We start from the raw sequence: 72089 nt of genomic DNA, 5'->3' as shown, positions 1-72089 counted from the left end.
TTATGATCTGTCATTGGCTGGTTTAAGTGGCCACTTTACACACTGTGTAACATTCACCATTCTGCCCATATTTGAACAAATATATATCTTCAATTCTTTCATCTGTTGATGTTTGTGAAGTTAAAGAGCTAAAACCTTTATTTATGCGGGTGAGATACATCTAATTGAATTATTTCACCTAAATACTAGGTAACGCCTGAAAATTTAATAAATGTTCTTCATCTCAGTTATAATATGTTAATGTTAACAGCTCCCCAGGTAGTTGAATCCAGTCCTTGTCTGCAAAAATTTAGACAAACTTTAAAATATTGTTGATAAATCCACTTGGTCCATGAAGAAGTATAGAAATTGAAAAAATAAAATTTTCAGGAGATATTATAGAGTGGAATATTTATGGAGAGGAAGTAGACTAACGCGAGAACGTGTGAGTTAAGTATTTTATCATCATTATTCCATGTTCGCTCCCTAGTTGGAGCATATTATTTATTTATTCAACACTTTATATACATATACAATATATATACATATAAGGGCGGGCATATTGCCTTAAGGCAATTTCTTACTACCTACCCAAACCGTTCAGTTTGAGAAAATTACAAATACATTGACATATTGAATCTTACAATTTTATTCAAAAATTAAAAACAAAGATCAACAAAATATATTTTAAAAATTAACACCATACTATGAAGAGAGGAGAGGGAATGGGAATAAATAAAGAAGGATAAAGGAACTATTTAAATATTTAGATAGTGACATTTCAATCTTGACTTTAATGTTAATAAAGAAGGGGCGAGGCGTTTCTAACATTAGTGGGTAGATTATTCCACAATCAAGCGGCTACTACTGTGAAAGAAGAGGCAAGAAAATTAGAGCGATGAAGGGGTATTAAAAGGAATCTCTCGTTACTAAAACGAAGATATAGTCCGTGTTGTGAAAGAGGTTAGAAGAGCTCTCTCAGATAAACAAGCAAAGTTGGATTATTTAAAATATTGTGAAGAAGTGATAGAGTGTGACTGTTTTCTCCATGTCTGATACTGAGCCAGTGTAGTTGCGTGCGATACTCGGTTATGTGGTCAAATTCGGGAAGATCAAAGATATAATGGATACAAATATTCTGCAATCGTTCTAACTTATCAAGTAATTCAGAGTTAGCATCTGGATAACATACATCCTCATAATCAAGGAGCGGAAGAAGTAAACTCTGGACTCATATGGTGTCCACGAAGATCCCTTTAGCATTGGAATTTTCTGCGTCCGTTCTTATTACTTCATCTCTCAAAAGGTCAAACCACCGCTCACCCAAAATTTTTCTGAGACGCCTATTCTCAAAACTCAGAATTTAGCTGTTTTGGGCCAAAGTAAGGTGCCACGATTCGCTTCCGTAGAGGTGAATAGGTGTAATGCAGGCATTATAAAGAAGGCATTTAGTTTTCACTGAGTAAATATTTGATCTCCAGACACCCTTCGTACTGTCAAATGTGATGCCTGCTATTCTTAACCGTACTCCTAGTTTTTTTTAAGCGGACATTTTCCGTAATATAGACTCCAAGGTATTTAAAACTCTCTACCCTTTTGATGACTTGGTTTGACAGAGTTAGGGGGTTATGGGCATCAAGGCATGGAGTGTTACACATTATAGGGGTTTTTGGCAATATCGATTTTTAAACCCCCTGCATGCAGATTACCTATTTAGGCTTTCTACAGTAGCCTGAAAACCCTCGGCTGAATCGTAAATTATAACTGCACCATTGGCTTACTCTAGGTCGCAGAGTTTTTGGGAGGGGAGAAGATATTTCTCGATCTAGTGGAATTTACTGAAGATGAACTTAAGTTAAAGTACTTACACGAGAGTTAGTATCATATATGGTCAATATAGTACAGGCAATCGGTAAAATAAACCAAAGTAGGGAACAAAATGCCTAACACTCCTCTAGTGGAACGGAAGACCTGTTGACTACTGCCTACAGGCCGGCTTCTCCCGAAGAGTTTTAAGTAGTTTCCTCTCCACATAAGCAAATGCTAAAAAGTTCCTGATTGGCCCACATTAGTATATTCCTCGAAATCACAATAGTTTAGAAAAATTTTTAAAAAATTAATGGCAGAAAAATCCACTTTTGAAATATAAACCTTGCAAGCAAGGTAAATTATAAAGCAACTCCAATATAAAAAAGTTTTTTAAAAAAAGATGAAGTTTACGAGGATTATAAAAAGGGACGGAAAATATGTACATAAGTAAGAAGATGGTGTAAACATTTCACTGCAGTTATGTCTCCTGTAATATTATGTTTCTGATTTTGTATAACATTTTTTGTGATAATGAATGATTCGAAAAAAAGCCGTACTATTTTGAATTAATAAAATAAAATTGTTTTAGTTTATAATTTGAAACTCAACACAGGACTTCCTATGCATTTGGGATTACAAATGAAAATTAAAGTACAGAGAATAGACAAAATTAAAAAAAAAACAATTTGTAAAACAACAGTTAATTTAAAAAGCCAAACAGTTAATTTGCCAATTACTTGAACATCATTTATTCAAAACAGCAAGCTTTGCGAAAATAATGATAATATTATTTTCACTAAGTGTAATTTTAATTAAAAATGAGTTGACTTGTTGGAACGGAGGCCCTTTGATACGCATCTCAAAAGCAATTTAATTGACTGAACATTTAATAAATTTCAAACACTAATTTCTCTAACAACCGAGAACTTTCTTTTCCAAATAACAATAAAAAATATTCCTTAAAAACCCTTACCCTTACATTTTATAAAACTACTAGATTTTTCTATAATATTTCACCAGAACATATTTTACGGTTGGATTACAAAGTATTCCTTACTGAAAAATCCCTTACCTAGGAATATTTCAGATTCTAATTTTTACAGCACAAGTCATTTACGACTTTTTGTATAAATATTTTGTTTTACCACACCAATTTCCCTGTTTGACTTGTTTGCTTAGTGATAGCCATTTCTAATTTTCATTTACCTCCTGAACTCCGGCCAAATTGAAGCACCTTCACCATGGGTGACTATATCTCTTTCTAATGTAATGAAGTACTAACCGTCACCCCAAATGCTTGTGGTTTAGTATCTGCGCACGATCACTTAGATATTTGATTCATCGCAATTGTAATTTGTAGATCCATGCACCACGCACTTTTAAGTAATTTTCCTAGCTAACATCCACTATGCCGTCGCGTGCGACGTGCGAGTGTTCTATTCAAACGTCAATCCTAGCCAGCCGGATCACGAGAATAAGCGAACAATAAGGCAGAGGACCCCAATATAAGGTGAGTGTCTGTTGTCATTTATGTTTTGGAGTTCAGAACTTATTGATGATGCAAATTGGGTAACATTTACCCAAACCCGCGAACCAACAACTTGTTAATCGAGTGACGTGATTAATTATATTATTTTGTTAATTAATATATTTGTAAATATGAATTTTATTTTTAAAGCGCTAATTTTGTAGTTATTCACTATAACAAAATAAATATTAAACAACTTTGCATTTATTTAAATTTGTTGCAACAGAGAGAGAAAACATCTTTGAGTAGGGGAATATGGAAGTCTAGGCATTTACTAGGGAGAAAATCCAGCCAGTCTGCAAGCATTTGGACATACTCAAAACATTGTTAAACTTTGTTTTCACCGACTTTTTTTTATTTTTCTGTCGACCGGTTTCAAAGCTAGACAAGCTTCATTATTAAAGAATAATTAACTGATGAATTTTAATTTATTTTAACAGTGATTAATAAATATTACATCTATTAATAAATCCGGAGTATATAAAATAAATTGTTTTGATTGCGATTCAATCTACATTGAAACAACAAAATAAATTGGATTAAAAAACAAACAAGAGTTGTCTGTCGGCCTCGTGGTGTAGCGGTCAGCGCATTTGCCTACAGTGAAAAAGGTCGCGGGTTCGATTCCCGACATGGTTGATTTGAAATATTTATTTAAAAAGGTGTTTTTACACTAAAATATTTCATAGTCCATGGCCTGGCACTTGAAACGTGAAACTGATCATCTTACCTTCATGTTACAAAAATGATCAAGATACGCTGGGATTTGTATCCCAATGTTCTTGAATCTCACCCATATAAATAAAGGTTTCAGCTCTTTAACTTCACAAACATCAACAGATGAAAGAATTGAAGGAATGTAGATGTTCAAACATAGGCAGAATGGTGAATGTTACACAGTGTGTAAAGTGGCCACTTAAACCAGCCATTGACAGGTCATAAGCCCTGTAGATGCCTAGACTTCTAAATTACCTTCTCTTAAATGTTCTTCATCTCTGTTGTAATATGTTAATATAAACAGCTCCCCAGGGAGTTGAATCCAGTCCTTGTCTACAAAAGTTTGGACAAACTCAAAATATTGTTGCTTCATTTATTGTTAATTTGCTGCATACCTATGTTACAATCTCTTAATTAATTTTTCTTTATTATTTCCCGATTTTTGCTGATTTTATTTTATATATCTATATTTTTTATACTGTGTTCAAGTGTTTTGTTTTATTTTAAATGTTATTTTATACTTTGTCGAAGGCGTAAGCCGTCAAAACAAATAAAATAAATCATAGGCTAAAAAAACTTTTTCATTTTTTTATACTCATTCGTGTGGGGGTTCCTCGCTGATGATTTGGGCATAAAGAGAGAGGATATATTTTAGTTAATTATAATCTACACTTATTTGTTTATAAATTTGTATAAACCACTTAATTTTTTTAATTACACTTCGACCGGTTTCGAGGTTACTACCTCATCGTCAGGAATTTAACTAACTTATAATTACACGCGTTGCTATTTATATAATAAAATATTGTATTAAAGAGACAGAAAATTGAAAGAAAGAGAGAGAAAGAAGATAAAATAAATCATAACGGGAATAGTTTTAAAAGAGGACTCGAAGTTAAATTTAATTGATTATTTATTATTTGAAGTTTTGGATTAATCGTTCTAAATTATCTAAACGAAAACCATTTTTATTGACTTGCAAAATTTCTACACACGTTTCTTGATTAAATTCATGGTTTTCGGATATAAGATGATTTGCAAATTCTGAAAAATTATTATTACTCAGACATCTTATATGTTCTTTGATTCTAACTTTAAATTTACGTGAAGTTGTTCCAATATAGAAATTTGGGCCATTTAAACAATTTAATTTATAAATTCCCGAATGATTTGATTTATCATCCTTATATTTACATTTTTTTAATATTTTACGTATGTTATTATTAGTATAAAAAGCTGGCCTAATATTGTTAGGTAAAATTTGTGCTTTATTATTAGAAAATGAATTAATGTACAAAATTCTACTCTTTCTATATAAAAAATCCATAGAAAAATTAAGTGGTTTTTACAAATTTATAAACAAATAAGTGTAAAATGTCATACCACAAAGTGAAAAATGTTTTTGATAACAATAATAAATTATAATCTACGTTTCAGTATTTCTTTTGAACAGTTAGTTGAAATAATACGATAAAAAGGCTTTGATATCATTCTATACAAAATTTATTTCTCCCGTATTTAATCATCGTAATCCCAAGTTTCTGTAGGATAATAAATCAAATATTTTGTCAAAATAAATACGACGTATTTATTTCGTTTTTCCTTGCGCACTATCCCAAATGTATAAACTTATAGATGTAGTTTCACTCGTCCAGACTGATTAATTATTTGATTAAGTGGATTAATTCTCGTTGAGATAGTACATATACGATTTGGAACTTTAATCCGAATAAGGAGAACAGCGGAATGTTAATTTTATTTTTAATTAAATAATTAGCAAAACCTAAAGCTGGATCACAAGATGTTGGAGTGGAATTTGTTTTGTTATGATAATAAAATATTGAAATATGAAACCGTTTTTTAAATACCTCGATGGTTAAAACTTGTCTGCAGAGATTTAACTCTTGTGTGGCTGTGATGTTACACTAGTCGACATTGGACTCAAGACTTGATAAGCCTCTCATATATTTTGAAATTATGAACTCGTATTTTTTTAAATCTTCGAATGGACATTTTTACACCGGATTTTGAGAGTAAAATTCGTACAACTATGCTGGATGTTAATACAAAAAATATGTATCCTTTTCACGCGAAGAATGAATGTTTGCTAATTCAGCAACACATCTGTATAAGAGAAAGTACGAAGATATAACTCATGACAAGGAAAACAGAGACGCTGTTCTTTTACGGGTGTTGTGTAAAACAGATTTAGTCTTCAGTTGGTTGATGACAGTGATAGGGGACGCACGCGCGTAATATGAGCGGCGTATTTATGATTTCTAATCTATTTTGCTATAACAGGGCTAAAGTACGTATTTATTTGCAAAATATATGGAAAAAAAAATTAAACAGTATGTCTTTATGTTTTTTTTCAAATGTCTAAACTTAAGAATATTCCATATTTAACTAATGGTAACACAATGTTACATCACTGCGCGCAAAAGTATTATTTACCACAGTCTTTCAAGAGTTACAAAACATAAAATATTGTTATGAACAAACAAACCATCACGCAGTTTCCCGGAAAAGGTAGGCAGAGAGGATAGAACGCCACATCACTTTATCTTTGCATAAATATCTCGCTTCCTCTACATTCATATATGTTATCGTGCACGCTCGCCGATTATTCCGACTATTGAAATGTCCATCTTCAAGTGTTTGTTAGATTTGGTTATTACTATTATTATTATTATGAATAACTTATTAAGCGCCATTTTCGTCATATAATACCTCAAGGGCGCTTTACAAAGTGATTATATAAAGAAAGAAATTTAATTTTACCTTTTTTAATTTGTAATTTAAGAAAAGCAATGAACTTTGTCATCACGTGCTAAGGATTTATTCAAATGATTTAGAGGACAAGTGGGTTTTAAGTTTTTTTTCGAAACACTCTTACAGTTTCGCACCTCTGCTGGAAGAGCATTTCATGCCGTAGGGCCTGCGACCGCAAATGCGCGTTCGCCGAATTTAGTGCGCTGTTTGCGTAGAAGTATAATAACGCTCCTCTTGACGAAAATGTAGCTGATCTAAGCGTAAGACGTATGTCAACTAGTTTATCTGGAATGCAGAGTTGTGCAGTGACTTATACATAAGCCAACAGAGTTTGTATTCCACCCTGAACTTAGAGATTCCAAAGATAAGTCTCGCTGCGGCATTCAATACATACAATACATACAGGCGAGTCATTTTATTAATTGGTAGACCTGTGTAGATACCATTACAATAATCGACTCATGCCATGTCTTTTTCGTTCTTCCTCTATTTCTGCATCCATCAACATTCACATTGCAAACATTCTTAGCCGTTCTTTTGCTATCCATTTGCTCTACATGTACAAACCAGCGCAGAGCTCCTTTTTTGATTTTGTCGATGACGCTTATCTTAGCCTTACATAAATATACGGATCTCTACATTTGTGCGTCTATCGTACATAGTTTTACCACACATTCGCTCGAGAGATCGCATTTCGACAGCATTCAGTCTACGTTCATCCCTGTTTTTCCATGTCTATACTTCGCTTCCATGCATCTGGGCCGGGACCAGGACTCCATTGTGAACTGCTAATTTTGCCTCTTGCGACAAATATTTATTTGCCAAGTTTGATTTAAGTGCACTGTTCACTCTGTTCCCGGCACTCACCCTCCTTTCAACACCTGTCTCGGTCATTCCAACCCTAGTAAACATACTTCACAGATACACAAATTCCTCTACCTGTTTTAGTATCACCCCATTCACAGTGATTTCACATTTAGTCTTACTTTTATTTCTTTCAAAAACCATCACATTCGATTTATCGACATTCATCAGCAAATCGCTTCCCTTGCATACACCGTAGACCTTTGTTACCAAGAGTTGCAGTTCCTCTTTGTTGTTAGCAAGAAGCAAAGCATCATTATGTAAGTATGCTTGTATAGTGTATGCTGATTGTTATATATAAGTATTTATCAACTTAATTGGTATCAATTTTGATTTTTTTTTAAATAATTCTTCAGTGCATCTTGTCTCACCTGTGATGAAGGCTCTTATATTTTATACTAGCGGACCCGACAGACGTTGTCCTGCCCGAACGTTGGCTTACCTGCTATTTATTACTTTGGAAAAAGACTTTTCATTGATAAGTAGGTACCTAGGTACTTGTTTGTGATTAAATTCCTCAACGAATTTAAATAAGTGCCTAGGTACTCGTTTATGGTTAAATTAAATAAACATAAAATAAATATTTTTTCAAATATGGCATTCTTTTTGCAATCATCAAACTTTGGTCTTCTCACAAACAGAGGGGTGTACTTATGTTGGAATACGATTTTTAAAAATGTATTGAATTAAATATTTTTTTAGTATTACCAAAAATCCAGTGAAAATAAATAAATGCGAAGAAATCAAAAGAAATTTATGAAAAGAATCTGATTGAGATCCACAAATAAAAGCTGTTTGTAAATATTCAAAAACAAACTTTTTTATACACAAAAAACGACATCATTTTTTTTTTGTTAATGCATTCTCCTCGAATGCAACCCTGGTATATCGATGAATAAAACATTTATGCTCCTTGCCTCTTTTTTTACACATTGGATTGAAGATTTTAATATCTACGAACACGCACAGCGCAAATAACTATATTTCTCTGAAAACCGCACATAAATCGGTTAAGCCGTTTAGAAGGAGTTCGGTGACATAACGCGTACAGAGGAATTATATATATAAAGATTTGATATTATACTGACTCGAAAATTTGTTTAAAAAGTTTTCTCACTACCAAGGCTTTGAGAGTTTTTGAATAAAAATGCAAATTTCCTTTTGAGCTTCAGACATGAAAACAAAATCGAGAATAAATTCTTCTTTAGCCCGTCAAAATAAAACTATAAAGATAAGCTTTTAGAGTCCTTTGAACTTTTATAATAGTTTGGTATTTAAAGTTTCATCCAATACCTAGGGCGGCGATTGAATATATTTATATTTATTCTTATTCTTTTTCTTATCCTTAGTGGTGGGGGTCAGTGCTATGCAAGCTCCTGTCGTCACTGCGACCTTTCAAGATTTATTTATCTTCAAATTTATCTACTAAGTAAAATTAAGTTTTGTGTATGAAAAGCAGAATATGCAGAAATTTTTTTGTTCTAAACATTTTAAATTAAAGGTTAACGACGAATATGCTTTAAATATTCATGCAAGTATACTTATTTTTATACACAAATATCTGTTTTTCTTTATCGATAGTCGAAGAGAACTCTGTTAACTTCCCATAGTAATCGGGGCTCAGGTCTCAAAAAGCCTAGCTACTGCGTGGAAGGCGAGGGTTCTCATTTTGCTAAATCTCCCCCTCCAAGTCCAGATCCGTAAAGCGTCGGGCTATTAGGTAGGGGCGAGCTCTTTAACATTCTCAGGTTTTACCAGTGGTCTCCCGAGGATGAGGCTCCTTTTATGATGTAAAGCATAACATTCATTTAGAATTTATATGGGTTTTTCATCATCTGCACTGCAAAACCTACATTTAGAAGTTTTGGGAAGTATAATTTCATGCCGTTGGTAATATATTTACAATTGTTTGGTTAAATATCATGTTCAAATAGCAAGAGAAGAATAGTTATGTGTGTAAAATACTGATGACAAATAAGTCGTCTCTTTGGTTTAAGAAATAAACTACACATATCAATATTTTCGATTTGATGGTTACTCTCAGGTAAACATCCTAAAAAGGTAAATATAATGTAGATTAGTCCACCTCGAAGTGTGAGTGACACGTTCACCTACCATGCTTGAGATCATTGGTTTGATTCTTAGCACGTCGACGAAAAATATTTGTTTGGACTGGCACCTGACGCATAAGACGAATTACCTTACCTTCCTTCCATCCATACAGGCCATCAATAAATGCAGTGAGGGCATTATTCCCTGGAAAAGTGATCTCTAGATTTGGCAACATCGCCTGTCCCGCAAGATCTTCCAATCTCAGTCCATATAAATTTTTATCGCACAGTAAAAGACAATATCCGATTTGAAATAACCGTAATTTCCAATGCACTGTGTTGGCGTGTTTTTGAAAATATGCGGAATAGATTGGAGTAGTGCGTACAAAACGATGGTCGAAATTTATAAAATGTGATCTTAAAAAAAATCCGCTTTTGTCTTCAATTTTCTTATAGAAATATTTGCCTTCTTATAATTTACCAAAATAATTATTTTGAGGACCATTTTCAACAAGTTATAAATAACTCACTATTAGAAAATAGGAATCATGTTGGGGTAGAGTGGGATTCGAACCACGGACCTTCGAGCCGTGAGTCCGAGACGCTAGCCACGGGACCACAATCCGGTTTAAGTGGCCACTTTACACACTGTGTAACCTTCACCATTCTACCCGTATTTGAACATCTATATTCCTTCGATTCATTCATCTGTTGATGTTTGTGAAGTTGAAGAGCTGAAACCTTTATTTATGCGGGTGAGATTCACCTAATTGAATTATTTCACCTACATACTAAGCAACGCCTGAAAATTATCTTTTTCAGTTTCTATACTTCTTCATGAACCAGGTGGATTTATCAACAATATTTTCAGTTTGTCCAAATTTTTGTAGATACAGACTGGACTCAACTCTCTGGGGAGCTGTTTATATTAATATATTACAACAGATATGAATATATATGACGATATGTTTTGAAGTTTCACGAAATTTGGTTGGTCCTCAAAATGGGTGGCACGATTCTCATGCATATAAATTACTTGGTTGGTATTATATTATGCAGAAACTTGTGTTTGCCTTATAGTTTTAGCTATGAAGTCAAATCTCCATAAGTTAAAGATAATAATTTAATTGAAAGAAGTCTGTTGTTAATTAATTTCAAATTAAAATAAATATATGCATGTCAAATATAATAATCGATATTATATTTTAAAAATGTTATTAAATATTTGTATATATTGTACAATTAGATGAATCTCACCCGCATTAATAAAGGTTTCAGCTCTTTAACTTCACAAACATCAACAGATGAAATAATTGAAGGAATATAGATGTTCAAATATAGGCAGAATGGTGAATGTTACACAGTGTGTAAAGTAGCCACTTAAACCAGCCATTGACAAGTCATAAGCCCTGTAGATGCCTGGACTTCTATATTACCTTCTCTTAAATGTTCTTCATCTCTGTTGTGATATGTTAAAATTTATGTGTTTAATATTTTTGTTTATCTACATATTTATTTGTTTATTTATTAACGGATATTGTCTGTTTAATTTTAATATGAATTATGTTGCATTATTTTTTCCTGACTTTGTTCTGGTTATATGGCTATATATATGGAGTATTGCACTACTTGTCCAATCGAGCGAATACGTAACTTTATAAAAATACTTCTATTAATGTACGTTATAATATAAAGGATATTTTACTTAATTAGTAAGCCAATTACTTTTTTTTCTTAAAGATTAGATTAGATACTATTACTCACCGTCAATTGAGTAATGATCCAAAATCTACAGCAGTTCCATTGAGCTTTCGATCTACTTTTCACGAATTCAACTGAAAGCCTCATTTCCTTTACTGAACTGAACCAATCATTGGTATTCATTTGAAAAGCTTTTCCATTTCCCGAGCGGCTTAACATTGTACGGATCAATCATTACGAACAAAAATCAAGCGAAAATATTTTATTTGTCAGAATTATTTGAAGAAATAATGAATAAATTAGTAAGTACTAATGAAATAAAAATACATCATCACAAGGCATTTCATCAGTAATTTAATTGCTCTGTATTTTGATAGTTTGATACATGAAATCAAGAAAATCAATCTTATGATATCTACTGTAATATCGTGGGATAATCACTACAACTAGGTTACATTAAAATCAGCAAAATTATTTTTAAGTTACCCGTTAAAAACACATATTTGCATCTTCTTCCATTAATACTACAAAAAAGCAAGTTGTGATTCATGAAAATGGTATAATGATGATTTTAATGCGTGACTTGTAGTTATTATATACCCGGCAATATATTATAAATCGGCTAGTGCCTCGGGCTCACGACTCAAAGGCCCGTGGTACAAATGCCACTCTACCCCAACTTGATTCCTATTTTCTAATATTGAGTTATTCACAACTCATGGAAAATGGCCCTCAAAATGAAATTTTTGGGTAATTCATAAGAAAACCGATATATTTTTGTTTTTAATATGTTATATTTGATGCATTTACTTTAGTGTCAATCATTTCAGTTAATCTGTGTCTTAGGTCTGAAAGGGCCAATTTTGGATTGTTTTTTTTCTTTGCCAACCTCAATAATATATTAACATATTACAACAGAGATGAAGAACATTTAAGAGAAGGTAATTTTATTTATTTTATTTTTATTTTTATTTATTTGGATAACCAACAGCTATAATTATATCATATTTATATAACAAAACAAATAACAAATAAGCCAATTACAGGTTTTCACAAGTAGCATCTCAGTAAGTAAAAAAAGATTCTCGAACATAAAATGAATAGTAATTAAATGTAAATTTAAAAGAAAAGAAAAAAAATACTACGAGTTATTTTGAAAGCAAACGCCGCACGTTATTAAGATTATTTTCAAATAAATCTATGTTAAATGATTTATTTAGTACATAGAAGTCTAGGCATCTACAGGGCTTATGACCTGTCAGTGGCTGGTTTAAGTGGCCACTTTACACACTGTGTAACATTCACCATTCTGCCTGTATTTGAACATCTATATTCCTTCAATTCTTTCATATGTTGATGTTTGTGATGTTTGTGTATTACCTTCTCTTAAATGTTCTTCATCTCTGTTGTAATATGTTAATATAAACAGCTCCCCAGGGATCTGAATCCAGTCCTTGTCTACAAAAATTTGGACAAATTCAAAATATTGTTAGTAAATTTAGCATTAAATAAAATCATCATCACTTCCCTATCCACACCCAGTGGTGCATAGGGCACTGTACTTGTACAATTATGAAGCTTTTTTCGATCATATTTTGTAACATGAAGGAAAGGTGATTTGTTTTACTCTGGGGCAGTGAAATATTGCAGTGCACGTCAAAAATAAATATTTCATGCTGACCGGACTACTTCATCAAATCGAACCTCGAGAATAATTTGATTGATGGATTTTTTTATTGCGTGGCAAATTTAGGTTAAAATAAACATTAAATTATCAGGGTCCTGTCGTATTATTTTAAAGGCGATTGCTAAAAAGAAAGGCTAACTAAAACTGCTACTCGACCATACCAAGTACCAAAACACTAGACCGGATGTAAGGAGGCTGTTGTTAGTATTATATAATCTGTAATATGTAGTTGTATGTACGTAAATAGTAGGAATTACACTCAAGTAGCTTTTAAGAGGATTTTAGCTTCACTTCCTTAAAGTAGTTTCTGCAATTAACACACTTTGCTCGACAAGCTATTTTACGACCGAGACACTCGACTCTACAAACTCTCAGACCACAGACCTACGTTACTCCTTAAAACGCAAATAAATTACTTATAAAATATATTAAAACAAATTGGTTAAAACAATCACACGCGGTCCGTTTACAGATTGGATAAAAGCAAAGCTTCCCTAAAAATTTTACTTTCTAACAATCAGTACCTATTTTGAAACAAAATAAAATCAACTAAAAAGAAAGTAACTAATCTTTTTAGTAACTACGACAACTATTTTTTTTAATTGGTTTGTTGTTAATCGTAGGGATCTGAGATGCGTTCGACGTTCATTCATTAATAACTTCTAAAAAATTACGACAAACCACACAACCTTTTCGAAGTTATAATTATACTTTTTTTTTATTCCAGTAAAATGGCAAAATAATTTAATTCTCAAGTACGCGCACGCGCAAATTAAGATCTTGCAATGTGGAAGCCATCTATGTTTTTTTCCATGTATTGTGATTGTTTTATAACAAATTTAGCACTTAAATCGGATTACACGATGGTATTATAATAAATAACTTAGCAGTATAACGCTTTTATGCTAAAATTGCTTTTCATACGGCAAAAGAGTTGCTAGTCAAATAACTCTTAACTATGAGACTTTTACAAATATTCTCAGAACCATCATGATATACCCTATCCGTATGTATAAGATAATCCAATCATAACGCCATATCCTATATAAATATATTTATTTATTTTATTTTATTTATTTAACTTTACAATACGCCCAAGGGGCATTTACAAAAAATATAAAGGTTAGTACAAACATAGCAAGTAATAATTTGAAAAATAAACTTTTTTTTGTAAACATTTAGAATTTTAAAAAAGCATGCTGCAATGCAAAATGAAAAGTGAAACTTTGTGTAATAAAAAAGCAAATTGTAAATAACTTTACAAAAAAAAAAATTATTCCTTTAAAATAAAATATTTTATTTTTGCACCACAACAGATTATGAGGCCTAATTACAGTAGTGAATTACATCACAGAACACTCAGCATTGAGAATAATCACATTTATTTTTTGTGTTCTCATTGGGAATCGAACCCGGAACCTTCCGTGTGTGAGTCAAGCGTCTTGACCGCTACTAAAAATTAGTAAAAAAAGAATTAACAATTTTTGGGCCTATAAAATATGCATGTCTCTGTGCGAGCCTCGTTTTACAATGTGGTATTTCTAACACACCATTCCTTCTTTGACTTAATCTATTTGAATTACTTGTAAATAAATTTTGGTTCTTAAATACATATATTTTAAACATGTTTCTTTCTTATGTTATTCTTACTTTTGACTTCATTTATATACTAATATTATATTGCTGCACCTGAATGAATTGCCAATAATTGTAAAAGCCCATAGGGCGTACAAATAAATATCGATTATTATTAATGAATTTCGAAGAGAAATAAACTTGCTCTGTCGGTGAAGATGAACCATGGAACGATGATTTATTTACGTATCTATTAATATACACGGCACGCAGTGCCTTTTACCTTAAAAAGATACATATTGAAAATAATATAAACATTTCAATCTAATGTGAAAAAATTAAAAATAAAAGTATTATTTTACATAAAAACTATATATATAACACAGCAGTTTTGTATAAAGAACATATTTACATTTAAAAAAAAAAATTAACAATGTGATAAAATAATTAAATAATTAAAAATGATTAATATTAATGATTTCCTTCAACAGACCGCTCTTAAAAGTGCCACAATATTTCAATGAAAAGAATAAGGTACGAAAGCTTTTTACTCCATGTACTTTATATAATTTTCCTCGGAAGCTAATTTTTCGAAGCTTTTAAGTCATCTTTTGTCCTTTTGTGTATCGTTTTTTCTTACCAAAGCTTTCATTCCAGATATCTAAAGTTACCACTTTTCTCATCGGGATAATGTATAAGGTGTTAACATAAGTTAGACCCGTTTTTTTCCCCAAATTAATAGAAAAAGAGGACACAACAACAAAAAATTCAACAAATTAGTCAATAATGTATTTCTCCTCATTATTTCATAACAAATTAGTCAATAATGTATTCCTCTTATGTTTAAAAATGATTTGTGTAACGTAAAAGCAAACACAATATCTTGTACAACATAAAATTTTCTTTAGAATGACGTATAACTGGTACCATTTAGTTTTACTTATGGTGTTAGTTTTAAATTTGGATAAAAATGGACAAAACTTATTTTAACACCCAGTATCATATTTTTGCCCTAAAATTGTATGCTTCTGAAGTATGTAAATGAAAGTGGAAAAAAATCAAATACATATTTTTATTATTATAGGTATGTAAATGTATTTGTAAACAACGTTGAGGCCAAGAGCCACGTGTTGAGTTGGGATACAACATAATGGAAAGTGGAATCACGTACATAATTTAATCATAGCAAAAATGAAAACTTAAAAAAATATTACAAAAGCATGTAATATTTCAATTCACATAAGAACAGCAAGCTTAATAGTATATAAATCTATGCAATATCTCTCAGAAGTCTCCTGCAAGATCTCTTCTCTTATATGTTGACCGTGTTTTTAAATTTTATTTATTTATTAATTTATTAGCTAAATAAGTATATACTTTATACCAGGGAATCTATATAAAAGTAGTGAATGGCAACACGAATTGAATTCGGAGCGTCCTCTGGTTAGGATAGTCTCCATCTAACATGGTTCAGCCTGTTTTAAGATGGATTTTTTTATATTTCAAAGTATAAGAAGATCTATACTAATATAATAATAACATAAAAGAAAACTTAAGCTACTTAATGATAAATTCATAGCTAATCAAATGTTAGAACTAAATAATCATTATTATATAAACATAAAGTATACACATGTGCTAAGAATACACAATGCCACTTAAACATTAATAATATAGAAAAATATAGCATTATAAACAATTATAAAATAATGTAATGCATAAGAATATAAATAATATGTGTACCAATTATATTAAGTAATCGTTTCTTAATCTACTTTTTTTTTTAATCTTTCGCTACACTATGTTTATGTGCAGTAATTAAAATTTTAAAATTTGATTTACATTTTAAGTCCTTGGCATTAAATCATCAAATATTTTTGGAGCGACTACATATTGTATACCATTATTTTATTGGCAGTGTTTGTCTTTGCTACAGTGTTATTTTTATTTAGTTTCTTACGCTGTTTTAACAGTGATCACAGTGTTGAATTAGATGAAGAGGTTCTTGAGAATGTTGAAAGCATAAAATATCTAGAAGTTTGAATTGACTCAAAATTACCTTTTACAAAAAATGCAAACTAAACTAGTAGGAAAATCGCAAAGGAGGTATCCATATTAGGAGGGATAAGAAATTAACGAGACCTCAAAATCTCTCTGCTGATATTCAAAAGTATTATCGTTCCCCACATTGATTATTTCTCCAGTATTTTATATTTAAGTAATAAGGGAGATATAAAAAGACTTTAAATAATACAAAACGAAGAGGTGAGGATAATATTAAGATGTGGGAGACGCACAAAAGTTAAGAAAATGATTCAACTTCTAGATATAATGACAATCAATCAAAGAATAAACTTCAATGTTGCTAATGAAATTAACGGAATTATTAAAGGAATAACTCTGAGATATTTTCAAAACACACTAAAAAATAATGAGTTTTTTCGCAACTATGCAAAAAGAAGATCTAAAAATATAAGAAAGAAATCAAAAGCCATGTCCCAGAACTGCCTTATGTACAAGGGAATAAAGTTATTTGAGGAAATGCCAGAAAGGATAACAAATTTTAAAAATGTAAATATATTTAAATTAAATGTAAAAAGTATACGAGTAAATGCAAAAAGTACTTGGTTATATAGATACTGTAAATAGTGAATATACATAGGTTAATATAGGTGTTAATATTGAACAGTTTGAATATTATAAATAAGAATAGTATGTGTACAATAGTGATAAATAATGTAAGCTTAAGTATAGATGTAAATATTGCGTTTTAAATCAATTATATAAAACTATATTTATCATGGATCTAAATAAAATAAAAAATAATAAAAATACATTTCTTCATATATATATGTTGTATTTGGCTTATTGTTCGGGTAATAATTCTGGAGAGGGTGACAAAAAAATAACATTCATATTCCTACCTATTATTCATTTAAATTCTCAGACACCGCCTATCTTCTTAAGTTTTTAAGCCAAGAGATACGTCGTCTTCCTACACAGCGTTTTATTCAACATTTACTTATAAAATATCCAGATTATGTAGCATTATTTTCTTAGTTGCAATAAATGATTGTTTCTCATCCTTTGATCATTTGTCTTATTACTTCTTCGTTACGAACTAATATATAAATACCCACGATATTTTTAGCATTTTTCTATGGCAACCCATTTCGAATGCTTCAATTATCTTTGAGATACCTTGGACAAAGGTCCAGCTTTCGACGCCGTAGTGAAGTATTGAAAAGATATAGATTCTCATAACTAGCATACATAATTCTCTTTTATTAAAAAGGTCATGCATTAGTTAGGCGTTTATTAATTAAATGACACCGTATGATTTTCTAACATTTCGTGTGTTTTACCAGATGATCTTTCGAATCGCGGTCTTACGTTTCTTCATACAAACGTATTCTATATTTTCTCCCCGGATTATGGCACTAGAGCGATGAATTATTTACACACTACGAATAGTTACTATTTGCGTGTCTCTTTGGTTTCTCTTTTTTGATAAATTGTTTTTTATGAGAGCTAGAACCATTAAAAAATCAATAAAATCTACAAGTTTTATCTGCTGTCTTCGGACGTATGGTATACAAATATTAAAAAAAAAAAAAAAACTGGAAAATATAAAGATACAAATTTTTTTCTTCCGTTACTCTTTCAAAAAATACGAAAAAATCAGTTAAGCTTTGAGGGGTGGAAAACGAGACAACTAAACGTCGATTTTGTTTTTTTTATGCATAATAAGTCCGAGGAACAGTTGGATTTTTTTACACAGTATTGGGGAGGCATCTGTGAGATAGTGACCGAAAAACAATGTTCAAATAACCAATAACTCTTTAGGTAACTTGATTAGGTTATATTTATTTATTTTATTAAAGAAATTACGATTGCATCCGCTAAAGGCAAAACATTTGAAGCATGAAGTTTTCTGAACTGTATATTGCCAAGTCTCCTTTCTTCAGTAATAAGTTTTACTTCTTCACTAGGTAGTCATTTATTTGTTAAAAGTGCCGACAGTAAGCTACGCCACCCCTTGTTAGTTTATTTGCGGGGGTGCACTTTCAAGTCTCTTCGTTTCTTTTAATGACGAAAGTATTTTATTATTTTCTCGTGAGAAACTACGTCCACGGAGAAGCGAATTACGATTGTGCTGGTACTACGAGTACTTAACGACTGACAAGTAATAAAATACCCGTAGCAACCTCTCCCGGAAACAATAAAGCTTTATTTTATATCGATGATAAGTTTTAGTGAACACGCCATTTATTTAGACATTGATTGCATAACTATTTATGTAAAGGTTTATATTACAAATAAATGATAATGCATCCCTAACTCCATGAGGCCAAAAGCCCTGAGTTGAGTTGGGATATAGCCTCATGGAAAATGGAAGTACCTGTTTATATTATTCAAGAAGACAAAAATAACAATTACTAAATAAACATCAATTTGAATCAGCATCTGGACAACACGATTAATAATATAAATAATAACGGTTTTTTCCCCCAAACAATTTTCAAACTGGTTCACTTCTTTCAAAAATGGTTTTCGTTTTGGAGAACTAAATATGTGCATCCAGAATATTGAACACTCTTGAGGCCACAAAAGATAAACTTCTTCGTAAAAGTCGTACGTGTTTTGAGTATTAAATTATTCATGTTATAGGAAAACCTAAAAAAAAGTGAGGTATTTTTTTCAGGGTGAAAATTAGCTAATGACACTTGTCAGCTCTCTGGCTATCCCTATAAACGTCAATCAATCGCTCCGTTAGAAACTAAAACAAACAGACATGCACAGTTCAGCATTTATAACATTAGTATAAACGTAAATATGGATTCTTATATTGCCATCGAGCATTCTTTTAAATTACATACATTGTCTTCCTCAAGAATGCTCTATTTAAATAAGAAAGAAATAACCGCAACAATACAACAAATACAAAAAATACAATCACTAGATCCTTAACACAAAGACAACTTAAACAAATACATACTAATATCACTTTCGAACAAAACGATTTTGAGTATTATGCAATTAAAATCTATAACCTACTTCCACTGTCTATTAAAACAATTAGAAATGAGAAAATGTTCACAAAGGCTATAAAAAAGTGGATAGTGAAGCTGGGTAGAAGTCAAATTAATTTTCTTATTCGCCCAAACCAATATTGAATAAAACATTTAAGTTGTTAAGTGAAAATTCTTGATAAAAGTTCATTGTAATTTATTATATAAATAAAAGACGAGTGACACTTTAATCCACAAATTAAGAATATCCAGTGACCGGTTTCATTATTTTCACGAAAGCGATGAAACCGGTCACTGGATATTCCAAATTTGTGGATTAAAGTATCACTCGTTATTTATTTATATAATAAACCATATTGAATAAACTGCTCCACAAATGGATAGTTTATGTTATGTTTTTGTTCTTTTATTGTACTTTTTATAATATAAATAATATAGGTGTACATAAATAAAATATAAACTTAAATACGTAGAGTTTTAAACTTTCCGAACATTTTGTTAAGTATCTCTGTATATTAAGTTTTCTTTGTCTATTTTCACATGTTAAAATATTTAAAAAAAAGTTTATTGTTGAGTTTCCTTGGCATGAGTAACCCCCCAGTGAGGTCACATTATTTTATTGTTAATCTTATAATGGAAAAAAATGAATTAATCATCAAATAAATATGGCTTTTCAATGTGCATTTCAGTCTCTTTAAAAATTAAAAAATATTAATTAAAATTATCTGAGTTAGAACTGCTTTATTCAATTAATTATAAACTGTTTCAGAGCCGTTTTCTTTCCAGCATTCCTGTCTGACCAATTTGATCCAAATTCTTCATTGTTCTAAATTCTTTCTCTTCGCTGGCAACGTCCTAAGAATCTCTAGTTGTTCAAACATTCTTTGTGATCGCGTCAAACAAATACCAACAAATAGAAATTTGAATAGTTTTGTTAAAGTTGTGCAAACCATAATTCATTTATTTACACCCAGTGGTGCAAAAGGCACTACATTGGTAGGTACTTCGATCGCAGCGCATATCGATCATTGTTACATGGAGGTAAGATGATTAATCTTATCCTTCAGGCATCACTTATTGTTACCTCGTCTTTAATTTTTTTTGTAAGACAGTTTATAAATTATTAACATTTGGTAAAATAAAATAAATAAAACAACTTTGTTTTTAACCACTGTATTTTTTTTTCCATTGACCGGTTTTAAAGCTAAACAAGCTTCTTTCTCTAGGTTTACTTAACTAATTAATTATTTCCTATTTTATGTTATGTTATCAGTATGCTGCTAACGAAACAAATAAATCAAGTCTTTTTTTCTTGAAAGGGTTGTAATACGAGCTGTATACGCTCGAAAATAGACAGGAGTGGACTAAAAGAAATATTGTTTATTTGTTATTTTTTTCTTATTATGAATCACTTCTTTAATTTCTAAAATGTCCAAGTTGTCTAATTTTAATATTTTATTTTCAACATGTACTTTTAATCCAGTGTCTTTATAGAAATTATGATTATTTTCTATCAGATGGTTTGGAAATTCAGAAAAATTATTATTATTGAGGCACCTTAAGTGTTCTTTCACTCTAATATTAAAGTTTCTTTTTGTTTTTTCAATGTAGATTGAATTTTTTAAACAATAATCTATTGAACAATGTTTGAGTATGTCCAAATGCTTGCAGACTGGCTGGATTTTCTCCCTAGGGAGTTGTTCATATTTAAATTTATTTCAACAGAGAGGGAAAACGTTTTTGAGAAGGGAATACTTCACAAAAGTCAACAGATGGAAGAGTTGATGAAATGTGGATGTTCAAACATGGGCAGAATGGTGAATGTTACACAGTGTGTAAAGTGGTCACTTAAACCCGCTAATGACAGGTCATAAGCCCTGTAAATGCCTAGACTTCCATATTCCCTTCTCAAAAACGTTTTCCCTCTCTGTTGAAATAAATTTAAATAATCTATTTCCCTACCATCAAACCTGCATTCTACACAACTCATAATATTGGAACATTGTTATAAAATCACAAAGACAAAGTCCATAAATGTAATAAATCTGGCATATACCAATTAAATTGTTATGATTGCGATTTTTATATTTGTTAATACTAGACTATTCAAATGAGCCAATATTTTTTTTTATATATATCGAATTATCAGCGCTACGATTTTTAAAGTTTTGTTTTTCGGGTTGTTCTCTGTTAATTCTTCCGATTGGTTCATTTGCGGTAAGCCAACCGGATATCCTTCACTGCCCTCATATCATTGGTTGGTTCGTACAAACCAGTGACGACATTTTTTCGTACATTTTCAAGAAACTCTGCGATACAATTTAATGCTCAATTTTTACCACGCGCAAGAAAACATTTTTTGTATCCAATTTCCCGTAGGGCTGAAGTTCCTCATTGAGTTATTTTGCAATCAGCTTTGGCACGATAAAAACGGAAAATTCCTCCTTGTGTTGTAACAATTCAATACGTATTATGTGGTTAGCATTTCGTGAAGAATTTCGTTCATAAGAGCAAATGTTTTTCCCTTCAAGTTCCAGACTGCAAAATGGCCCGCGGGGGAGTCCCTATAGCTTTATGACACAATTTGTGAGGTCATGAAGGAAATTCTATTTGCATAGCGCCTTCAGGAAGCTTCTCTGCAAACTTCCACACCCTAATATCGTGAATACTAAACACGTTCTTATTCAAATACGTACGTAGGTATAAAGATAAGTGTAGACAGATACGACATTCACATGAAAAAAACATCACAATTTTACATATTTCCGTGAGAAAAAAAAGTTATCGCTTTTCAAACTTTACATTTCTCAGATCAATAAAAGTTAGTAAATATCTATTTATTTTAAAGAAACAAACAGTCGACAATGATACAGTAACATTAAAAAAAAAAGTTTTAAGACAGACCAGCAAAGTTTCTAAATAAGAATCATACATACTTCGGGAACTACACTGGCTACGTTTTCCACGAGGGTCGAATACAAACTCTGTTGGCTTATGTATAAGTCACTGCACAACTCGGCTCCGGAATATCTAAGGGAACTATGCATTCCAGATGAACTAGCTGACAGGCGTCTCACGCTTAGATCAGCTACGTCTACGGCGAGAGGAAAAGTTATTATACCTCTACGCAAACAGCGCACTAAATTTGGTGAACGCGCATTTGCGGTCGTAGGCCCTATGGCATGGAATGCTCTCCCAGCAGAGGTGCGAGGCTGTGAAAGTGAAGTGATGTTTCGGAAAAAACTTAAAACCCACTTGTTCTCTAAATCATTTGAATAAATCCGTAGCACGTGACAACAAAATAAATTATTTTAATTAAATTACAAATTTAAAAGCTTCAATTAAATTAACTTAACAATAGAATCACCATGTAAAGCGCCCTTGAGGTATTTTATTACGAAAATGGTGAATATAAGTTATCCATAATTAATTAATTAATATTATTAAATTGAGTTACAACAAAAGGATGTGTTTATGTGTATTTATATATAAATTTGTAATTAAATTAAATATAAAAAATATACATAAGTAATTTTTTACAAAATAATTATTTTTTAAATTAATATAAATATTAGGAATACTTTTATAAATGCCTATGGCCCGCATATGTCAGGAATATAATATATACTGTCGAAATAAGAAAATTGTAATTTTTCATTATACTCTCCCAACTTTTGCGAATAATCTCTTAGGAATAAATTTTAGTTAATAATTACAAACGTACAACTTATTTTTCATGGTATTGTATACTGCATGAGAAATTAAATTGTTTTTTTTTTAATACGAGTACAACAAATATAATTCCATCTTTTTGGTGTAATTCTATAATTGAAAATAACCTCATTTATTAGAAACAAACTTGGAAATCTCCACAAAAACGGAAAACTAGTTATTGATGCCAAAATAAACCACACATAAAAACCTATCTACCTAAATAATAGCGTAATTCAAACCCGTCTCTAAATCTTGCAAAAACAGATTTCAATTATACAACTTTACACCGTAAACTTAGCATTGATTGATTTGGTGTTTATTTTGTAGAACTCCATATTTAAATTTATAATTAGAAATCAAACACTGATTTGAGTCTACTGAACACTTTATTTTATTTTTACAAATATAAACATATAAAAATAAAAACTTCGTGACAATTGTTTCGCCTTATTAGTGCATTTTCAAACGAATATGAAGATTATTTGGATTAAATGTCCTTATATAGTTATATAATTCAAGGTACTTAAGTAGAAAATAAAAATAATCTTACGAACTATAGCATGTACATTAATCATAATTGAGGGAAAAACCGATGGTTAAGGGTGAGGCTAAGTGTTTAATAGGTAATGGGGAATTTAGGTATTTGTATTTGAATTTCGGGGAAAATATAACAAAGTAAACATTTATTGACATACAAGTACTTATGTATGGTGAGATAATTAATATTTCAATCGTGTCCTCATAATATTTCAATCATGTTTTAAAATTAAAATGAACAGCAACCTGATATTTTTTCGACAACAATTATCTAAATTTACAAAATTATAAGGCTTCATTAATTATCTCACAATACATACTTGTATGTCAATAAATGTTTACTTTGTTATATTTTCCCCGAAATTCAAATACAAATACCTAAATTCCCCATTACCTATTAAACACTTAGCCTCACCCTTAACCATCGGTTTTTCCCTCAATTATGATTAATGTACATGCTATAGTTCGTAAAATTATTTTTATTTTCTACTTAAGTACCTTGAATTATATAACTATATAAGGACATTCAATCCAAATAATCTTCACATTCGTTTGAAAATGCCCTAATAAGGCGAAACAATTGTCACGAAGTTTTTATTTTTATATGTTTATATTTGTAAAAATAAAATAAAGTGTTCAGTAGACTCAAATCAGTGTTTGATTTCTAATTATAAATGCAAACTTAGCATTTTCCATTGAATTAGTAAAATATGAAATTGTATCGAACAATCTTTTCAAACTGTATGTTTTCTAGTATATACCTCTGTTGAACTACCTTATAAAATAAATAAATAAAATCAAAATTGCATTTCATTGGACATACTTCGGATTTTAAGACATAACGTATAGCTAATGTGAAAAAAATATTGTTTTATGATATAATACTCAAAATTGCAGTTGTAAAAACGAATTCCAAAAACGTTTTTTTTTTTTTTTAATTTTAAAGGTACAGCTGTGTTACAATTATTTATGTAAAATATAAAGAACGGCTTCATTTTATTAAAATTTAGTTAATACCTGGGTACAAATTATTAAAGCCGGCAAAAATTAGATTGATATTTTATCTTCATTTCTTAACCAGTACTGAAGGAACTAATTTTCCTTTAGAGTTAAACATTTTATAGTATGTCAAATTAGATTTGCTGCAGGAGACGTGTTACTTGAAAATTTCATGTAGGGGAAACCTGGGTCAATGTTAACAAGGGACACCCTATCACAAATAAATACTAAAAATACATTGTGTTGCTGAAAGTCAATAAAAAAATTGAGCGTTATAACAGTTGACCCTGCGATAGTATAGTCCCTTCTGTTTGTTTGAAAATTTTATTTTTCTTTCAGGATTTTGTTAATTAATTAAATATAATTGTCAGATTTAATTTAATTATACTATTATGAATTGAAAATTATGAATGAATGAAAAATATCCTTTAAGCGTTTATGGCACTCAAAGAAGGAACTACTACCAGGGCGAATATTAAATACAGCGGTTATTGTCCCCACTATCAAGTGCAAATTTTACAAATTACATTTAAGTATTAGATATTGTTTTGATTCGTATGTATTGACTTTTTCATCACCATTAAATTTTGCTGATACAAAAAAAAATGTTTTTCTTATATGAATGTTCGCTTTTTTATTTTTTATTGTTTAATTTACACATTATGTATGTAAATCAGGGCTAAAATATTTGTTGAGTTACGGTTACGCAGTGCATATTATGATTGAAAACGTGACATGTAAAATGACGTGAAAAGCCGCCGTTGCATTCCTTCATCAACACAACCAATAGGCCCGCGAGCCCTGAGCAATGTGGCCACTGGTATTAACATCAGTACCATAGCAGATAGGGAGAGGATGAATGGCGAGTGTCCGACGCTATAAATCAGAACCCCTCCAGAAAACCAGGGATAACGTGGGCAGGTAATCCCGAAAGAAAATTCCACCGAAAAAGACAAGGGGAAATTACCGTGGTCAACAACTCCCCAAGATATCACTATGTACCGCTTTCTCCCAATCGGTCGTCAACGTCAGGGGGACCTGACATAACACGTGAAGAAGGAGAAGTGTGTTTCTCCCAAATCTCCCTCAACTTGATTAAATATATACCTTAATTAATTTTCCAACGTTTTCATTCACTTCTTGCTTTACAATATATCCTACCTATCAGGCGCGTTCCACCCATACATACTAAGAATGCGGCGCATCTCTAAAACATGTTTTTTTAAAAATAATATACTCCTAAATATAGAAATAATAATCTACCACTATTCCTTAAACTATTGCCAAAAGTGTTTATTCGCCCGCGATTTACAAATTCAAATAATATTTTCAGAATACATACCTACCTATATGTATTTGGGTATGCTTATTTTTCATATCAATGTTCTGAATATCAAGGTACCTTGGCTTTAATAGTATTCGTTATATACGCTGAAATCCAGAGTATTCAGATACTACTCTTCATTTTGAGTCCAGTCGTATAACAAATGTTTGAACTTCCGCGCACGCGTATTAGGGTTCATAACGTTATCGTATTGTTCTTCTAGATTCGTAGAGCTAAGAGCATCCAACTCGTGTAATGCGTAGAAAAAATACTCGTATTACGAAATGCATAAAGGTTTAAATAGCGTATTGTTGTAATTTGGACAAAATTTAAGAACATCTCAAGTTTTAAGTACTGTCCTAATGTTTATAGATTTACCGCTGTTAACTTATAGAAGTCAACTATCAATCATTATTATTATTATAGAAAACCTTTAAAGCACCATATTTGTAATATAATACGTCAAGCGCACTTAACAAAAAATGTTCCATACAATATTGATTATAATTAGATTTTTACCTATATCATACCTGCTGAAAGTAAGAACACGATTATTAGTTGTCAGCATCTCTACTGATAATATTCACCGCACGCGCCTGCTACCTATGTTATTTATATATAGTGTTACTCACCAACATAATATCCGATAAAATAGATTCCCCCGAATTGGTTACCCGCATTCATCTTAAGGTACCACAGAGACAAACGCGTTATACACAACTTTTCCACATGCAGAACAAATTCGTCAAAAAACGCTACGATTAACCGTATATACGTATAACAGGAAATTTAACGACATAGATATATTTACCAAAAATATTAAATTTATCAAAACTGCCATAGGTAATAAAATGTCTTTGTCCGCATCCTCCTCTCCGTTGCTCTCTATCCCTGAACAAATATAAGTTTAATAGTGAGAAGATCTTTTAATATAAGTATGTATCCCCGTACTGCCGGCCAACTGTTAGTGACTCCCGATTTTTATAATCCGAATCATTTCTATCAAACGTATATGTTATTATTATTTATATATTATGTAGGTGCATAAAATATGCATTTTGTGTTCATTTTGAATCAACGTTCGCGTATTGTCTAACCTTATTTTATTGTTGTCATTATTTCGTATTTACTGCATTTTGTGGTTACCTACCGTATTCTATAGGACTCGTCGCACATTATTCATTCGATGTGTATCAGTTAAATTTTAAAATAAAATGCTTTTTTTTTCAGAATACGGTTTTGAAATTTAACATACTTTAAAAAAAAAATACAATTTTCAGTGGATTTTTTAAATTGGCTTTAGCATTGTTAAGATTTTTCTACTTATTTTGTTTATGTTATAGCTGTAAAAATCAAATAAAATTTTAAAAAAATAAAAATTTAAAAATAAAAATAAAAAAATGTAAAAAATGTATAAATTTACCTTATAGTCGTTTTCACACCATAGTAAAAGACCACGCGACCCGATGACGAAAAAGTCATTCCACCCGAAACGGAGGGTGGAATGACTTTTAGCGTATAATAATTTACTTTTTAATTTTTTAATTTTCTTATTGGAAGTAAACGCACAAATCAGAACACCATAAAGCCGACTAATTTCCACTCAATTTCGATCTGCAAAATTTTAACCTGCGGGTAGAAACTAAAGAAAAAAAATCAAAAAGGAAATATTAAATACGTTCGACATGTGTGAAACGAGCCTATAGGCCAAAATATTAATTTTAAAAACTTGAGCTTGAAAACTTCAGTAGTATTTATAAGATGTCGTCGTAACTGTTAGCCTTACCTTCCCTCTTTGTTAGGATATGCTATGTACATGTATATGGCATGTAGCTAGGCTATGTTAGATCTACGATAGGGTTTACTATGGTGGCAAGATTACTAACGCCATAAAGTGCTGTGGAAGGAGTAAATTCTCCTCGAATAGGGAAATTCCGACACTAACAAGAAATCCACATGAATCCTTAAGCATCGCAGAATATTATAATTCCGAGGCGCTGTGAAAGCTCCAAGTTCCTAAGCCAAACTCAAATTCAATTACCAAATGCATTACTTGGTTGTGTATCCAACTATGAGTTTGATAAAGTAGAGAAATTGCGAAAACGTGGGAACTTAATACATTTAAATTAGAATGACATCTAACAAAGTCAAATCAATCGTGAAATAAAAGGTACGTAAAATGTATTGGTTTCCTATTTTTTATTTTTTTTATTTATCGACTTATTCAGTCCATTTAACGATAGTAAATACATTTATTTTTTTGAAATAAAATACAACTAAACAAAATTAAAGAAAAAACGAAAAATTTTAAAAACATGGCACTGCATTGGTTCACCAGTCACAGCGTATCTTGTTTTTTTTGTTACATTAAGATAAGATGATCAGTCTTACGCTTCAGGTACCAGTCCAGGAACTATGAAATATTCTAGTGTGAAAACACCTTTAAAATAAATATTTCATATCAACCATGTCGGGAATCGAACCGATACCTCTTGCTTGGTAGCCAAAGGAGCTGACCATAACACCACGAGGCTGACGTAGTAATTACTTGTATTACATAGGCACTTTGAAGTTGATGTATACTTCATTAGTGAGAAGCCAGTTAGAGTATGGACTCCTTACTACAACTGTCACCAAAAGTCTCTTGAAAGAGTCCAAAAAAAATTCTTACTGTATATAAATTTTAAACTTAGAATCAGTCATGAATTTTTAAATTACGATTTTTTATTAAAAACATTAAATTGTTTAAAACTTAACGAAAGAATAAAAAATATAGACCTTTTAAATTTATTTAAAATTGTAAATTAAATATGGGATTGCCCTGAACTATTATCTCTCATCAACTTCAGGGTGCCTGGAAGAATTTCTAGATAGGTACCACCGTTTTGAAGAAACAATTCACGGACAGTGTCTACTTGTAATGCCGTATTAAATAGACTTCATGAACTCGGCAGAATCAGTCATGAATTTTTAAATTACGATTTTTTATTAAAAACATTAAATTTTTTAAAACTTAACGAAAGAATAAAAAATATAGACCTTTTAAATTTATTTAAAATTGTAAATTCAATATGGGATTGCCCTGAACTATTATCTCTCATCAACTTCAGGGTGCCTGGAAGAATGACTAAACAGGTGCCACCGTTTTGTAGCAACAATTCACGGACAGTGTATACTTGTAATGCCGTATTAAATAGACTTCATGAACTCGGCAATAGTTATTCCCACGTATCTGATATATTTAGTGTTGGGTATTGTTCCTTTAGAACAAACCTTTTGAACTTTTTCAAAGATGGTGAAGGGTAATTATATTAATTTATTCATGCATTTCATATACAGTTTTTTTTTCACTTTGCCTAGCTGTGTAAAACAGTACTTTTGATTTTCTTGTTGTTTTACTGTAGAATGTTTTATTATTTAAACTTTCTACTGAATATGCTGTATAATTTTTAGGTTATTTTTTTAATATAAATCTTGTATAGTTTTTGGTTAACTTTTTTTTTTATAAATCTCGTTTTTAAAATCCATGTTTTTGAAAAGGGGAAAAAATATTAAGCCAAATATGTTAATATTATAAATGTTTGTAAAAGGCAGATTTGCCGTTTATGTAAATAAAATTAAATTAAAATTACAAAAATAATAACTACCTCAAGAAATTCTAGAAAGTCTACTAACGTGTATTTTATCATTTGACTCGTAGCGTTATAGTACGAATTATGGCAACGTTGATATTAAAAATTTTCCTCGAAAGACAAAATAATTATTATGCTTCAACACCATGAGAAGATTCACAAGAAACTTAATTGTAATTGGACTGAAAACATGTTCCTTATAATTTTATGAAATGAACTTATTCAATCTACAGGGTGAATTCAACGTTTCTAATTTTAATGATTTTTCTCCTGTTTCTGTGTTTGTAATTTTATTATAATTTTTTTCTTACGGGTGCAGTAGCATAAAGTATTAATTACATATAGAAAAATATCATAACAGATTGAAAACACTCCAGAAAAGAGAATATGGAAGTTAAGGGTAATGACCTCTCATTGACTGGTTGAAGAGGCCACTTTAATATTATATTTTTGCGTTGCCTAATAAGTTAAATAATTCAGCTCGATGAATCTCGCCCAGATCGATAAAGATTTCAGCTCTTTAAGTTCACACTCAACAGATGGAAGAATTGAAGGATGGGGGTGGATGGATGTCAGTGGCGAGCCGTGATTTATTTTTTACCATTAATTTATACCTACATATAAATACATAATATGTAAGTAATATAATTATAAATTACTATTTTTTCTGTGGTTCTGTGAGAATCAACTCAAACAACAATTATTATCAAACACGCGATATACGTAGCTTTATAATATACTATTTTAATACAATACTTGCACAAAAGTTTATTAACAAATACCACAATGACATTCAGCAGTAACTGTCAACACTGAGCACTGGCCGATTCCTTTAAAATTGAATGATGCCATTTCCTATGTGATACATTATATGTCAACGGTATCCTATCAAAGTAAAATAGTCCTTCAACAATATTTGTAATCTGCAAGCTTGTTTTTGTACTAAAAAAGCTGACTTGGGTTAAAAACATAAAATATAGTGTACTTTTTTGTATGGAGGAATAAGCTGAGGTAATCGGCTAGTTTTATCGTTCCACTGAGAACGGGCTGGGCGCTAGGCGCACTTCATAGATACTTTTTTGTAAGAGGACATTAGTAAAATCTGAGGATATTCTGTTAATGAAGCCAAGTAGTTTCAATGATTTATTTACTATATTATATTTATGCTCATTGTATGTCAGTTGATAGTCCAAAACAGCTTCTAAATCTCTGATGGACTTAACTACATAATGGGATAGCAATGTGCGAAAAATGTATAGGGATAAAAGCGGGTGCTGTAGTTCTTAAGTACAAAATTGCTATAAATTAATTTTGATATTAAAAAGATTTGAATGCACGACTTGTCTATTTGTAGCATCCACGGAGGAAGGAACAAAGTTGTTTTTTTATTGGTTAAGTCAAAAAATCAAGTTTTGAAGAAAAGCAATCCCTCCACGATATACAGCTTGCCCACCACACACCGCATCTGAGGACATAAGTCTCCTTGGCAGTGCCCACGTAAACGGAAAATTTGCTCGTTGTCAAACGAGAAAAGCTGCTCGAAGGAGCTCTCTGTAATCTGGTAGCCTTAGCATCTTTGTGCCGAAAGAAAGTAATCCAAAAGTACATAAATACTGGATTGAGAAAAGAGGGAAGTAAATTCTTCACTGACTGGGATTAAATTAATTGGACATGATCAATTCGCCGTAATGATTACAAAACTTTTTAAAAGCCTTGAAATTTTTGGAAGCCACCAGATCTTTATACCCGACAGGACCTACCTTCTTTATTTACGTTTAAGTCAAGATTGAAATGTCACCATCTTAATATTCAAATGGTTCCTTTATCCTTTTTCTTTCCTTCCCATCCCCTCTCCTCTCTTCATAGTAAAATGTTATTTTTTCGTATATTTTTATTTTGTTAATCTTTGTTTTTAATTTGTGTATAAAATTGTAATATTCAATATTTCCATGTATTTGTAATTTTCTCAAACTGAACGGTTTGGGTAGGTAGGAAGAAATTGCGTTAAGGTAATATGCCCGCCCTAATATCTATATATATTGTATATGTATATAAAGTGTTAAATAAATCAATATAACTTTCCCTTTTTTTCTTACATCACTTCACATTACATACATTATTATCGTTAATTTTAATCCAATTTTTCCACTGAAATTTGTTTGACTGCTAAAATCGCTTTAATGAAATTTTATCAACTACCTTCGGTTCTTCTCCTTATATTGCTTTTTCAAATTTTAAATATTTCTTGTTATAACTGTTATTCTTTCTTTTTTTTCTGCTGCATTAACATGTTTTTATACCTTTAAACTACTTTTAATTACTTGTATTGTATATGTATAACTTGTATATGTATATAAAATAAATATATTGCTGCTCTTACTTTAATGTATCATTAATTTTGAAGATGTTTTGAAATGAATTTAAATTTATTGTTTTATTTAAAGATTCTTCTCGTCGTTTTTAGAATCCCTTAAAATACGTATGTGTATATTTATGTTTTTCCTTATTTAAAAATGTCATTATTATTTTATTTTATTTTTACACTTGAGCATGTTTTTCATTTTTTATTTTAATTTTTAACTTTTAATTACTTTTACAAATTTTCATCATTTTACTACTTTAATTAAAAATGTTAAACAAATTCTATTTATGTTTTTTTTCCTTCTCTTTTTTGTACTTTAATTAATAACCTTGCATTTAATTACTTAATAATATGGAAACTTCACTGGTCCATTAGAGTTAAGTCTAACTGTGTAAAATATAAAACTATGTAACTGTACTGTATGTTTCCTAAATAAAAAAAATTAAATAACAGGGCCACGGAATACAGTAGAAGGCTTCTCTTCCCCCGCTAGAAGATTCAGAATAACAAGAGGTGTCTGATGATGTCCACATGCTCCACTTAAAGTGCAGGTAAGTGAAAAAAGAAGAAGAAAAATAAATAATGTGAAAAAAGTTGTGTAGTTCGAATCTCGGACCAAGGTACCGCAGCCCATTAATAGTATTATATTTTCAAATGTAAAAGAAAATTTGTTAACCGCGATCTGCTTATTTTTCGGTAGTGCTGAATGTATTTTTATCTAGTAAATCTTTTAACTTTTTATTATGAACTTTGTATGGTAAGTAAAGTTTAACCTTTAATTTCCCTTGAGTACGTATATTTTTATACAAAAAAATCGTTTTTTGGGCTTACTTATTTTCGGCAGGGTAAACTAAGCTCACAAAAACATTATTGTCATTTCTCTTAGTAGACAGGCATGCGAATACTCCAGAGGTTGAAAATGTGACTTTCTACAATAAAGATGTAGGAAATAAAATATTTTTTTGACGATTTTAGTCTGCGTTACTTTAAGGGATATTTAACAAATTGCGTAATGCTGACTGTAAACATTAAGTAAAATAACATTGCGAATGACAAGTTAATGAATAGAGAGCAGATAGGTGCTAATCTGCCGATATGTAGAAAAAAATAGATGTATAGCGAATTGCCTCAATAAATAGTGAATTCTGGCTAACGTTCGTACGGCTTTTGGGTGTGTAAAACAGTGCATGAGATCTCGCTCTAGAACATGGGAAAATACACACATGTCACTTATGTAATTACAAATTTATATAAACCACTTAAATTTTTGCGTTATACGTCGATCGGTTTCGAGGTTACTTCCTCAACATCAAGACTTGAATTAACTTAGACTTACTCACGTTCCTATTTATATTATTCAACCGTGGAATGAAAGAAGGAGAGAAAGAAGATAATATCAATCGTAACAGGAATATTTTTAAAAGATGACTCGAAGTTAAATTTAATTGATTAGTTATTATGGGGAGTAAACATTAAACATTAAACGAATTCTATTTTTATTCATATAGGGTCAAAGCACCAATGAATGACCGTTGACGTTTCAGCTTGTAGTGAAATCCACATTTTAGGTATAAATTTCAATATTTAAGCGTACAAAATAAAGAAAAAGAATATTATAATTAATATTACTGATCTTGATCACTACACCATAGGCCGATAATAACATTTACAGGACAATATCTATTAAAATGTTTGTATTCGTGTTTGTAGAGATTGTCTCTTTAGATATGATTTAATGATGACCTTCTTAGGAATCCAACCCGAGGCCTCAAGCACCGACGGCGAACGCGCCGAAACTTGATCTCGTCAGTAAAGATTTGTTCCTGATTTTGAACTTTTACTTATGTACTGGTTCAAATAAAAAAATATGTACGTAAGTAAGAAGATGGTGTAAACATTTCACTGCAGTTACGTCTCCTGTAATATTAAGTTTCTGATTTTGTATAACATTTGTTGTGATAATTAATGATTGGACAAAATGCGTAGTGTCAAAGCACCAATAAATGACCGTTTAAGGTTCATCTTGTAGTGAAATCCACATTATAGTTATAAACTTCACTATTTAAGCATACAAAATAAAAGAAAACAATAAAAAACACATTATTTTTTCAAAGTAATTTTACTTTTTCATTGAAATACGAGTATTACAATTATTATAATTAATATTACTCTAAAAAAAATAGCAGAATAACCAGTGAATGACCACTACAACCTCAGTAAAAATAATACTCGGATTTAGTTACATCATAACATTATAAAACACCTTAATACATTAGAATATGACACACATTAAAAAAAATGCATAAGAAATAGCATCAAATAAAACACTTTTCTTACAAAATAACACTATCGATCTCAGAACAATAACGGGAAGACGCACTCTTACCTTATGACAACTCACAGTTCAAAACTGATAGATTTGTTTCTTACCAAAAGATGTGTGCGCCTACCGCTTTTGTCATAGTTTCAAGTGTTAAAAGTTTTTTGACTGAACACATGTAGCAATTCCTATTAAATTGTGTTTTATTAACCAATGGTCATTTACTGGGAGGTGGTCATTTACTGGAGCTTTCTCTCTTCTTCTTTCGTTTCTTTCTTACAATATTTTGTAATATAATTAACAAAGCGAGTAATTCTAAGTAAGATTAAGTCCTGGTGATGAGAACGTAACCTCGAAACCAGTCGATGTATAACTCAAAAGTTAATGTGGGTTATACAAATTTGAAAATAAGTAAGTGTAAAATGTTATACCACAAAGTGAAAAAATTTTTTGGTACAAAAAATATACACAAATTGCCAAATTAAAATCAAGCCTAAAATAGAGGTACGAAGGTTTTTACGGTCACTGTTATCAATTTGTTTCTTTTTTGGGTGATACCGTGTGTGTTGGATTTGTTCTGACATTTCGACTACCATTGCAGGAGCCATCTTCAGGCTAAACTGAGTGTTTTGTAGAAAAAAGTATGTGTTTAAGTACTAGTAATTTGTACCGTGTCCCCGTCGGCAGTAGGCACATTTTTATTCATTTTTGTAGTTTGTAGTGCTGGGAACCATGTTGAGTTTAATTTAAGCCCGTCTTCTTTGTTTATATTATTTGGGTGTCTGTGTATTTCAATTGCCTCTTTTATTATTCGTGCACTGCAATTACTGGGTTTATGCAAATTTTTCGGTAAAAAAAAAATGTCCGGTGTCTATAAAGTGTTCCGCTATTGCAGATTTGTTAGGATGCCCATGTTTACACGCTCTTTTGTGTTCGTCAATTCTTTTCTTTACTGTGCGCCCTGTTCGTCCTATGTTCACCTTATCACATCCTTGGCAATTTAGTTTATAAACAGCTTTAGTTTACCCTGAAGATGGCTTCTGCAATGGTAGCCGAAACGTCGGAACAAATCCAACACACACGATATCACCCAAAAAAGAAACAAATTCCTAAAATAGAGGTTTAGCGGGTTATTCATAAAAAAAAGCTAATATAACGTATTTTATAGAAATATTTTTGACTGTGAGAAAGCGAGGGCCCTTTAATACAAAACATAGGACAGTTTGTTTTTATGAGATAATATTTCAGAGGAGTGTTTTTTAGCGAGTCAAGAAAATATATTATAAAGGTTTCAGTACGTTCTCAGAATACAAAATAGCAGGTGTAAATGTCTTCCAGGCACATTACTTAACTGCGTAACACCTCATTAGCTTCAGCAACGATTTACTTCAACACTCCATCTTAATGTTTGTAGGTTAGGAAAGATACTAGACGGGTAGATACGCCGAGAGGGGGAAATGCTGTAGGAATACGAGGGAGGAAGCATGGGAAGATTAGGGAAGATAGCGCATTCTCAGAAGTTAAATCGATCATTTGTTTTTTAGCCCCTAAAATAGCACTCGAAAGAGAATGATTATCTTCTCTGGAACAGTGGTTCCCAATTAGTTTTTCCTGGGTACCACTTCAAGAAAGACCTCAAACTCACGTACAATCAGTTTGTCTTTATTTTTATTGCCATCAAAATACAGTTTCAATGGCGGGACAAATCAGTTTAATGCGACAAATGGACTCGTTTTTCTTTGCACAACTCTGAAAAATCTGGTTGCTTTTTGGTAAGCTTCAGTTTCAAGTCGTCCTCGAGTTGAAAACTGTGACGACGTTTTGTTTTTATGTTTATCTTGGTCGAAGATTTGCTCTCGCAAATGTACGTCATGCAAAATGGCAGTGAATTGTTGTTTGCGTAATTGTTTTCTACTGATTAAATTATCTTAGTCAAGAGATTTTTTTATGTTTTAGAAAAATCACGTAAGGAAAGTTACAGACAACTATTTTACTTAAACACTGAGGGTAAATTAAACAAGTGAAGGAGTGCGGTATAGTAGAATACTTGAAAAGATATATCGTTCCCTATAGAGGCAATGCTTGTTCTAAGGAACCAAATAATACGACAAAAAAATAATAATATGGGAACGTATTTGCAAAAGCATACAAATATATACCTTTTGAAAATTTCTTTATGAGTGTTGTGAAATAAATTTATAATGCATGTATATGATAAGAATGAATGCAATAAATAAGTATAATGTATATTATGTACATACTTATGTATATAATATAATAAGTATGTACATAATATACATACATCTACTGAAGAAATATTCCACAAATCACAACTTATGACACCAAAGCAATCGTACGCTAAAATAATATTCACAAATTCAAAAACTATTCTTACTCAAATGAAAGACATAACCCCCACAATACATCAAATACAAATAATATAAGCACTAGATCCTAAACACAAAGACAGCTTAAACAAATACAAACTAGTACCAGTTTCGGACAAAGGGACTTTAAGTGTTATTCAATTAAAATCTATAACCTGCTTCCACTAGCTATTAAAATAATTAGTAACGAGAAAATGTTCAAAAAAGGTATAAAAACAGAAAGTGGAGCTAGGTAGAAGTAAAATGGATTGTCTTATTCGCCCAAACCAAAATTGAATCAACCGCTCTACAAAAGTATAGCTTATGCTATGTTTTTTGTTCTTTTCTCGTGCGTTTTGTAATATAAATAATATTGATGTAATATAAACAGAGATAATTAACAAAATGTTCAGACAGTTTTAAACACTACGTATTTATGTTTATTATAAATGTATATCTACATTTATAATAAACATAAATACGTAGTGTTTAAAACTGTCTGAACATTTTGTTAATTATCTCTGTTTATTAAGTCTTCTTTGTTTATTCTCAAATGTAACAATGTTTTTAAAAAAAAGTATATTGTTAACTCGGGTTGTGGTCCTGTGGCTAGTGTCACGGACCAAAGGTCTGTGGTTCGAATCCCACGCTACCCCAACTTGATTATCATTTTCTAATAGTGAGTTATTTACAACTTGTTGAAAATGGCCCTCAGAATTAAATATTTGGGTAAATCATAAGAACGCAAATATTTCTCACATTATTAATCATAGTTTACAGTGGAAAAAAATATGAATAAATAAATAATTATGAACATACCATATAGTTACTTTTATAATATAAACAGATTACCCACAAATTAAGGTTGCCGCGCGTACCCCTTGGTGCAACTTCGCGTACCCCTGGGGGTACGCGTACCACTAATTTGGAACCACTGCTCCATAGCACTAAAACTGAAAGCTTTTTTACATCAGAAGATGCTACGAGTATTTTATATCAGCTGCAGGGCCTGTATTACAAAGGGAATAAAACAGTTATTTTAATTTAATCTACAAGTAAAATTACGTTTTCTGTATGAAAAATAGAATATGTGAACATTTTTTTTCTAATCATGTTAATTACAGGTTGCCGACAAAGGAACTATAACTTTTATACGTTTTCGTACATAAATATCGATTTTACATAAAATTTATTTATCTAAAATTTTATATAAATATTTAATTTATATAAGGGTGGGCATATTGCCTTGGGGAAATTTCTTCCTGCCTTCCCAAACCGTTCAGTTTGAGAAAATTACAAGTACATGGACATATTGAATCTTACGATTTTATACAAAATAAAAAACAAAGATTAACTAAAAAATATAATAAATGAAAACTTTACTATGAAGTGAGGAGAGGGGAAGGGAAGGAAAGAAAAAGGATAAAGGAATAACTTAAATATTCAGATAGTGACATTTCAATATTGACTTAAATAAAAATAAAGAAGGGGCGTCTCTAACATTAGTGGGTAGATTATTCCACAATCGAGCGGCTACTACTGTAAAATAGGAGGCGAGAAAATTAGAGCGATAAAAGGGTATTAAAAGGGTTCTTTCGTTACTAGAACGAAGAGATAATCCGGGTTGTGATAGAGGTTGTAAGAGCTCTCTCAGATAAACAGGCGAAGTGGGATTATTTAAAATATTGTGAAGAAATTAAAAAATGTGAATGTTTCTTCTATGCCTGATACTGAGCCAGTGTGGTTGCGTGAGATATTCGGTTATGTGGTCGAATTTGCTAAGATCAAAGATATGAATCGGATACAAACATTCTGTAATCGTTCCAAGTTATCAAGTAATTCAGAGTTAGCGTCTGGATAACATACATCTGCATAGTCAAGGAGTGGAAGAATTAAGCTTTGGACTAATGTTTGCCAAATATTAATTGGCAAGAAATTCTATAAAATCGTCTCGATATGTGCCAATAAAGATAGCGTTTTTATACGTGGCCCAGGGCCGCGATTACCATGGGAAGTTAAGGACGTTATACCTTCACCATGATGACATAGTTAAAGATGAATTCTCCAGAGCGATTACGAAGATTTACTACCGACTCCCACCTTCAAGCTTTGGGTAAGTGCATCGATATGTAACAAGGGAACACCACGGTACAACATATCCACGCACTAAAGTGACATACCTTCATTTTGACGTCAAAGTTAGAGATATATTATCCCAAGTGATTACGAAGATACACTGCCTTCCCCCCCACCTTCAAGTTTTGAGGTAGGTACATCGGTTTGTAACAACGGGTCTAGCACCTCTCGGTCTACTCATTAAAAGTGACCAAATTTTCGTTCCACCGAGCAGTTTTTATTTTAATTCCTTTTTTTTATCGTTCTGAGGTGGCCAGTTTTTTTCTTGAAAGCCTCCTAAAATACGAGAGAGAAATAAGTCAATTTTGAAGTTGAATAGAATTCTGACGTAACTGTCAGTTTTGAAAACGAACGGCCATATGCAGTGATAATGTGGGTGGGTACTGCCCTATGAACATCTAGCCGTAAAAACTTTGCCACCATAAAAAAACAATTTAGGTATATATTATTTCCATTTGTTTTACTATCTGTCTGAGTGTACGTATCGGGATGTCAAAAAAACTGGTTTGTAATACCTCGGTAGATGTAATACAGATGAATGTAAAGCGAGCATTTTTCGCTTAAATTGGGATTTATTGGAATTTGTAATCGCTTTGAAGTGGCCACTTTTTATCGGCCATTCGAAATATAAATGAAATTTATTTATAATTTTGATAAAGTAAGGAACGCGGACTAAATTTTCGGCGTCATTCATTGGTTAGATTCGATCATATGACGTCGAGATGACAATTTGGTAGAGCATGCCCAGGTAGATAGAGATAGTAGAGACGTTAAGAGAAGTATCCATTTCGGTATGAATCGATGAAGATAGCCTTTGTTATCACGGTTCAGGACCCTCATTAGTTACTAGCACAAAAAATATTTTTTAACTTATAATTTTGAATTCCCGCGAAAGCGTTCATTGCATCATACAGCACGATTCATTTTTATTTTGAACTTTGTTTTAGGCCGTTTACATTTTTATAAAACATCGTCACGAATTATGACGTCACAATTATCGATGCCAAACATGTCACGTTTTTCTAGGGACATATTTTTTTATAAATTCTTTTTTAAAGTTATGTATGAAAACATTTTTCCTCGACATCGATATTGATTTTAAAAATACAATTAATTTTTCCGAATTCATTTCGAATATTTTTATCGGTATTCGTAGTATGTGATATTTCCCTATTTTGGTGTTTAACGTGATTGGGTGTGCTCTGTAAAAATAAACTTTTTTATTTGTACTTATTTATTGAGTATTTCATATTCGCAAACATAATTTCTACGGTTTACTCATAATGTATTTTTCACTGGGAAATCTCGTTCCACGGAATACATTTTACAAGTTCTTTTGATAAATATCAGATTATTTTTTTCCCTTTAATATTTCAATACTTTTAAGTTAGCGTTTTTTTCTTAAATGTAATTTCATTTGCCAAAGCATACTAAAAATAAAAAAAACAGTATTTTGAGTTTGTCCAAATTTTTGCAGAGAATGACGGGATTCAACTCCCTGGAGAGCTGTTACTTATTTGTTTTTTTATTTTTTTTTTATTTATCAATTTTTCACGCCCACAAGGCTTTTACATACATCAAAGTTTTATAATATATGAGTATATAAACAACATAAAATTTAAAAATACAATATAAAGTATCAAAAGATAGAACAGTGTTTAGAAGTAAAGTTGGTATAAAAAAAAATATTAGTAGGTATAAACAACATAAATTTAAAAAAAATACAATACAAAGAAATAAAAGATAGAAACAGTGTTGAAAAATATAGTTGGTATAAAATTAAAATAAAAAGATGAGTGTATTAACAACATAAATTTAAACGAAAAACAATTTAAAGTAATAAATTATAGAACTGTGTTTAGAAGTTTATTTGGTTTAAAAAATAAATAAAATAATACTAATAATAATAATATTACATATATTACAACAGAGATGAATAACATATAAGAGAAGGTAATATAAAAGTCTAGGCATCTAAGGGCTTATGACCTGTCATTGGCTGGTTAAAGTGGGTACTTTACACACTGTGTAACATTCACCATTCTGCCCATATTGTAACATCTATATTCCTTCAATTCTTTCATTCGTTGTTATTGTTGATAAACCCAACTGGAGCTGGAACACGACGCGACGTTTATTTCAATAAAATAAAATAAAAATAGCATATCTGGGAGTAATGGTGTTTTTTGCATTAAAACAAAGTGTACTTGAAATTTTTATTTCAATTTGAAACTAATTTTTATGACGAAAGTGGACTTTTATTCACGAATAAAATAGCGTATTGGGATAATTTTCGCATTTTTAATTTCAAAACGGCAAAAATTGGCCTCCGTAAAAGGTAGAGATTTTTTTTTTACAAATAATACTAACTGGGTTAGCACAATTTCTGGTATAATATTTTACAAAAATTAATTTCCCGCTCGCAGTCTTCTTTGTTTTTTGGCTTTTTCACCTCCCGTATACTTTTTGAAAAGTATTAATATTCTTAGGACCAAGGTACATGCGCAATCTTTGGCCATAATATGTTTTTTTAAATATTTTTTATTTCCTTTTTTAATTACGAAAAAAAACATATAATCTTTTACAGAATATTTTATTTTCTCTTTCTTATGTTACACAAAAATATTATAGCTGTCTATTTACTATAGGAACAAAAATTCATTGACGTTTTCTTGTTGGGATTTTTTGTTTACTTTTTTTACTATTAATATGTATTTCATTACTATGTAATTTTCCTTTATTTTTTTAATACTCTGTTTTACCTCATATGTTTATTGTAAAAAATACCTTAAAAAAATATTTTTTTTAAAAAGTATGTATAATGTTGTTTGGTTTAAAAATATATATATATTTATTAATAGAATATGAAACTAACACAATTTTTAAAATTATTTTTGTGTATCGCATCCTTGCTGGGATTTTATAAATTTCCTTTTTTTTTCATATCTTTTACTCCGCGCGTGACGCCACTAGTTATTTTCGGTGAGTTGCCCTTATTGGCTTCCCAGAAACCGGAAATCCATAACAATTCACAGGTTGATTCGGAAGAACTTAGGACGTCATTATCTTATGACGAAAAGGATTATCAAGATCATTTGATGAGGAAACGAGAATGTCATTCTGAAAAGAAAAAAGCTAAATGGAGTCAATGTTAAAAATCTCAAGTCTACAAAAACGTAGTAATAACATTGACTCCATATTTATTTTTAATTTACTGAATGGCTTAATTGATGTACCATCGTTACTGAAACAAGTGGCATTCAATGTTCCAATCCGCCGGTTGCGAAATAATAATGTGCTGTTTCTCGATCAACACAGCACAAACTATGGCTTGCATGCACCAATGTCCCGATTGTGTCGTATTGTAAACTCGAGACAAGATCTGGACTTTTTTGGTGTAAGTCTTTATAGATTTAAAAAATCGCAACGATAGACCGGATCTTGGCTTGAGGTAGTAATATTTTTTTTTCCTAGCGTTAATTTTATTTGATTAGTGCCTGTATTTATTATAAGAAATTGTATTGTTAGAATGGACTGCAAAAGTTCGTCAATAAATAAATAAATAAGGATGGGTTCAATAATAATCCCTCTTTCATTATCTTCTGAGTGTATTATACTCGTATATTCCAACAACAGAAGTATGCTCTTATACTAATTAAATAAAGGATTTATTAGAATGGAGAAGTTCAATCGGATGGGAAATTTAAAATGAAAAATATTTTCTTGCACGCGGTAAAAATTACAGCATTTAATTGCACTAAAAATTTTTTCGTAAATCTGTGAAAAAATTTATAAAAATTGTTTTATTAAGTATAGTTAAGGGAAAAGCCCAAATGCCGTTATGAGCCAACTGGTGGAAAACTGCTGGGGTTGTGGCAATATTGGAGCAGAGCGCAAGTGACATACTTTTTAATATAAAATATGGATTATTCTTCTGTACTTTGGAGTTTAACTGTCTTGAAATCCCTTATTTAATTTTTATATTAATAATGCCGTTGGTTGCGATTTCACTGGGTAACATTTACCATTTTGCATAATTTTTTTTCGATTTTGGTGTAGTTTTGAAAACGATTTTCAGACGTTTTCTAATACGTGAAATCATAATAAAAATAAGGTTTTTGAAGGTTATCAGTCTTAAGCAGCGTTTCCCAACCCCTTTAAGCTTGCGGACCTGTGAAAATAGAAACATTTTGCAGACCGCTAACGCAGGTACAAAAACTTTTATCTATGTAGTATTTTGATTATTAGTTTTTAATATTATATTACAACAGGTAAAGAAATAGTAAACGACGATTTTTTAGGCACAGGAATTTAAAATTGGGCGACAAGTATTTCTACGGACCGGCAGAAAATCTAAACAGACCGGTACCTGTCCGCGGACCTACGCTAAGACTAAGATGTGTTCCAAATATTAGCATTCGTATCAATATTTCCCTTTATTTGTGTTTTTCTTAGTCAAAATTTAAATGTTACCGACCACTTACTGACTTTTCGATATTATAATGTTTTATTTATAATACCTGTTTAAGTTGGTGATGGCTTTTAACAGTATGTGTCCTATCAGCATGATAGTTTTATATTTCAATCTAGAAGTACGAGTGGTTGAAAATCTTTGATGGCGAGCTCATATTAATGAATCAAGCCACAAGATATTTTGCAGTCTACAATCACTTAGAAGATTGCAGAAATTCTTACCTATTATTACCAAAAACCAGTACATACAAGCATTAATACTACACATTTTAGATTACGCTAATGTTTCCATGACTGATTTAAGCTGTTAGCAACTCTATAAACTTGAACGACTTCAGAATACATGCATTTATTTTATTTTTTAGTATGCAAAGTTTCACTTTTTATTTTGCATTGCAGTATGCTTTTTTGTTTCTACAAGTGTACAAAAAAAAGTGTTGTTTAGTTTAAAAATCATTACTTACATTGTTTGTACTTACCTGTGTATTTTTTGTAAATGCCCCTTGGGCGTATTGTAAAATTTTTGTTTTTATATTTTTTTTTAATAATTATATTTTTGGTATTAGGAAATATGACCAGATTTCTGATTATTTTAGGTAACTGAAATGGCTCAAGATTAGACAGCAGAGAGACTATCACTCCCTCTATATTCTGTTCAGTGTACTTCATAGTTCTAACACTCCAATATACCTCCGTGAAAATTTTAAACTCAATTTTAATTATCAAAGCACCATCCACAATATCTCTTTCTTCTCCAACTCATATAGTATTCATGCGGTTCGACTGTGGAATCATCTCCCATCCACTATCAAAGAAGGAACATCTCCTTTCTCTTCCTTAATGTATCCTCCTTTCGTCTTTCTTCTTTATTCCTTTTACCCACCGAGTATTAGTATTGATTTCAGATAATTTACATACAAATATTGTTTTTTTAATTTTATTTTCTATTGAATACGTTTTGCAACTTGAATTATATAAATAACACTAATGGTTTTTTGGTGGGAGAAATTCCCATTTGGCAATAAGCCTGCCAAGATACAATTTTTATTATATACAAAAATTTAAATAAATAAAAAACATTTTTGTGCATCTAATATGGTGAAGGTGTAAAGTGGGATTTGCATTTTAGTGTAAAAAATGTCCCGACGAAGAAACGGGTGCATCTCTAACTAGAGACAAGGAAAAGTTGGTAAGTGGTTAAATACAAATATTTACTCACATCTAAATGATTTTCCTTTACTTAATTTTTATTTCTGGGTTTATGAAAATGTGTATTTTAACAAGTGATTTTAATAAAAGTCAAGGGCATTAAATGTGTGTGCCATCATTTAAAAACCACAGTCAGTTATATATTTTAAAAATTCAACACCTTTTAAATTACCACAATATACAAAAACTTGAAGAATACAGGATATAAAGGATGGATGTCAATGTTTATGTGTTTTAAACTAATAATGTCATCTGACGGCAGTTCACATGATCTACATTTCTGTTTAATAAAATTTGACGTAAAGACTCTACTTTCCAAGATAATTGCACAAGTAAAAAAAATACACACAGGGAATAAACGGTGGATGTTAGTGAAATACTGGAAATAAATCAATAATTTAATAAAATAAATAAAACAACTTTGTTTTTAACCACTAATTTTTATTTTTCACCGACCGGTTTCAAAGCAAACAAGCTTCTTTGTCAAGGTTTACGTAACTAATGAATTGATTCCTTTTTATTTTATTTCTATCATGTTCACTAAATACTACACGTGGACCCAATAAATCAAGTGTTATTTTAAAACACTTGATTTATTGGGTCCACGTGTAGTATTTAGTGAACATGATAGAAATAAAATAAAAAGGAATCAATTCATTAGTTACGTAAACCTTGACAAAGAAGCTTGTTTGCTTTGAAACCGGTCGATGAAAAATAAAAATTAGTGGTTAAAAACAAAGTTGTTTTATTTATTTTATTATAATGAATAACCACAAAGATACTGCTTCAAATATAAACTTTATACAATAATTTCATATTTATGAAAACCATTTAAGATTATATAAAACAGCATATATTTACATTAAGCAAGTTTCTTGTATATTTATAAGTTTATTTAATGTCAAAGAGGTTTGAGAACCTAAAAAGGTTCTATCTCAAACCCTCCTTTTTTACATTCATCCTTTATATCCTGTACCTTGTTTTCAATTTTATTATGTAATGAATAACCACAAAGTTAGTGCTTCAAATATAAATTTTATACTATGTATTATAACGGATGCATAGTAGCTAGACACGCTAACTGCTATGGCGATATATGCTGCAATACTGTAGAACACAGTGAATGGTAGAACACTAATAGTATGTAACAAAAATACTGTGAAAATTAAGAAAATGTAATTGATAAAAACTTTTAATAGGAATTTGCAGTATGCCCAGTCAACCAATGGCCACAGCTAGATAACAGTTGTCATTTGTGCTGAATGCGATCAGATGTGACTGCAACCATTGTCCTTATAATGTATTGCAATAAGTACACTTATTTTTATTATACATTTGTCGCATACATGCTTAAAATTAGCTGTTCACGATCGAGTCCTGGGCCGCGAGTACAATTGTTATCTTCTTTGATATATTAAGACGGTATAAAGTAAAATCGATATTTATATTCGAAAATGTGAATATTTGTATGAAAATTTAAAGTATCTATGTCTGGAACTTGTAATTGAATATGTTAAGTAAAGAAAAAAGTATTCATATTTGATTTTTCATACAGAAAACATAATTTCACTTTGTAGATAAAAGTTAACTTCCTACTGTAATACAGGCACTTAATGCGTTAGACAGAAGTATGGAATTGGAAAACAAGGATGAAAGTAGACTGGATGCTGTTAAAATACAACCTCTAAGGCGAATGTGAGATAAAAATGCATGGCAGGTGCACAGATGTCGAGATCCATGCGTTATGTAAGGCTGAGACAAGCATTATCGAAAAATCAAGAATGGAGTGCAGCGTTGGTTCGAACATGTAGAGCGAATAGACAGTGAATAAATGTTTAAAAGGATTGACAATGCAAATATTGATGGACGCAGAAAGCTAGGAAGTCCGAGAAAGGCATGGCATGACCAAATTTAACATATACATACTCGAAGATGGACACGTCAAAAGTTAAAATAATCAACATCCGTGCATGAGATGATGTATAAACATAGAGGAAGCGAGGTTTGTACATAAAGACAGACCTAAGTTGTTTTCTATACGGGTAAACCGTGATGGTTTAATTGCGTGTTTTGTTTTTGATATCAAAAATATGCAACTTAATGTTAAGGAATCGACTTTGTGAAAAATCAATATTATGTATCTTTTTTGGCTGATACCGTGTATGTTGGATTTGATCCGACATTTCGGCTACCATTGCAAGAGCCATCTTCAGGGAAAACTGTGTACCGTGTATGTCGGATCAAATCCAACATACACGGTATCACCCAAAAAAGATACATAATATTGATAACAGTGACCGTGAAAACCTTCGCACCTATTGTGAAAAATCATTTTCGATATTGTAATTCAAGTAAAATAACTTTGTTTTCATCATTATAAATACTTCCTGTTTTACTTTTACATAGTTTTGCCGGGAACAATACATCCCATTTAACAAATACAAGTACATAATACAACTGGACTTCAACATTCTTAAGTTAAAAAAGAAAGTTTATTGGTTAATCACAACATAATACATCTTCCTAACATTGATTTATAGCATCTGTGATGTTCTATATGGTTGTATTATTCAACTCAATTCATTAGGAGGAGCATTTTCTTTGTATGGATCTTCATAGTTATCTATCAGAAGAGTTTTAAATGATCTCGCTTTAAGTTCTATAGACTCTTCATCCGGAGACATGTCTATTATCTCGAGACGAGATATTATAATATGATTTGGATTTTTTGGGCTGATACTTTTTACAATGTCGATTTCGTCACCTACATTGATCTGAAATCAAATGAAATGATGTTAAAAAAACAAAGCATTCAATACAAAAAATAAATGTTGAATTAATAGAACAATTTATTTTTAAAATTAATAACTAGCAAAAAATAACATACAAAACACAAAAATTACTCTTCTATTATGTATGCACTTTTAAAATAGTGTATCCCAAGAAGATATGACATAGATGTAAATTCTGAAAATTTAGAATAACCAGTGACCGGTTTCATCGCTTTAGCGACATCTTTAAGACATAAACATTTATTATAAAAATTATACTACTACCATCACGTCATTTCACTGTAGGGGTAGGCAGAAAATGGACCGCCACACACGTCTATCCTGACATACATTTCTATCTTCTGACACATTTATACATGCCCTTTGGTTGTGTCTGCTTTTAATTTGAGATTTTGATTTATCTGATCATGCCACATCTTTCTTGGTGTTCACATCCTACGTTACCATTTATTCTAGTCATCTGTTTTTACATCTGTTTTACCATTCTTTCGTCATCCATTTGTTTTACGTCGCCAAACCATCTTAGCTGCTATTTCTTAGTACTGTTAATTACACCTATCTCATATTTGCCCTCTCGCCTGATCGAACCCCTGTTATATATTGATTTTTCACACATTTGTCTAAGCGACCGCATTTTGCCCGCATTCACTCTGCTTTCATCCTTTCTCTGTCAATTATGTTTCACTTCCATACATGAGTGTTGTTCATTCCCAGTCTAGCTTCGATTGTCATTTTTATAAGCAAATTATAAAAATAAATTTTAAAAAGCTATGAAACTGGACATTGGTTATTTTATATTTGTTATTATTCCAATTTTGGATTTAAGTATATTTAAAAGGTAAATTAGAAACTCATGCGTGTTAGCCAGACATTTAAAAAAATATTTTTAAAATCCAATCAATTTTGTAGATAAGATTTTAACTTCACAATTCTTACTAATAATTTCATCTGTGGTCATCAATAAATCTATGTGTGCAATGCAAGATATCCCTGAATGATCTGGCCAATTTTATGCACTCGGCTAAGCAATGTCACAGTGATGTGATACGGCTATAAATAACAGTGCTTTTTCTATCATAAAAACTTCAAGCAGCTGATAGACGAATAATGGGCACCATGTGGTTTGTAGACATTTATAGAACCATGATACGCATCATTTTCTATTTTTATACTTTTTGACCACAACAAGCCAAAAATGACAAATTACAGTGGGGTGTATACACCAAGATGTGAGAAAAATATTATTTGTATCATTGTGATCTCGCCGTGAAAGGCAAGGAGATTTAAACCACTACACTACGAGAGTATCTTGTAGAATTAATTGGAGAAATAGTGATAGTCCTATGCGCATTTAATATAGTAAATTTAGCACTAGCAAATATGAATGAATTACCTGTTTACTTTTCTTGAGTAATTTTTTCCCATTCAGTCTTATTTTACTTTCGTAAAACAGTAATTCTATTTTACTGAAAAGAACAAATAAACATGAGTTAATTAATGCAATAAATACATTTTGTTGAATGTTTACCGATAAAATTTATTTATTGTGTTGAGTATTAATAAATATAAATTATTTCCATTGCTCGCAAATATATATGAAAAAAATATTAATTAAATAATAAATTAGTTAACATTAAAAAAATCAGTTAACATGCCTAAAAATTTATTGTGTATGCAGACAATTGGTAGAATTCCATATTTAATTTGGCAATGTATCCAAAATAAAACAAGTTTATTGGATTGTAATTCTACTTTATTTTTTATAAAATATACAAAAGGTATATTGTGACGTGTTTCATCTTGTTAGGACATTTTCAAACAAACTAACTTAAATATTTACGAAGTTTCCTTATATACTAAAAATAATTGCTATTTTATGTTTGTGGATTTCTGTACAAGCCAAAATAAGTTGAGTAATTAAAATTCAATTAGGGTATACTGAGTATATAAGAGGAATATTTTGGTTATATTGGGGAAAAACCTTCGATTATTTAAAAACATTTGTAAGGGTATGACTTTAAAATTAATGTAATAATTATAAAAATATTGATTTCATTTATACAGGTTTATTTTGAAAATTATTGTTGAAATTCTACATTGGTGTTTTACATTCATGTTTAATGTCAACTAAGGTAAAATACATTCAGATTTTATAATATTATTTCATTTTAATTTAATTTATTGGGAACATTACAAGTTTTTATATATTTAGTAGGTATATAATAAAATATATATATATATATATTATACTCGTACATAATATGGAATAACAAATTTACAATAACAAGATTACAATTATAAATAATTTAGTTTTTATTTTTGAAAATATTAAGTAAAGGTGAATTAATTAGGTTTAACTGTTCATTTATAAGTATATTAGCAGGGTTATTGTCATATTTTGTTATTTCTAGCTGTTCTAACAGATTGAGTCTATAGCCTTTATTTTCTATGTGTAATGGTTCAGGTTTGTTTTTGTTTGTTAAATTATGTTTGTTATTTATGAGGTGTTTTGCAAATTGGGATTTTTCAGGTTTTTGTTTAATGAATGCACTTTTTGTTTGTTTGAAAATGTCCTAACAAGACGAAACGCGTCACAATATACCCTTTTTATATTTTATAAAAAATAAAGTAGAATTACAATCCAATAAACTTGTTTTATTTTGGATACATTACCAAATGCCTAAAAATGTCAAACTTAAAGTATGCAGTTGTAATTTTATTCAACAGTCTTCTCTTTTATTACAATTTATAATTAATTAGGTCAAATACAGACTTCAACGTGTTCATGATTAAGCCATTTAGGAAACGATGGCTATAGCCATCAGTCCAAAAGACATTGATAGTGAAGAGATGGCGATAGGAGGGATATTTTGTATTATAAAAGATGGCTATAGAAGGATATATTGTGTCTATAAAAAGGAGTCAGCAACAAAAGTATCCCAGTACGTCAGTCAAATAAGATTAACCTCAAACCATTAATTACCGTCCAATCGGAAGTAAAATATTTAAAAAAATAAAAGAGTTATGATATATGTTCATACGAGTGGATCCTATGAGAAAAAAGTGTCCATGAATAATCGCATTCTAGCATATGGTAATATTTGTTAAAAAGGGTGTTTTCACACTAAAGTCCTTAAATTAGGTTGAATAAAATGATAGCTGCCAAACTAATGTCAGCAGTGATGGGAAATTACTGATCACTGATCATGTACCGATCACTGATCATGTACCAATCACTGATCATGTACCGATCAAATTGATTTTATCAGTTTTTTCATGCAAACATGAAACTCTGTTTCCGAAAATTGATATTAAAACTCAAAAACAAGCATATTATAGTGTGTTTAAGACCTATTCACCAAAATTAAGACATTTATACTTTTTTCATGAACAATATCCAATATCAAATTAATTATTTTTTTATTAGATCAATTTACATTAATCAATTTGTCCCATCTCTAACATTTTTGCAAAATTATGTAACTTTGTAAGAACGTCTTTAATAATTAGGTTTATTTTAGTTTTAAAGCTGATTTTATACATTTGTTGATTTATGTCAAGCATTGTCTTAAAAAAAAAAAAAAATTACATGCTAGATACTAACTTTTAATATCAATTTTCAATATGTATCAATTTTCAATCTTCGTTTTCAATATGCTAGATACTAATTTTCAACATAAATCACTCCTTAGAAGTTACTGCAAAGTTATGTCACTTTTGCTGACAACTGTCATTCTAATCAAGCTATATTTTAAGGACTATAGAATAGGACTACATCGTCGAAGCGTAAGACTGATCGTCTTACCTTCATGTAACAAAAATGATCAAGATACGCTGAGATTGGTGTATAAATGCAGTGCCCTATGCACCATTAGGTGCGGAAAGGGAATAATGAGTGAGCATATGGTATCCAGTCTCTGTAGGACTCTCTTTCAGTGGTTTATTCCCCAAGTTTGCTACATTTTTATAAAGATGAGTACAATATTTCTTTTAAAACCTAAAAATATATATTATATAATTAAACATACTTCCGACTTATTTTTAATCCAGATTTAACTATAGCATCAGCTCTCATTGAAGTAACGTTCACTTTAATTAATTTGGAATCCCTGCTCAGTGTTCTATCATCATCACCTTTCCAATTATCTTCCTCGTCAGAGTTATCACCCTAAAAATATAATTAATCATTAAGTGTATTTACATTTTTATATTCCATATTTGTAGAACAGTATTCAATTTTAAATTAAAAATTAATTTCACCTCTTTTCCTTTTCCTTTCTTATATGACTTGAAGCGTTTTTTTGATAAAATGCAGGGTAAATACACATTTAAAGAAATAGATGTTGGCGCTTTCTCTAAAACTTCAAAAGTTCTTCTTTCAAATGGTTTGATATACAAAGAGTAGTTCATACCGCGACTTAAGCAAAGAAAATTATGCAGTAAGAGTCTTCGAGGAAACATGATTGTAAAATAGTAAAACACTTTATTACTTAAAACTCACAAAACCCGTTCATAAACTTTAACCTAAAAGCCTCCTCTCAGCTGTCATTTGGTCCACAGATTTGTCAATATGAATATGACATTAGACATTAGGTCTTTGTTTTGGTCGGTAAAGCTGGTACCTAAGATAAAAAAATGGTGTGGGTATTTGCTTAATCATTGAAGTAAACATTAAAGTAAGATAGATGTCGCTATGGTGTTTCAAAGTATAGAATATTATTATTTTCTATATATTTTTTTAAAGTAATAGTATAGAATATAATATTTATGAATAAGGAACTTAAGCCCTAGGAGAAATCGGAAATAAAAGTGTTTTGTTATGCACGGTAAAAATTAGATCATTCAATTAAACGGCAAACTTTTTTGAAATTGCACGAAAAAATATTTTGATAAATACAAATTAACTACTTTGAACTACGTCACTAGTTTAGATGAATCAACCAATGATAAAAGTGTTATGAAAGATTTTCCGGTTTACTTACCGTCAACGGAACAATCGGCAGAACTGACCGAGAAGAAGCGGAAAAGAATTTGAGACGTCACGCGCGGAGTAGTTTTAGAAAAACAAAACATTGAAAATCATAGCGAAATAATACGATGTACAAATTTTTGTTCAGCTGAGTTCAATCGTCTATTGAAAAATATTTTTTAAGTAAAAACTGAACTACCATTGGTACACAAAGAATTCTCGCGAAGAAAACCATTTTAATTCGGTAGGTAGGGAATGTATACAGTAATGAACTGATTTATTATTGAGGCTTCTTGTAATATGAACACAATGATTTCTCATGAAAAAGTAGGTACGAAGGTTTGAATTTTGTAATCAGTATTAATTAGTTAGGTAATTGCCATTAACCTTTCATAATAGGCAATCAATTTTAATGAAGTACATGATTCAATATCCTTTAAGGAAGAAAACCAATTGAACCACTTTTAAAAGTAGACAGCAAATTCGGGTGACAGAAGCAAAACAATAATCATCCATTCAAAACGCTGTATTGCATAAAGCAATAAATTAAGTTAACAGGATCATTGTCCTTTAGACTTTTTGATTAAGGGGATCCAATGCTAAACATAACAATATAATTGAGTATATAAGACGTTTTATTTTATTAAAAATTATCAGTTGATCCGCGTCTTCTATCCTCTGAAAGTCAGACACAATCAGATTTCTTTAAAATGAAGAGTTTTGGGTGTTTGATTGTTATGGGAGTCGTTGCTTTAGTTTGTGGCGAGCCTCGAAAATTCCGATCTGACAGGCAGCGTTTCGTTCAATTTTCAAGACAAGAACAGCTAACTACCACTGACCTTCCTGATTTGACCACAGTTCTACCTGATGCCTCTGATCCTGACCTGTCAAGTTCTTCAGGTCCGTATCCTCCTAGCGGATGGAGACCAGCTGGTAAGACTCTGGAGTTGCCGACACCTGCTCCATCCCAGGACTATGGGGCACCTGATGCTATCACAGTGACTATAGCTCCTCTTGCGACTTCCAACCAGAAAGGAAGGTTGAGATTATTTGCTGCTCTTCCTTCTTCTGCTTTTCGAAGAATCGAAGTTTTACCACGATCAGCTAAGCTCAGGAGGGATCGTGTTTGAAGAGCCTATTGCTTTGGTAGAGCTAAGTTGACACATTAGACTAAATTAATTAGTTTCATCATGACAGAAGCGGGAATTATAATTTAGATTATCACTAACCATTAATTTTCAAAAAACTTTGAACTCACTTACTTATCGGGTCTGGACTTCAGACCTTGCCACTTCAATGTGCAGCAACAGATATCGCCTTGTCAGTGGCCATCCTCAAATCATCCTTTCACAAGTCAGCCGCATTTGTGGACACCGCAGCAGATGAGGATCATTCTGCACATCTCCACTCCACCAGAAAACCCCACATCCGTTGATTATATTTGCACCTAGTCACCCATACACGCAGTCTGGTCAGAGTTTTCTACGTTGGGAAGTCCAAACTGTGAGCGGTGTCTGTACTTTCGGGTGGGGTTATCCACAGCCTGTAGCCGAGTTCCTCTCTCCACATATCCTCTCTTGCAGAGGTCTCTAAGTCAGTTGAGGCTTTGAGGAAACTATTTCTCGTTCCCTGTCTCGGAGGAGCCATTCGATGGTCGTAAAAGTGTATCTAAGATCATGGATCTGTGTGTGTCTCTCGGTGTCCGCTGTTACATTTTTCCTGTTGTTGGGTGGAACAATTCCAATTCTAAGATAAAATTTGTGCATCGGTGTGGGTTCAAGGCAACTTTAAAGTGACCAAAAATCAATACTGACATTTTTTTTATCTCCACTCGATGGTCCTACACGAAACATAGTAAATCTCAATCATCTGTTACACGAACGAAAGATGATCAGTCTTACGCTTTAATCACCATCCTAATAAGAATAAATGTTTGATAGTGAATCGAAATAAAATTTTATTTTTCTTGATTTATGTGTATTGCTTCCATCAACAAAAAAAAGTTAATAGCTTAAACATCAATGTTGCTCTAATATTGCTTTATGTATTTGATATTATGTTTGTTTGATAGTGTATAATAAAATTGCAACTTATAAATACCTCTTCTTTGTTCGTTTCTTACAGGGTAATATTTATTTTTTTGCCTAGACTTAGGTTTTTTTTTAATAATTTAATTTTTAAAAATATAATATTTTTAAAAATTATGTGGTTAAATACGCATTTTAATTTTATACTTAAAGTTTCTACTTATCTAATGCAGCAAGGTGCTCGTGTTTAGAGACGCAGGTACATATGATTTTTTTCAAATAGCTTTGTCATCGCTGTTTAAATATGTATATGTCCATATTCAATTATGCTTCAGGTTCATTTTGAACTCTTGAAAGGCTGTGGTAAATAATTCGCGCGCGGTGATGTAACATCGTGTTACTACTAGCAAAAGACGGAATATTCTAAAGTTCAGACATATTAAAATAAAAAAAACATGGAGACATACTTATTTATTAATTCTTTTTACATAATTTATAAAAATTTACAAATTATTTAGCCCTGTTTTATAAATACGCCGGACATTTTACATGCGTGCGTCCCCCATTACTGTCAATAACTGACTGAATCTATTTCACACAAACACCGGCCACAGAACAGCGGCTCTGTCTTCCTTGTTATGAGTTCTATCTTCGTGCTCTATCTTATACAGATTTATTCCTGTATTGGCGTTACATTTATTTTTCGCGTAGCAAGGATAAATATTTGTTTTTATTAAAATTAAGCATAGTTATAAAATTAATATATTACAACAGAGATGAAGAACATTTCAGAAAAGGTAATATAGAAGTCTAGGCATCTACAGGGCTTATGACCTGTCATTGGCTGGTTTAAGTGACCACTTTACACACTGTGTAACATTCACCATTCTGCCCATATTTGAACAACCATATTCTTTCATCTGTTGATGTTTGTGAATTTAAAAAGCTGAAACCTTTATTTATGCGGTTGTAATTTCCAAATCCGGTGTGAAAATGTGTAGATTACAAATAATACAACAACGGAGGTAGTCTCCGTGGTGTAGTGAATACGACACTTGAGACACGCAAGCAAGGGTTCGATTCCCGGTAAGAAAACATAAAATAAATTACATTACTAAACAAATCGGAAGCAATACACTTGCATAAATGAAAGAAAAAGTCAAATAAAAACAGTAAATTTTGGAATACCACAAGGATCTATTTTGGATTCACTATTCTATTATATTTTATAGATTAATGACTAATCACTGTACAATTTTAAAGAAAAAAATATTATGAATGACGACGACATTGGATTATTCCAGGGGTTCTTAATCTTTTTTAGCCCGCGGAGCACTTACAAGTTGGATATTTTGTCACGGCACCCAACATTAGTAAGCTATTTGAAATAGATATGGTGACTATATATTATAGTCGAAAGAAATAAGCTACAATAAAAGTTGGTTAATGGGCACAAACATTAAAACATCCACAATATGAAATTGAGTTTTATTATATTTATAAGAATTCAACAGAGAACAACAAAAAAGACTTAAGAAAAAAAATAAATACGATAGTCAATCAGTCAAATCAATGTGGTGGGTGAGATTGATGATTTTCGCACAGTTTTTCAAAGCGGGGAATAAGACTTGAGACTGCTACTCTCATTTCTTGCTCCACCTTGATATTTGAACGATATTTGTTCTTAAATAGGTTCGACGGTTATCACGGTCACTGTTATCAATATGTTTATTTTTTTGGTGATACCGTGTGTGTTGGATTTGTTTCGACGTTTCGGCTACCGTTGCAGGGGCCATCTTCAGGGTAAACTGAGTGTTTTGTAGAAAAAAGTGTGTGTTTAACTACTTGTATTTGTGCCGTGTCGCAGTCGGCAGTAGGCACATTTCTTTTTCTTTTTGTAGTATGTAGTGCTGGGAACCATGTTGAGTTTAATTTAAGCCCGTCGTCTTTGTTTATGTTATTTGGGTGTCTGTGGATTTCAATTGCCCCTTTTATTATTCGTGCACTGTAATTACTGGGTTTACGCAAAATTTTCAGTTCAAATGCGAAAAAATGTCCGGTGTCTATAAAGTGTTCCGCAATTGTAGATTTGTCAGGATGCCCAAGTTTACACGCTCTTTTGTGTTTGTCAATCCTTTTCTTTGCTGTGCGCCCTGCTTGTCCTATGTACACTTTATCACATCCTTGGCAACTTAGTTTATAAACAGTTTCCGTTTCCAGGGGATTCTTATCTTTTGGGCTCAATAAATAATAAATTAAATTCAACATGGTTCCCAGCACTACATACTACAAAAATAAATAGAAATGTGCCTACTGCCGACTGCGACACGGTACAAATTACTAGTACTTAAACACATACTTTTTTCAAAAAGAAACATTGGTATTTGTTCTTGATTACAGCTACAGCCGAAAATCCAGCTTCACATAAATATGATGTGGCAAACGGAATGAATTTTTTTTAAGCTTTACAGATACCCGCGAATATTTGTGGTGTCGTAAAATGATAGAGAATCGACTCACGGCGCCCGCGCGCCCCTCTTTTCTTTCTACGGGGCACCAGGGCGCCGCGGCGCACACTTTGGGAACCCCTGGACTATTCTATATAAATCGATCTGACGTATTAACAAACAATGACATAAATGAAGACCAAACTATGTTGACTAAATGAACAAACACAAACATACTTACATTTAATGAAAAAAAAAAAGTGAAATTATGCATTTTGAATCTGGAAAAAGTTGAGTTTAAACAAGGAACATCAGTCCTACGGAAAAATGGATACAAAAAATGTTTTCTTGCGCGCGGTAAAATTTAGAGCATTAAATTTTATGGCAAAGTTTTTTGTAAATGTACGGAACAAATAATATTTTTTTAAAAAATAAAAACGGATTACTTTGATTGACGTCACTGGTTCATATGAACCAACCAATGATGTGAGAGCTGTAAAGGATATACGGTTGGCTTACCGTAAACGAAGCGATGGAAAGAACTAACAGAGAACGACCTCTGACGTCACACGCGGAGTTATTTCAGAAATACAAAACTTTCAAAAATCATAGCGCTGATAATACGATACGTAAAATTTTTTTTTTTTTTGCTTAGTTTAATAGTCTTATGAACAAATAAAAAAATTAAAAAAGACACTGAACTTTCTCATTGAACAAATTCTCAGGACTAACAATAGGCATACACTTAACATGGATAATTCATTTCAGCAATTTAATCAGCAAAGGGGCAACATTAAAGCGTCCCTTTTTTTCTAAATCAAAAACTTTGTTTCAAAACATAAAAAAATCTTATCCTATTCTTAAGTGTATGTAAAAACTAAAATCATAATTTTAAAACATATTATATGCAACTACTATGGGAAATAGAAAATCAAGATGACGTAAACCGATTACAAGGACAGGTAAATAAAATATTTGAGTTAGTATATTATATGCCCTCCCTTATCTCACAGCAACTGAAGAACTTTTCAAACAAACTAAGCAATTAAATCTAACTGATCTATTTAAACTAAAATCCTGAAAATTAATTCCTAAATTAGCCACTGATGTAATTGTAGAAGAAGAACTAAAACTTTAAAAAAAATATAATCAACATAGACACAATACGAGGATATCAGAACAATAAATAAATAATAAATAATTCCCTTTTCACACCTAATGGTGCATATGGCACTGCATTGGTGCCCCAATCGGAGCGTTTCATGAACATTTTTGTTACGAAGGTAAGATTATCAGTTTTAAGCTTCAAGTGTCATTCCAGGGACTATGAAATATTATATTCTGAAAACACCGTTTTAAATTAATATTTCATATCAACAATGTCGGGAATCGAAACCGGGACATTTTGCATGGTAGGCAAACGCGCTGATAATTACACTACGAGGCCGACATAGAATTTACAACTTTCTAAAACGAGACAAGGACAGTCGAGACAGTCGAAACTATACAAAAAACTACCAGACAAAACTAAATAAAAGATTCAGACAACCTTTACAAAAGATGTTACAAATATTTTTATCGAATATGAATTTAAAAGGAAAAATATATTTTGTTAAATGTGTGTAATCATAATAATCAGTTAGCGTTTATAAATAAATATCAAATAATAAAATTTAAAAAGATTTTTCTCAAGCCTGGGTGTTCTATATTGTAATTTACCACTATAATTAGGCCTCCTGACCTATTGTGGAGCAAAAAAATAAATCATGTCTTGTATCGAATGTAGACTAGTTTGACATCACAGCCACACAAGACTTAAGGTAAATACACCGTATATTTAATTGAAAATTAAACGGGTCTCATGCTCAGTAGGCTTCTGGCGATGTCCACAATAGGTTAAGACCAAATTAATGTGAAAATAAGATGTCGTTTCAAATATAATATTTACTCCAGTGCATGAAACTGCGAGTAATATAATATGAGCTCAGAGTTTTAAATATAACACCCTTAAATTCAGTAAAATTAATTGTTACATTGTAAACATTTTACCTTAACTTTTAAGGCAACTAGCGCAGTTTATTAAAAGGAGAGAAATATTTTGGAATTAAAGGCATATTAATTTGATAGAGTGACAATTTATTTTATTTCAAATAATTTAAATAATTCCATATTAATTATTCGTTTCCGTAATAGTTTAAGATACAACGGACACAAAAATAATGATAATCTTATCGTAATTTGTCATGAATTTCACCAATGAAAACGTACCCAATAAAACAAGAAATAACGGCGTCGAACTGATTCAATTAAGCAGTTGATATATTTAATTCTCTAGCTTTATATTGTGACAGGAAACACGACTTTGCGGGCTCAAAAAAATGTTCGACTACCTAAAGATTTGTTGATAAAAGTAATGGCCGATTCGGCTATCGAACCTGTTTGTATTAAAACAATCTGAACGCGGCTACTTAGTGCGACATATTTTCTTTTGATCGTGTTTTTTGCAATGTTCGGAGATAACTTTGTCACTGCCAAGTATTGACCCAGACATTGCTTAAATAAGTTTGTAAAATATTATATCAAATAGCTCTTTATTTTTTTGCAATTCCTCATAAAATTATTCGTAACAATAAACCTTATATCTAGAAAGTCTCAGAAAAAATCTAAACTTCCGCCATGATCATCATCGTTCCCCTGTGCACACACAGTGGTGCGTGGGCCACTGCATAAGTAAACCAAAAAGTATTTGAATCATCGGTTAAGTGATCAGTCACACGCTTCAGGTGCCAGTCCACGGACAATAAAAAAATACTATTTCAACAACTTTTAAAATCAATATTTCTCCTCCGTGCTGCTAGGAATCGAACCCAGGACCTCGAGAACAGTATGCGAATGCGCCAAACACTCCGCAATTAGTCGGAGTAATCTCCACTCGATTTTTTCATTTTACCTGAAAGAGTTACTCATTTTAGACCAAGTTAAAAATTAAGGAAACAAATGATGAAGAAAATCAACAATGCTTCGAGTATTTTAAATTATTTTTACAAAAGTACTGGATTTTACTTCCTTGGCAGTTTATAATCGTCATCATCACTATTTGCACCCTGTGGTGCATAAAAAACTGCATCGGTACTCCAATTGCTAACTGTCTGGGTCATTTTTAGGATAATGAAATACTGCATTGTAGAACCAACTATAAAAAGATCGTTCGGGGTTTTCGTTCAATTTCACACACAGAACAGTACACGAGTATATTCTTTTTCAGCCCGGACACCGAAAATAAAGACCCTTTAAAAAATCGAATATGGAAATCTAGGCATTCAAACAAACAAAAAAAAACATCACGCTGTTTCACCGTAGGGTTAGGCAGAGAAGATATAACGCCATATCATTCTATATTTGCATACATATCTCGCTTCCTCTACATTCATACATCTTCTCATGCACGCGCGCCGATTATTCCGACTTTTGACATGCCCATCTACAAGTATTTGTCGGATTTGGTCATGCTATGTCTTTGTCGGTCTTCCTCTATTTCTGCATCCATCAACGTTCGCATCGTAAATATTCTTGGCCGTTCTTTCGCTGTCCATTCGCTCTACATGTCCAAACCAGCGCAGAGCTCCTTTCTTGATTTTGTGGATAATGTCTAATCTAGGCATTTATAGAATTTACATCATAGGATGGTTTATCAAGTGATAATTTTGCACACTATCGTGTCTGAATAAAATTAAAAAGGGAAATCAAAATATCGCAACAATTCAATTCAAAATATTACTCCAGAGATATTCCTTCAAATATACAAGATCTATGTACGACATATATTGGAGTATGTAGTTCCTTCTTTACTAAAGACATCGAGATACTTGAAAAAGTTCAAATAAATGTTACGAAAATCCCAAAATTACTTAAAAAGATGCCTACTAGGACTTACGTACAAAACTACAAAAGAGGGGGGACTTGATAGAAATGTATAAGATACTAAATGATTACCATGGCCGCCTTCTCTCTCTGCACAAGAATTTATGCGGTCATAACTGGAAGCTCTATCGTCTCCAATTCAACCCAAATCCCTAGAAAAACTTCATTTCCAGCTGGGTAGTTTCAGACTGGAATAAATTGCAATGGCTAGTAGTCCATGACATTTCGGTCAACTAGTTCAAAAACCGTTTGGATAGTTTTTTTAAAGAAGAACAACGCAGATAAAAATCGGTACACAAGATATGGCCACATCAGCAAAGGCTGTCTGCCTATAATAAAAAAAATATATATTACCAAAACAACAACGATCAATCACGTATTAGATATTATTATTTTTAATAATTTTGCGCCAAAATTTAAGTGCATTTCGTGGGTTGATTTAGTTTAAAAATAGGGTTTGCTTTTAATTTTTTTAGGCTAGGCAAAATAGAACTAAATCCACCGTTCACAAACTCACTTAAAAAGATTGCGAAATTCTTTCCGAATTCGCCACTGACTCTTGAGCAGTTCATAGTGAGTATAATATAGTATAGTATAATTTCAGAGCAGATTAAATCAAGAAGATCTAATTATTATTATTAATAATCTAAATCTTCTATTATGGCTTGCTCCTTTTTTGTCGCAAAAAGGAAAGTAGCGAAAAGTTGAAGAACCTCCCAAAGCCGTTTGAAGGCCGTTCTTGTATGCGAATAAATACATGCATAAAATAAACCTTTCCATATTAAGATAGATTATCGGGTCCCAGTGATACTTTCGAGCGCTCGAAATAAATAAAAATTAATCTCACCCTCGATTTGTGCGATTATTTTTAAGCGATTCTTAATTCTAAATTTGTTACAACAGAGAGGGAAAACATTTTTGAGAAGGGAATATGGAAGTCTAGGCATTTACAGGGATGTGGATGTTCAAACATAGGCAGAATGGTGAATGTTACATCGTGTGTATAGTGACCACTCAAACCAGCCAATGAAAGGCCATAAGCCCTGTAAATGCCTAGACTTCCATATTCCCTACTTAAAAATGTTCTCCCTCTCTTTTGCAACAAATTAAGATATGAATAACTGCCTAGGGAGGAAGTCCAGCCAGTCTGCAAGCGTTTGGACATACTCAAAACATTGTTGGATTCCAAATTTGGTCAAAAAGATCTACTAAGATCAAATAACTAACAGTTGTGATAACTTTTATTTGTGCGATTTATATTAACCCTTAAATAGACTAATATATTGTACCTAGTTTTCCTAGCAATATATAAAGTAAGGCATATTAGTCGGGATATGGTAAAAAGTACGCAAATCGCTGAATTATATTTTGAATATAGTAAGTATACACAACGGTCCCATTTAGCCGAATCCCGTTTAACCGAATTTCCGGATCAACTGAATCACCGAAATACTTTTTGTATTACCATATAGCTGAAAAGAAACGCTCTTCTCATTTGAAGCGAAAGAAAATATCATATATTTTATTACTTTCTCTTATTTAGTTCTATATTTAATAATATTTCATCATGGCAGAATTTTTTAAAAATGTTTTTAGAAATTGGATATTTTTATTTATTTTATGTCAAACATTTTTGCTATGTACATATTTTCCGGTTAAACTGAATTTTCCTTTAATTAAAACCTCATCTGTCCCATTTAATTGAGTTAAACGGGACCTGTTGTGTATTTGCTTTCACGTTGTCCGTAAACGTTGAAAAATGTATTGCATTTTCGACATCTTGACATAAACATACGTGACATAGAAGTCTACGCATTTACAGGGATCATTGAATATTACTGGCTCATATGTTAAAAATCTACATATGACTATATTATAGGACTTCAAACATGTCTGTGCTGCTATTTTGATACATTAATTACGTACTTCAATTAAACTGAAAGTTCCCTCCGCTTACCCAGATGCAAAACACCAAAATCCGCCAACTGAATTTTCAATGGGACCAAGTTTTCAGGTGCAATTAGAATTACTCTGGTCAATAATGAAAATTTTTCGAGCTCAAAAATAACTCATTACATATCTCCACTTGCTAACAATAAATAAAATTGGCTTTCGTTTTATGGAACTTAAATTTGATTGCTTATAAAAGATTTGCGGAATTCGAATTTACATTTACTACTTTCAATGTCCCTATGAACGTCAGTGAACCTCAATATATATATATATTGTTAATTTGTTCGTCACTTCAATCTAATTTTCCCAGTTTTGACGGGATAGTCATTTTATTAGCTCGTTAGCAGACCTGGAGAATTAAGTCCGATCGGGCAAATCAGAGCAACCTTTTCAAGGCATTTTGCAGTTTTAAAGACACCCCGATTCAGATATCTATCAAAAATAAAACATTATAAAAATATAGTTTTACTTAAATTTTAATTTTTAAACGACTTTCATTTATGTTTTTTTTCCTTCTATTTTTTATACTTTTATAATTAACCTTATATATAATTGCTTTACAATATGGAAACTTCACTGGTCCATTAGAATTAAGTCTAATTGTGTAAAATATTAAACTTTGTAAATGTACTGTATGTTTCCTAAATAAAAGAAAATAAAATAAATAAAAAATAAATTATGAAGCCGAAGAGAAAATCATAGTTCATAAGTCCATTAGATTCCCCGAATCACTGTATTCAAGAGAAAAACCTAACATCAACCTATTTAAAACCTGGCATTATCCTCGTCAAGACCTATCAACTGACGTACGTACTTTAATGAGGAACTTCAGCCCTACGGGAAATTGGATACAAAAATGTTTTCTTATGCGCGGTAAAAATGAAAGCATTAAATTATATGGCAAAGTTTCTTAAAAATACACAAAAAAAAAAAATTTAAATAAAATAAATACGATCTACTTTGAACCACGTCACTAATTCATATGAATCAAGCAATGATAAAAGAGTTGTGGAAGATTTCCGGTTTAGTTACGTCAACGGACCAATCGGAAGAACTGACCGAGAAGAAGCGGAAGAGAACTTGAGACGCCACATGCGGAGTAGTTTTAGAAATACAAAACCAAAAACAAAACATTTTTTTTAATGGCTTAATTTGACAGTCTATTAACAAATAAAAAAACCACTAAACCATCTCATTAATGCGAATATTATATATTGTATAGTTATACAATATATAAATCGCGTAAATTAAGTTGTACGTGTTATCGGAGAACGAGATTTTGTCGCAAACTTTCAAGCCAAATAAAACAGCGGTTAATTACCAGGTAAATTATCATGTCTTTGGATTTTCTTTGCATTTGCGACGTACGTGCTTAAAATAATTCCAATGAAATAATGCAATATATTCAATAAAGAATCGAACCCACTTAAACCGAAATGCGATAAATTTTGGCTATCTGAGATCAATTTTAATTTATATTAACTAGCTTGTAATATAATATAGTAATTTAGATTAAATTACAGTAATCATTTTTTTATGTTTCGAGATGAATTATTATTTACCTTTCTTCAAATAATTATTGTGGATAATTAAAACATCGCAATTTTTGCGAAAAAAATCTCAACAATCACCGTGTAATTTCATGACAATAACATATTTAAATGAGAACGTTCAGTAGTTTCCATATTTTTATTTATTTATTTTACAGAAACAAACAGTCGACAATTATATAATAACATAAAAAAGATACGGTTTAAAGACAGACCAGCGAAGTTTCCAAATAAAAATCATGCATATTAAATTGTGGTACAACAAAAGGGTGTTTTTATGTGTATCGGTATGAGAGTAAGTATAGAGGTGTGTTTAAGTGGGAGTAAGTATTCAGGTGTGTATAAGTGTGAGCATCATTAAATAGCAAGTGGGATCGTATCGCAGCCAGAAAGAATGAGTCTTACTTAATTTTTAAATAAATTAAGGGGCGGGTTAAATATATCAATAGATGAAAAAAAAGCATTTTAGTTAGCATTTATTTGTTAATAGACTAACTAAAAACTTAAAAAAATATTTTTTTTAATTATTATATTACCAGCGATACGATTTTTTTTAAGTTTTGTATGAAATAACTACGTGTGTGACGTCAAAGGTTCATTTCCGCTTATTCTCATTCGGTTCTTCTCATTGGTCCAGAAACGGCAAGCAGACCCCAAATCTTCCATAGCTCTTATATAATGTTTCCCTCGGCACGGGACACCCCAGTGAGGGAACATTATTCTGTATAAAAAAAAAATACAAACAATGTAAAAGTATAAATAAATAAATAAGTAAATATCATAGGTTGATTCATATGAACTGGTGACGTCATTCAAAGTAGTGCGTTTTTTTTTTTTTTTTTAATATTATATTTTTCGTACATTTTCAAGAAACTTTATAATACAATTTAATGCTCTAATTTTTACCTTTTTAAAATATTTTATGTATTCAATTTCCCGTAAGCCTGAATTTTCTCTCGATAGGTTTTTTTTTATTGATTGTAAATTAATTAAATAACATTGCTTCATTTATTTCATTACGCAACTCATTGTACAATTTTGCACTCACAGTTGGTGCGTGCAATTAACAGATAACAATTAAATATTTTTTATAATTAAATGAGTTTTGCGTGATTATAAACAATACCGTGTCAAAATGACCAGCAAATATTTACCGGTAGTTTATGTGCTATAGGGGAAAGTCCGGCAGTGACGGAAAGTATATTATTTGTGCTGTGCAATATTTATTATCGTGCATAATTCGATACATTTATTGAGCTAATTACCATTAGATGAATCTTCGGAAGATGTTGAAAACATTACTCAATAAATCGTTGACCGATATATGGACCTGTCATTAGCTGGTTCAAGTGTAACAATCATTCGTTATTTTATTTATTAGCATATTTTAACGCCCATAGAGCTATAAAGAAGTCGACGATAAAAAGCCAAGTGACAGGTGCGCCACTATAGCCAAAATTAAGTTATCCGTGTATAAACATACCACTTTTCTCCATTGAGGTATATAACTAGAGTAAACATGAGCGTTCAAATATATGTTCCCTCAACCTGCAGCCATTTGTCATTGGTTAGGCCGTTTTAAAAATGTGTGGCGTAAGTATAGCCTGTGAGCTCTCCAATACATGACAGATGACATTAAACATAACCATAGAAAAACATAGCAGTTGAGCTCTCAGAAGTAAAGCAACGTGAATGCAGCAATGCTTGAACTACATGTCAATAATATTCTAATAATAAATAATATTATTTGGCCATACGGAACTTTAAAGCACACCTTGGTTTAATTACTAATAGTATTTTATCGGTTAGGTAGGTGTATTTAAAAAAAAATGTTGCGTACCTGAAAAATGCACAAATAATTATGTTTTTGTAAATGATGTCAGTAGCGACACTCAGAGAGTGGCTTTGTGACGTTTTGACATTTTTTATAAGAAATTCATGGCGTAGCCGAAATACTGTTATAAAAACGAGGATGTTTTGTTGATTGACGTTAGCAGGCGCTAACCAGGGGCGACTTTGTGACGTGAGAAATTATTTAAAAAAGGAGATTCATGGCGTAGCCGAAATATTGGAATTAAAACGAGGATGTTTTTGTCGATTGACGTTAGCAGGCGCTACCCAGGGGCGACTTTGTGACGTGAGAAATTATTTTTAAAAAAGAGATTCATGGCGTAGCCGAAATATTGTAATTAAAACGAGGATGTTTTTGTTGATTGACGTTAGCAGGCGCTACCCAGGGGCGACTTCATGACGTGATGAAATTATTATTATTTTTTTTTTTTTTCATTTTACATAGCGTAGCCGAGATAAGAAATTGCGTGGTGTTTCGAAATTTAACCGTGTAGGTAGCCGCCTAGTTACAATATTATTTTTGTATTTGTATAATTCCTGTTTTATAATGTTTATGTATTTATCGCCATAAGAATTAAACTAAAGATAGTTTTTACTTTTAATCGTTATCCGTTTTTTAAATTATGTTTGTAACACTCAATGATATTTATTTTTCAAGTATTCAATGTTATTTTTGCATTTTAATTAATATTGTTAATATAAAGCGTATTTTTATTTTTCGAATTTACTAGACTGTTTTTATTACCAAAAATAAAAATGCAAATTTCTCTATGTATTCTTCTGTTATAAACAATCTATTAAAATAATACACATCAAATTTCCATTGTCTGTTGATTTGATTTGCAATCTTCTTTTGTTTTCGATGGTTAAAACTCTAGGAAATTCAAAGACAATAAAATGTTTACTGTCATATATTGGCGAGCTCACACGCTATAATAGCCCAAATGTGTCACAGAGTAAATAAATTCCTATACCTGTCTCCTTTTCTCTTACCAACTTGAATCTGTATGAATCTGTATAAATCTGTATAAAGTTCCAAAAACTATTTAGTTTATTATTTTGTCACCTGGGGTAAGTGTCCGCTTAAAACTCGACTAACATACACGTAAATCGCCAAATCGATTTCGGTATACCGCATCGCGTAAAATTAAAAATACAATTAATTTGAATATTTGTATATGTTACATTTTTGATCTTAGCAAATTTGACCACATAACCGAGTATCGCACGCAACTACACTGGCTCAGTATCAGCCATAGAAGAAACATTCACATTCTATCACTTCTTCACAATATATGTTTTTTTTTCATCTATTGATATATTTTACATGCCCCTTAATTTATTTAAAAATAAATTAAGACTTATTATTTCTTGCTGTGATACGATTCCACTTACTATTAAATGATGCACACACCTGAACACTTACTCCCACACTAATACACATAAACACACATCTACACTTACTTTCATACAAATACACATAAACGCATCCTTTTGTTGTAACACAATTTAATAAAATGTATGATTTTTATTTAGAAACTTTGCTGGTCTGTCTTTAAACTGTATTTAAAAAAAATGTTTTTATATCATTGTCGACTGTTATGATCTGTGATCTTTAAAATAAATAAATAAATATTTTAAATAATCCGACTTTGCCTGTTAATCTGAGAGAGCTCTTCCAACCTCTTTCACAACACGAACTATCTCTTCGTTCTAGTAACTTTAATACACTGTCATCGCTCTAATTTTCTTGCCTCCTCTTTCACAGTAGTAGCCGCTCGATTGTGGAATAATCTACCCAATGTTAGAGACGCCCTTTCTTTATTTACATTTAAGTCAAGATTGAAATGTCACTATCTAAATATTTAAATTGTTCCTTTATCCTTCTTTTTTCCTTCTCATCCCCTTTCCTCTCTTAATAGTATAGTGTTAATTTTTCATATATTTTTATTTTGTTAATCTTTGTTTTTAATTTTTAAGGCAATATGTCTGCCCTTATATTTATATATATTGTACATGGATTTATGTATAAATTTATATTTATTTATTTACTAAATCATAATAAACTTATGTGACAAAGAAGAGACTATCAGTGTGGAGTTTTGCTGCGGCTTTCCAGAGTAACCAAAAATCTACAGAAAGTCAGTCCATCCCAATTTCCTTTCATATTCCAATTTGCGCTGTGACAAAATAAATTTATATACCTACTGTCGAGAATCAGCTTACGCATCGCCAGTCATAAATATGTTTGATAGAACGGACTTTAGTAAGTTGCGAGCAGTCCCCGCCTACTTTTCTCTTCGCAATTACTAAAATGCCTATATGTACGCTAAGATACGGCATAAATCGATCTGGAAAATATAGAAAAGGGGATAATACAACCTTTCACCGGTAAGCAATGTTTTTATCTTAATCAATACTTGTTTAAAATAGCTATTTTAATGTTAAAAACGTTTTGGTCTGGAATGACCATCGATAGAAATATAGTCATTTAATGGGATCTTTCCTCACAACAAAATCTGTTGCATAAATAACACAATGATTGTGTTATTATAAATAAATAAAATCGAAATTGATTTGTATGCGATTTAGGATAGTTCTGAATTAAGGTGATGCATTGGAAATAAAAACTTTCATTAGTTTGACAAGTCGGGATATCATAACTTAGGACATCAAGACAAAAAAAACACCCGTTAGTAGTATCTGACTCTGTCCGTAAATAATTAATTAAAATAAAATAAATTAAAAATTTATGAAAAAAACAGAAACAATAAGTAATAATTTATTCCGTATTAAAATTTGGCAAGGTATTTATAATAAAACACGTTTATTGGATTTAATTCCACTTATATTATTTTTTTAATGTATGTGACGCGTTTCGTCTTGTAAGGACATTATCAAATATCTAGTTTTAATAATGCTCTAAGTATTTTGAATACCTTACCAAATTTTAATGAGAAATAAATCCAAGTGATTGGGATGTAGATAGCATTGCTAAGATAAACACATTTTTTGACCTTTCTAATAATTGTGATAAATCCTTTTAAATATTCACTAATAACTCATATTACACTTTTTGGCCCCCAGATAAAATCTTTTATCTCGTCCGACGATCTGAAAACGAAATAACAACTTTATTAAGGAAGATCGGAATAGAAACTTATTAATATTGAGTTATGTTTCCTGTTTATTGGATATGGTATCGTATTAGCGAAACACAACTGAAACAGTTTCTGCAATTTATCTTAAATAAATTTATAATGAGAGATTTACTGGTTCGCACAATTTGGCGATACTTAATCATTTTTTGAAAACTGATTATCGAGCGAAATTAAATACCTGAAATGTATTGACGTGGTCGTTCTATTTTTGGTGCTTCGGCAATGTTTTCTGGGGATAATGGTATTTGATACTTGGCAAAGTTTTTCAATTATTCAATCGATAACACAAATTTAATGAACGTCGAAACAATTCGAGATCTTCGGATACTTTTTGATAACAAACTTAAATTCAACCATCACATTGACCACATTTCAAAGAAAGCGTCCAAAATCTGTGGATTTATTTTGCGAATATCTAAGCCATTCAAAAGCCTGAAAATTGCAATTACATTGTATAAATCATTTGTTCGTAGTTTGCTTGAATTTAATTCTATAATATGGTTTCCTAATTATAATATTCATATAACGCGGATTGAATCGGTCTAACGTAAATTTTTAAAATCGTTAATATTGAGAATCGGATCAAATACTTTCCAACTATTATGATCGTCTAGAGTACTTTCATATCTTTAGTTTAGAATTCAGAAGGATTTCGGCTGGTTAGATATTCTTGCGCAAATGAGTATCTAACTGTATAGATGCCCATGATATCCTTGCTCAGATAAACCTTAATGTACCTCGCCGTAACTTATAAACGGAAATTATAAAACTAACATCGGATTCTTTTCCCCTCTGCCGAGGATCTCAGAACAGTGAACAAAATCTCACTAAACGGTACTGTCGATGTGTTCCTACAGCAAGGGCAGGCATTTTAGAAGCGAGCGGTGTTGTCTCTCCTGACTCGCGATATCACACTTACCATTTCCGCTTAGATTATGCTATATACATACCTTTTGTTAATTATACACTTTGTTAACTTAAGTCAATTTTAAGAATGTTAAAATTAAGTGTTACTCATTAATGCCAATCTATTAGGGCTTACTTAAGCCTGTTGATAAGCTTAAAACAATCATTTGGCAACACTTATTGTGAAAAAAAAAGCTTCCTGCAGTTTTCTCTAAGCGCCATCTTGTTTTAGGTTTGTATTTTCTTCTTCTTCGATGGCCCTAAAGCCCAAATCGAGCCTTGGCTTCTTTCAACTTCTACCTCCAACTTCGTCTGTGCATAGCTGCCTACGCCGTCCAAATTTGCGACTTATAGAAGCTGTGCTTTATCTGTCTTTTCGCCGCCCTCTTAACTCAGCCTCGTTCTTTCAATCCTTCTTCTTCCCATTCCAAGTTCGTTCTTTATACTTAGTTAAATATTATCATAATTATAAACGAGGAACTAGAATTCAAATCGTCCATGCGCTCGGTAGCTGCAAGACGTGCTGGGATAATTATTTACTGTACAGGGCCCTTGAGGTGATTTTAACCAAAATAGCGCTGAATAAATTATCCAACTATAATAATAACAATGTTATTAGAACGATCGGTATATTGTGTTGTGGTCCCGTGGGTAGTGTCTCAGACTCGTGGATCAAAGATATGTGGTTCGAATCCCACTCTACGCCAGCTTGATTCCCATTTTGTAATAGTGAGTTATTTAAACTCATTGAAAATGGCCTTCAAAATGAAATATTTGGGTAAATTATAAGAACGTAAATATGTCTTTTTCTAAAAAAAATTTTGATTTCTATAATATTTGGCGTTTGCTTAAAAACACATACCCAGTGGCTAACATGAACCTAGTTACCTACAATCAACATTTTAAATATCAAAGGAAATTGCACGCGAATAGATCGCATAGGTACTTTTTTTAGAAGAAATCGCTGCAAAATTTGTTCCATTTGTATTTTGCCGCCAGCAGTGTTGATGACCATTAAAGATTCGACGAAAAAACTTTGATAAATACCCCATAAAGATAAATTAATATCAAATTGAAATGACTTCGAAAATCGAAACAACTTTCGCAAATATGAATTATGACTTCATTGTTCCTAATTGGGTAAAAAGGAAGTATTTATTATAATAGAATATTGTCTGCTGTGTTAGTTTGGCGGGTTCATTGTTTACATTGTTTGCACTTATGAATTTTCTAATATATTTTACTATCACGCACCTAACTCGAATTGCGTTTATATCTTAGAGTAAAAATACGCCGGCGGCTAAAAGAGTCGCCCATAAGTGCAAAAAGCATTATATGTTTTGAGCACTACAACAGTCTGCAGGTACTCATGTCGAGAACTACAAACGCAAACCGAAATTGTCAGTTACACGTTTGTTGTTAACTCTTTTGTGGCTGTGATGCCACACTTGTCTACATCCGATACAAGATTTGATATATCTCTGTTATTTTTTTAAATGATTAAGTTGTAATTTTTGTAATCTTCAAATGGACATTTTTACACCAGATTTTGAAACTAAAATTTGTACAAGTATGCTAGGTTTTAATACAATTTTTTTTTTATCCTTGTACGCGAAAAATGAACGTGACGCCGATAAAGTAATAAATCGGAATAAAAGAGAACGAAGATATAACTTTTAACAAGGAAGACAGAGACACGCTGTTCAGTGGCCGATGTTCGTGTG

The 72089-nt window shown here is 31.3% G+C and overlaps 1 protein-coding gene across 1 annotated transcript; it reads right to left on the bottom strand.

The window, feature by feature from the left end:
• Nucleotides 1–45964: 45964 nt before the first annotated feature.
• On the bottom strand, nt 45965–52176 carry LOC148276081 (mitochondrial transcription rescue factor 1). Its single transcript, XM_088234784.1, has 4 exons — nt 51841–52176; nt 51609–51748; nt 48974–49046; nt 45965–47562 (listed from the first exon to the last, which is right to left on the bottom strand). Exons 1-4 carry the CDS (start codon nt 52039–52041, stop codon nt 47359–47361), a joined length of 618 nt encoding a protein of 205 aa, XP_088090910.1. The 5' UTR covers nt 52042–52176; the 3' UTR covers nt 45965–47358.
• Between the last annotated feature and the right edge of the window lie 19913 nt (nt 52177–72089).

This window comes from Micrasema longulum, unplaced genomic scaffold, assembly GCF_059751315.1.
Source record: "Micrasema longulum isolate JH-2025_06_02 unplaced genomic scaffold, ASM5975131v1 h1tg001285l, whole genome shotgun sequence".
Taxonomy (NCBI): Eukaryota; Metazoa; Arthropoda; class Insecta; order Trichoptera; family Brachycentridae; genus Micrasema; species Micrasema longulum.
The sequence above is the reverse complement of the archived record's forward strand: the minus strand, read 5'-3'. Positions and strand labels throughout refer to the sequence as shown.

Bases quoted from the DNA above. Each gene is read 5' to 3' on its own strand.
- LOC148276081 (XM_088234784.1), bottom strand. From the start codon at position 52,041: ATGTTTCCTCGAAGACTCTTACTGCATAATTTTCTTTGCTTAAGTCGC. The intron at 51,749-51,840 runs GTGAAATTAATT...TTATATTTTTAG, and splicing joins AGAAAGGAAAAGGAAAAGAG to GGTGATAACTCTGACGAGGA. The intron at 49,047-51,608 runs GTATGTTTAATT...TGTTCTTTTCAG, and splicing joins GGATTAAAAATAAGTCGGAA to TAAAATAGAATTACTGTTTT.